This window comes from Camellia sinensis, chromosome 5 (genome assembly GCF_055761805.1).
Source record: "Camellia sinensis isolate YWXY chromosome 5, ASM5576180v1, whole genome shotgun sequence".
Classification (NCBI taxonomy): domain Eukaryota; kingdom Viridiplantae; phylum Streptophyta; class Magnoliopsida; order Ericales; family Theaceae; genus Camellia; species Camellia sinensis.
In genome coordinates this window covers 12,825,625-12,897,713 of record NC_138965.1, presented here as the reverse complement: position 1 = coordinate 12,897,713, position 72,089 = coordinate 12,825,625, and the positions used below count along the sequence as shown (strand labels likewise).

The 72,089-nt window shown below is 36.3% G+C and overlaps 2 protein-coding genes across 8 annotated transcripts; both read right to left on the bottom strand.

Moving 5' to 3' along the window:
• Positions 1-8,910: 8,910 nt before the first annotated feature.
• On the bottom strand, positions 8,911-17,014 carry LOC114279578 (auxin transporter-like protein 5). Its single transcript, XM_082868263.1, has 8 exons — positions 16,689-17,014; positions 16,392-16,577; positions 15,568-15,680; positions 15,232-15,415; positions 14,295-14,392; positions 12,084-12,291; positions 10,965-11,222; positions 8,911-9,438 (listed from the first exon to the last, which is right to left on the bottom strand). The coding sequence occupies exons 1-8, from the start codon at positions 16,842-16,844 to the stop codon at positions 9,175-9,177; spliced, it is 1,467 nt and encodes a 488-aa protein (XP_082724389.1). The 5' UTR covers positions 16,845-17,014; the 3' UTR covers positions 8,911-9,174.
• An 8,381-nt stretch (positions 17,015-25,395) lies between these two features.
• Positions 25,396-62,714, bottom strand: GONST1 (golgi nucleotide sugar transporter 1). 7 transcript variants are annotated; one of them, XR_014329119.1, is made up of 11 exons: positions 62,308-62,697; positions 61,101-61,342; positions 41,509-41,740; positions 41,230-41,369; positions 35,533-35,662; positions 34,240-34,338; positions 31,051-31,205; positions 28,431-30,663; positions 26,703-26,819; positions 26,134-26,282; positions 25,396-25,924 (listed from the first exon to the last, which is right to left on the bottom strand). XR_014329119.1 is itself a non-coding variant. In XM_028221842.2 (11 exons), the coding sequence occupies exons 4-11, from the start codon at positions 41,725-41,727 to the stop codon at positions 25,866-25,868; spliced, it is 1,017 nt and encodes a 338-aa protein (XP_028077643.2). In that variant the 5' UTR covers positions 41,728-41,740; positions 60,214-60,240; positions 61,101-61,342; positions 62,308-62,509; the 3' UTR covers positions 25,396-25,865. The 7 variants fall into 7 exon arrangements, 3 of the variants coding, with proteins under 3 accessions (XP_028077643.2, XP_028077642.2, XP_028077644.2); XR_014329118.1 differs by having other exon boundaries at positions 26,134-26,231; XM_028221842.2 differs by lacking the exon at positions 28,431-30,663 and adding an exon at positions 60,214-60,240 and having other exon boundaries at positions 26,134-26,231; positions 62,308-62,509.
• Positions 62,715-72,089: the final 9,375 nt, after the last annotated feature.

Here is a 72,089-nt window from a genome sequence, read left to right as displayed (position 1 = left end):
ACCAACTTCTATGTGTCTCTTCCAACGCCGTCTTCACCTCGAAATTGTCTTGACGATGAGCCACTCCAGAATCCACCAAAGCTTCAGGCTCATATTCTTCAGAATCCACCGAAGAACAACTTTCTCTTTTGTATAGAATTAAACAAACAATCCTTTGATGTAAACTTCTAAAACCATGAGTAGAATACTCAATCAAAACATCAAAGAAAACTAGAAAAATATCTCTAGAGATAAACATTAATATCTAAAAAGAAGATCTGGAGAAGTAATCCTAAAATCTGACAGAAACCCGTACTTATAGAAATCTGAATCGCGATGCTTGCTTGAGCGAAGACTCTCTCGCTCAAGCGAGGAACCAAAAACGCGTATTTTCCATAAGTGGCTTTGCTCCAGCCACGCATCCTTTGCTCGAGTGAAAAAACACCTATTTCAGGTCTTTATGCAGACGCAATCCTTCGCTCGAGCGAGCAAGGGCGAACATGCAACTTCGAATGTAATTTTGCATTTTGCTTCGGGGGCGCTGCCCCCTGGACCCCCGCGAGCTGACCGGGCAGCTCGATCCTCGTCATAATCAGCGAAGTGGCAATCTTGAAAGCATTAGCATCACAAATTTCTCTACAAGGCACAATTCGAGTTGGATTTGCATCTAAAAATTCATAGCCTCACTGAAATAAAAAGTGCGAAAATAAGTACAACTGAAAGGAGTTTTGTCAAACGGGATTGCCAAGAATAAAAACCTAACAATCTCCCCCTTTGGCAATGCCGTGACAAAACACACCTAACAAATAAAATCCTAACCACCCCAACCCATTACAGCCAACAAAAGCAAACTTCTTTCTCGAGGTCATGATCTGCAAAATAGCTATTAGTGTCACAATCTCCAAAACAACTATTAGTCCCATAAGAGTATAGGAAAAAAACAATAAACATATGACAAGATTATCTTGAAGCATGAGATAGAAAACATGAATAAATGCGACTTGGAGATTTTAAAAACATGCAGCATGAATGAATGAAACCTAAGACACATGCACCCGACTGACCCATGGCATGAAAACTTGAAATCCTAAGACACATGCACCAGACAACATCACTCCCCCTTTTTGTCACGAAGTGACAAAGGAAGCTCAAACAACAAAAGCAAGATCATAAACCACACAAGCAATGATATGACGATATAAATATCAGGAGCATGCAAGAAGGAAATAATAAACCAATGATAAACCAAACTCTTTTAATGATACACCAAACTCCCCCTTATGAAAAACAACCACAAACATGGAAAACAATGAGCAGGAAGAAAACGACAAAAATAATATGATGGAGCAAGCAGGGAATTTTAGAGTTGTACCTTAAAACACACAAGATTATCCAAGAAACACAATTACTTGAAAACACAATGTGCACAGCCTCTAGAAGATTCCTCATAAAAGAAAGTGATGCATTATGTGAAAAGCATAGATCCCATGAGAAAAGTGTGTGTGTGACTCTTGGAGTTCGACAAACTCAAGATTCAAATCCTAGTAGTGATCTGATAGCTGGACATCTGACAAAAGAATCTAAGCACAACAAAGGAAAGTCAAACCACTAGGAATCAAGGGGTATTTGGTGAGTAAAGGTGGAGGCTCCCCCTCAATCAATGAATCCTTTTTTTTTTTTTTAACATCTTTTTCTTATCTTTCTTTTGCACATTCTTTTTTTTCTTTCATTTGCTCATTTTTTCTTTCTTTTGCACACTCATTGGCGGCTGACACGCTCAAGAATATGAAAACCGAACCAGAAAAGTATGGATATAATAAGGATGGCCTGGTTGGTGACTCTGAGGTAGCCTTTTCTACATGATTGGACTACAAAGAATAGAGAGGAAAGCCATGGAGATGCAAAAAGATGGAAGGTGGTTTAAGAGACTTAACATCACCCATGATATGCTAGTACAGGTCAATTCCTCTAGAAATGCAAAAGATCAATGACAGAAGTCCATAGAAAAAAAATAATCACTAAGGCGGAAGACTCCAAAATTTGCTAATCCAAGAGTGTGTACCGAATAAGACATATTAATCAAAGAACACACACTCTAAAATGAGTAATGACTACAGAAAGTACACACATATTAACATGTAATGGATATTCTCAACAATTCCAATATGCACCAAGGACCACTCAAAAAATTTTAAGCTTGCAAAACCATACTAAGAAAATCTATTTGGTTTTTTTTTTTATTATTATTTTTTTTTCTTTTTCTAAACAAAGCAAGACAGAAAACGAACAAGCACACATTAAATGACTCAAAAAAAAAACACACAAAAACTCAAAAACTAAAAAGAATAAACAAATTAACACAAGTTAAGTTTTCTCACCCAAACCGCTTTAGTATGAAAAAAATTGTGAGAATTGCAGTTCTTGGGTGGTGTCTTGACGTTGCGATCCCTTTTCCCTTCAATGGGAACTCATCTAGACTTGGTGTCCAACTTCCTATTCCTAGGACTAAGACAAACGCAAACTCGCTCCATGTTTGGTCTCAAGCACATCAAAATAGCAAGGTCTATTATGACCCTTAAGCTCATTACGACCAATGAAATGTCTTCTACCCCATGAGATGTTGGAATTTCTTTCATCTCTATGAGACACTCTCTCATGCAACTCATAAAAATAAAGGCAAATATGACCATGCATACCACAATGATGACAAATAAAAAAAGAGTGTACCGGGTGTACCTTCTTTTCTTTTACTTTTCCAACTCTAGAAAGTTTGAGAAGTCCATCCTTATGTTGAATTTTTTGTTCTCCTTTTTTTTGAGTTCTTGTATCATGAGATGTAGATGCACTCTGTTTTTGCTCTTTGTTATCACCAAAGCCAATGCCACTATTGTCAGAACAAATTTGTTGAGACCCAATGATATTGTTCAAAGTCTTTGATCCTCTGTTCCAAAGACCAATGGTAGCCATAGCACACTTGAGCTCTTCATCTTTCTTGATCATTAGTTCTTCCAAAGCAACTTGAGACATCTCGAGAGTTTCAATCTTTTCTTCATATGTTGTATAGGTTTGCTGTAGCTCATTCCTCTCTGTCTCACAAGTCAAGAGTTTTGTACAAAGAGCTTGTCAATCATTAGAAATCTTAAGGGCATCATTCCTAGCCTCGGAAATATCTTTCTTTAATTTGACATTCTCACTTTCACATGCTTTGAATTTCATAGTGAGTTTGTCATTCAATTTGGATAAGTTAAGAGATTCCTTATACAACTTTTCATAAGCTTGCTCAAGCTCTTCATCATCACTTCCCGAGGATTCATCATCAGTGGCATTCTCAACCAGGCTCTTCGGATACTCGATTCGTCCTTCAGTTTCGAAAGCCGCCATGAAAGCAAGGAATTGTTTATGTCCCTCTTCGCCTTGATCTTCGTTGTCACTTTCATCTTCATCAGATCCTGATTCATCATCCCAAGTGATGGGGAGGGCTTTTTTCTTCTTCAAATGAGTGGGGCATTCTGAAAGTAAAGTGGCCAAATTCTTGGCATTCATAGCATTAGACTCTTTCAGAGTTCCCTTATGTCTTTACTTTCTCCTTCTTGGCTATAGAATTAATTTTGAGTTTATCTTTGCCTTTTGATTTATGAGTATGAGTGGATTCCAAAAGATTATGATTCTTTTTTTAAAAAGATTTTTTAAATTGTTTAACAAAAGTAGCCGTAATCTTAGAATTTATCTCACAATCCTCATTAGAATCCTCTCCAACTCTATGAGCACTACTAAAAGCAATATCTTTTTGTTTCTTTTTGAAATTCCTATGTGCCTCATAAGTTTGGAGATTTCCAACCAAGTGATCCAGCTTGAGGTTGTCAACATCTTGAGCCTCCTCAATAGCCGTAATTTTTGGTTGGAACCGATCGGGCAAGGATTTCAAAATTTTTCCCACAACTTTGGATTCTGGTATTTTTTCACCTAAATTGAAGTTGGAATTTACAATGTCACTCAATTTCGCATAAAATTCATCAAAGGTCTCACTATCTTTCATTGAAAGGTTTTCGAAATTAGACGTAAGCCTTTGAAGTTTTGAGCGTTTAATAAAATGAGTGCCCTCATGAATAGTTTGTAAGATATCCCAAACCTCTTTTGCGACTTCACAATTACAAATACGACTAAACTCTTCAGGTGCGACAGGGCAAAAAAGAGAATTGATAGCTTTACTATTCCAGCTATTATTTTGGTAATCAATTGTGTCCCACTTATCGATTGGTTTGGGAAAAGTTACTCCATCAACGGCAATCGTCAGTTCAGTCCACCCATACATGACAGATTGCCAAACTTTTCATCAATAGATTTTAAAAACGATCTCATCCAAGCTTTCCAAAACGAATAATTGGATCCGTCAAGTAGGGGTGGTCGAACCATAGAATTTCCCTCATGAATTGTATCCATTATCACAAATCAAACAAGATCTCGCTCAAAAGTTTTAACAAACAAACGAGCAACCCGCTCTGATACCAATTGAAAAATCTAGAAATCCCCTAGATGTTGATTTGTGATTATGTATCAATTTTAAGCAATATATAACAATCCCAATCAAACAATTAAGACAAATCGACACAACGATTTTACGTGGAAAAATAACAATTGGACACCTCCAATTGTGATAAAAAAAACTACGAGCAACAGCCACAAAACAATCCACTAAGAAGATACAAAGGAATTACACAGGTATACTCTCAATTACCTAGCGAATCCACGCCCGAATTGAACCAACCTCTATGTGTCTCTTTCAACCCCGTCTTCACCTCGAAATTGTCTTGACTATGAGCCACTCCAAAATCCACCAAAGCTTTAGGCTCGTATTCTTCAAAATCCACCGAAGAACAACTCTCTCTTTTGTATAGAATTAAACAAACAATCCTTTGATGTAAACTTCTAAAACCATGAGTTGAATACTCAATCAAAACATCAAAGAAAACAAGAAAAATATCTCTAGAGATAAACCTTAATATCCAAAAAGAAGATCTAGAGAAGTAATCCTAAAATCTGATAGAAACCCGTACTTATAGAAATCTGAATCGCGATGCTCGCTCGAGCGAAGACTCTCTCGCTCAAGCGAAGAACCAAAAACGCGTGTTTTTCATAAATGGCATCGCTCCAGCCACGCACCCTTCGCTCGAGTGAACAAACACCTCTTTCAGGTCTTTATGCAGACGCAATCCTTCGCTCGAGCGAGCAAAGGAGGACATGCAACTTCGAATGCAATTTTGCATTTTGTTTCGGGGCGCTGCCCCCTAGACCCCCGCAAGCTGATCGGGCAGCTCGATCCCCGTCATAATCAGCGAAGTGGCAATCTTGAAAATATTAACATCACAAACTTCTCTGCAAGGCACAATTCGAGTTGAATTCGCATCTAAAAACTCATAGCCTCACTGAAATAAAAAGTGCGAAAATAAGTACAACTGAAAGGAGTTTTGTCAAACGGGATTGCCAAAAATAAAAACCTGACAAATATAAAAATAGTCTTATTGCTTTATGATTTAACAAATATTGAATAAAATATAAACTTATAATACAAAATAAAAATTAAACTAATTACAGAAAAAATATTAATTACTCTTATTATAATTTTAAATGTAAAATTGCGAACTAAGTATTTTTGGAATTTATTTAATAAAGATTAATTTTATAAAATTTAACTTGTGAAATTTTTATAATTTCTCTATACAATTAGTATTTTTATTTAAGAATAAAAGTTTTGACATGAAATATTAAACGGACAGGAATAAAAAATGACACGGTGCAATAACATAAAAAAATTAATTGATTGGATTAGTATTAACCTTGTTTGGAAAGTTGGTTATTTTAGTTGACAATTTGAATTTTTGGCTATTTTAGCCTGACTAAAATAGTTGCATTTGGGAAGATAGTTGTTTTTTTTTTTTTTTATATATAGTTAATTTGATAATTGTAAGAAAAAAAGTGAAATAATTATGAATTGGATATAACATTTTATCTTATTAACTATTTTAGCCCAATCTTTTTCCCAAACAGAGCTATTGAAATAATTCTGATTTCTAAAATAAAACAACAACACCAACCTCTAATTAGGAGCCCCTAAATTTTGCTCAAATTTGATGCCCAAGACGACTGTCTTGGTTGCCTCACTTTAAGATCGACCCTACTAAAGAGACAATTTGGTGCAACTCATTTGAGCTGCATATAACTTCTTGTTTTTTTTAATTCAAAATGTCTTAGTGAGACTATTTGAATCAACTTAAGTTTATAGTTTATTAGACAAAAATAGTTGAAAAAAAATAATTATCTATAAATTAAGAAAATGACTGTTTGAATCAACTTATGTTTATAATTTATTGGGCAAAAATAATTGAAAAAAACTAATTATCTATAAATTAAGAAAATGGTATTTTCAATTTATACTTTTTTTATTATTAATTTTTAACTTAAAATAAAATGTACCAAACATGCTCCAAGTGCCCAATAGATTCTTGAATTCTGACCCACTATTGATAACATTATTGTATTCTTATTGTCTAGCAAATAAAAGAGTAACAAAATGCATGAGAGAAAATGGGCTCTTTAACTGAAAAGAAACAAACCTTTTTTCTGCATTATAAAGGATTTTGGTCTGTTTCAGAAGAAACTTTGAACTGTCTACTCTACAAAGACACAACAAAGCCTTATAGTATAGACTGTATCTGTATGTATAGATTCCATCATTCAATCTTCTTTAAAACACTTTAATTATTGAGGGTTTGTCTTCATTGGGCATTTATATCATGAATTCATACACCAATTTCTAATCGTATAAAATCCTCCGCTGAAGTGAACTGCCCAGAAAGCAAAAGATGCTCCCCAACTCAACTGTCCATTTATCATAGATTTGGGAGTAAAGAGGGAGGTTCGCTAGACACAGAAATTTTCACATAACCATTTGGGATAAGCGTTGGGGTTAAAATAATAATAAAAAAATGGTTGAAAATATTAAAAGTGGTGCTCTAATAGCACCATTAATTATGTGGCAGTGGGCCTTACTCACTGCCTATGCCTTGTTTTTTTTTTTTTAGCATTCCAATGCATTAGTGCTATTAGTAGTCTTTTTTTTAGTGGTATGAATCAATAATATAGGATAAAATAAGTAATTTTGGTCAAATATAATAAAATGTCATATCTAACATTTTTCTCTTACAAAAGTCAAGAAAGTCAAAAAAATCTATCTCAAATGAAATTTTTTAATCACAGATTAAAATAGTTAAAAAATTAAAAAATCAACCTATATCCCAAATAAACCCTAAGATATAGATGTGAGATAAAGAGTGAAACTCACATATTTTGCATACATTGTAGGCGAAATGGAGAGCATATATTATATAGGGTAAATTACACTGTGCCTGTTTGGTGCAGCTTAAAAGCTACTTATTTTAGTTTTCAGCCTAATTTAAGTTATTTTGATATATTTAGCTTAACAATGCAGCTTATAGCTTTTTTGTAAGTCAGAAATCAGCTTATTCTTTGAGTGGGGCAAGAGATGCTTAATTTATAAGTCAGAAATCAGCTTATTTTCATAGTTATAAGCTATAAGCTGTTAAGGCATAAGCTATAAGAACTTTCTCACAGCTCTACCAAACAGGGCCACTCACTTATCTAGAAATTTAAAAAAAATATAATCAATTCAATATTTTTAATATAATTACACTAATCTATTTGTAGTAAGGTTAAAATAATTGAAACTAATACAGATGATGATAGAAATTGAAATAAATAAAAATAAATATATATTTTAATAGAAAAGAGGTGATAATACTGTTTTTTTATTTATACGACTAACGAATTACTAATTAAAAATAACCTAATTGTTAAATTAAAATTTTAAGAGAAACCTATGTACTTATGTTTAAAATGTGGAATTAATTATACTTTTTTTTTTCAAACCTTTGGAGATGTGAGTATAATTTACCCCATAAGTACGGGAAGGAAATAAAGAATGTAATAGCTTTTAGCATCTTCATCGAAACTTTTAAAAAAATATATAATATGTCAATTTTTTTTTTTGAAGATTTAGGGGGGTAAATTGATATATAAATTTGACATCTCTAAAAAAAAAGTATACCACTCAAAATGTCAAATTTATTACTTCCTTCGTTATAAAATATTAGTTCATTTTGGAGAATCTTACTCTTTTTTTTTGGTAGTACAATTATTATATTTTAAAAATATTAACTTTTCAAAATTATTCTTTGACAGTGCAATTATTACATTTTGAAAATATTAATGTTAATAAATTTTAAAAAAATGACAAAATAAGAAATTCATATTATTTTAATTTTTAATTTTTTTTAAAAAAATTAATATTTTGAGATAATAAAAAATAAAATAAAAATCTAATATTTTGAGGCAAAGTAATATATTTTACTTTAACGTTTTCAAATCACATAGAGATTTTGTAAGAATCACTTTCTTAAGGATTTCACATTCGGTCAATTTTTACTTTTGAAAGTATCAAGTAAAATTTGATGTATGTGTTAAAGTCTGTTAAAGTGTCAATTTTACTTTTTTAAAGTGCTTATTACAATTTGAAGTATCACCACTTTTTTTTCTTAATCATAGCCACTTGCATCTTGAAGAATTGGCTTATTTGGCATTAGTGGCATATTTTTCAGGCATATGATAAGATTTTTGACGTCATGTCATTGCTCAAAGTTTCTTATCTTTCACATATTATTGTTAGATAAGCTGTGCATCGTGTGTAATTTAGGGCTATAAACAAGTTGAGATAGCTTGAATATCAAGTTAGTTATTTAAAATTAATTTATTTATCATTCAAATAAGGTTTAATCAAATTTATTATGATCAATTGAACTTAAATATCTTGGTAAACATTTCAAATTGAGTGTCTAAATTTGTATGGAAGAAGAGTAATAATAATAATAATTCAATACATGAAGGACTTAACTATTAGCCGTCAATGTAAAATACAACTTCTCATACATTTCACACTACATTTAAGAACCGAACGATGTTTTAACCGAAGCAACACTTTCAAAAATAACGAGATAATAAAATTGCACGAATATATATCTAATTATGCGACAGTACAATTTTTCTTTTCTTCTTAATTTGAAAGATCATAACTTTCAAGGTGATAATGTGGTTAAGTGTCAATGAAATTAAGTTGAAGGTGGCTTAAATGTGGTGGGGGTGGTGGAAGGCGGCCGGGGATGGAATAGGGGCAGTGGAGTTGAGATGCGGTGGAGGCAACTGCGGAGGAGGGCATTGGTAACACTTGGTGAAAAGCCCAAATGTGTCAATTTGGCGTACGAAGTTTGTCATGCTCGCCCACCCACCGAATCCAAACCCAACCACAAATACCCACACTACCACAAAGACATTGATCGTGTACGCGCCGGCCCACCTGCCCAAGAACCTCGGAGGCTGCTCCACTGCGTTCTGCATCACACGATTTTAATCAGACGGTTAGAATCACACAATCATGACTTTGTGTATGTACTGCGGCATATAGATTCTGATGATGGACTCGCATAATGCATGGAGGAAATCAATCGTACGAATTGATATTCTGCCCAATTGTATCAGCGAGAATCTCGTGCTTTTGAGCTGTATCATAATACTATATATATATACACTGATGTATTATTATATGTGTCTGTTCATTTTTGGTAGATAACAGTTTATATTTGTCTTGCATGCACTAATAATTTGCCAACTACCAAATTTATAGGGACAATTGTTTAAAATGCAGAAAAGATTTGTGCCCAAAAAAAAAAAAAATTAATGCCAAACAAACATATTTACACTTATAAAAATGAAATTATTATTTTTTTTATGGTCCACTGATTTGAGATTTTTTCAAATTTATGAGTAAGATTATAAATATATATTTTTTTTTATAATATTTCTTATCACTTATTGTGAGTTGGCAGTAAGATATGTTGTAAAAAAAATGTGACTGTAGCAGGACTCCAAATTATATACCACTCATTATAAAATGCAACAATTTAAATAGTGGGTTTAGAGTTGCTTATAATTTATGCATTTTTATTTGGGTCACTTTTCATAAATTTATTTTTATATACTTATGTTTCATTTAGTTCACATTATTTTTTTATATTTTAATATCAAAATACCCCTAATAATATTTATATTTACATTGTGAATATTCCGTGATGTGAATGTTGATACCATTAATGTAAGGACTCATAGTCCAAACAAACACATCCGATAGATTACAATCTTCCCTTATCCCAGGACTAATAGTCCGATAATTGGTCACATCATTAATGTAAATGTTCGCATCATCAATGTGAATGTTAACATGTCAATGTGAATATTCACATTGTAAAATATGAATGTTCACATCACTAAATTGCTAATCGTTCAAAAAATATTTGTAATGGTAGAAATATCCATAAAATACCTTAAATATGAGAATTAGGATTTGACAGATCAAATGTCCAAATAATAGGACTTATTAGAATATAAGAATATCTTATAAACTAATTAAGATACAAACACTTGAAAATGAATTTTCTAATAAATTTCTCCTTTTATTTTGATGTTAATGAACTTTATCAAAATTGACATGAGTTGCACTTTAACATTTTTTTTTTTCACCTTATTAGCAACTCTATATTCTTATCAAAATTTCATTTTAATCTTTATAATTTTACCAAAACTAATTTTGGTTTCCTTATTTTTAATTGTACGTTTTTTATATAAAATATCATGTGAGACGTATGTCAATTTCTGCCAATCTCATTGTCATCAATTAAATGAAATGGTGACATTGAAATTTGATTAAAAATTTAAGAATTGACAGTAAAAAAATAAGAGTGGAGGGGTAAAATTGAAATTTTGATAAAATAGAATGATTTCAAGCGTAATTAATCTTAAATTTTGCAAAATTACGAAGACTAGGATATGGTGTGTGCAGGTGCAGCATATTAGTATGTTACCTCACGGGCTGCTGCTGATTTGAAGATGATCATGTGGGCGAGAGCGGGGATGATGTAAACTGTGAAGCTAACGAGAAGTGATCCAACGGTGGAGTTGATGGGACCAAAGAACGGGAAGATGATAGCTAAGAACCATATGGGGATGACCACAGGCAATCTCACCGCCGCACGCTTGCACATGCTCTTGCACTCGTGCATCCCTATTGCCTTCTCCCACACAAAATATAGGGGTGTGCATGCAAACCCAAATGTAATAAACTGCACAATTAAATCATAATAAATACAAAATAAAATAATTGTTTATTAAAACTAACATCACTGGAAAGCTCTTTATTTAATTTTTTGGTATATGGATGTGTATGCATATTTAGAGTTAAAATAGTTTAACTTATATTTACCTTGTTACAAATTTATACAAGATTGGATCGTTGTATAAATAAAGACAACTTTAACATGATATAAAACTCGTTATATTTTTAAGTCAAACTTAAACAAATTATTTTTCAGTTCGATAAAATTATATCTATTGTAAAAAATCAAAATAATTGAGCTTAGCTAGTTATGTGCTTGATTAAAATTGATTTGAGCTCGAATTAAAAAAATAAAAATATTTTGCGCCTTGTTAAGGTAAACAAATCAGGGCGAACAACCTACTACTTAGCTCGTTTAATGTCCTTTGCATATGATAAAAATGTAAATTTGGACACAAACTTTTAGATACTATCTAATGCATCATGAATGCATTAGTTTAAGAAAAACTCTACTTATCCAGAAAAATTTATGAAAAAGTGGAGTTGAAATTTAATTGGTGTATCATTTGAAGTTCATGCATAGAGTGATTGTGGATTACACATTGAAAAAAAAAACATATATATTTGTATTAAGAATATCTGGTTAGGGTTAAACTCACCACACAAACTTTAAAATAACTAGTTTAACATCCAAATTTTAACAACAATGTTACGGATCACGAAAAAATTTAACAAAAATAATCTCTAAGTCAAAATGACCACGGTTTGGAGACAATTTTTATGAAACACTAATTGTGATATGTAGCATTTTTGAAATTTTAATACAAAAATGTAGATAAAAGAGAGAAGAAAGTAGAGGGGAGTTTGCCTGATGAATGAGCATCAAAATGACAGCCATGTTTTTGAAGGGTGAATTTGGGAGGAGAGCAAAAGCATTGGAGTGGTTGAGAAGCATGTCTCCAAATGCCCAATACACTGCTGCTGCTGATGGAAGTGTTAGTGTGAGCACATACAGGGTAGCCAGCAAGTATATGGCCTTGAACTTTTGTGGCTTCCACATTGCATGCATGATCTCCCTGCCCACCCCCACCAACATTTACTTAAATTAACATCTTTAACATTCATATATTTCTATAATAAGTAATAATAATTTTTATTATAAAATTATCTCTGAGTATTATGCAATATTGTTAATGTGATTCTCCATATAAATGAGAAATCACAATACACATCAAGAGTCAGTTTGGCACAATTTTTCTTAAGCTGAAAATAAGAATGTCTCATTCAATAAAAATTTTCACTACATTATTAGTTTGGAACACCATGCTAACAATGAGTTTGTTTGGTGTAACTTATTGTAACTTAACAATTGATAATCAGAAATTAAAAGTCAAAACCACCTATTCTCCATCTTTCGGATAATCAACTTTTTAAACTTATTTAAGTTATTTTTACATAATAAATTATAATAAATATAACACCAAATATTTTAATACAAACTTTCAAAAAAAATTAAATGTAAATAAATTGTACCAAATAGTTTCAATATCACGTCGGGCTCTGAGAGTAGTGAAATAATTAAAGTCCATAGTTTTTAGACAAACGGTCTGTGCCCAATGGGCTTAATTGCTGTCAAGTTCAATAGGCATGGGCTAAAGATTACCTGGCCTTGGGCTCTTTACTTCCTCTGAAAAGGCATGTAATGTGAAATTTCAAGAATAATATTATATTATAGGCACTAATTATTGTACATACTAATGTACCAATTAGTGATGTGATATAATTTTAGAATTTTTGAATATTTATAATTTATATAATAAATAGGATCATTAGTGATATTATAACATTAGTTAATACATTAATATATACATTAATTGATACATGTAATACCACCGAAATTCCAACGATCAAGGTGGACCCTTGCGCGCGCGCGCTCTCTCTCTCTCTCTCATGACAAAGGCAAAAAGTGATTAAAGAAAGAGTTCTGGCTTTCTACATTTAAAAAGAATAAACGGGTTCCCTAGAAAGGATGGCTTTTTGTCTCCCACGCCTGAGAGGGCAATTTTGGAATAAAATGCTTATAATCATGATACATGAAGGAATTTTAGAGAATACACAATAAATGCTATCTACTAAAGAAAATTTTAAAATATTCATAAAATAGGAAGTACTCACACCACATAAGGGTTGAGGCACACTAAAGAGAATGAATGTGGTCCACTTATTTTGTTTTTAGAAATTATTTCCATATCGTTTTTTCATGAAGCAATGATGTTTGACAATTAAAAAAATAATAATAATTTGATTGGATAATCGTACATATATAATTTTGCAATCAAAGTTTTAAAAAATAAATATGATGAAATTATATAATTATAATTATTAAATTAATTCAACTTTTTGGTAAATAAACAATTTAAATTATCAAATAAGATCTATGACATAAATCACAAGCTCAACTAGATAGAAATGTAATTTGGTATAACTTATTTGAGTTAGTTATAATTTTTTATTTATTTTTATCTTGAGTCTATGTCATGCTGTTTACTTAAATTTTTACTTACAATTTTCTTTTTTAACCTAGTGTCCAAACAAACTTTTACTTACAGCTTAATAAATAGAAATAACTTAAATAAATTTAAAAAAAAAAATTATCTAGAAGCTAAGAGAAAATACTTTAATTTTTATTTTCTAATTATCAACTTTTATCTAACAATAAATTACTTCACACAATCTAAAATGATTTCATTCACCAATAAGAGAGAAGCAAGATCTTTTTATAACAAGGATTGGTGATAACATTATATGAACAGGGAATAATAAAGCTTTTGAATAAAGTTGATAGCTAGATCTCATAATGGTCAGGCGACCAAGCCCAGGTCACGTACACACGAGCCAAGGTTAAGTCATTTTCAACAACGACCTCAATGTGTTTTTACTGTTTTACCCATGCTCAAATCAAGTTTTTGCACATCGAAAAGCGTGGGGACAATATGAGGGGGTTGAACGCTAATAAAAACGTAAAAGACACGCATGTAATGTAAATATATAATAGATTCTGAGGTTGTCTTTGTCTTACACAGTAACAGCATGTCCCCCGAATGTGTAGAGAATGTTTGTGGCCCCTGTGAAGTATAGTACCACCTTGCTTGGTCCTGAATGTTTCACTCCCTCCACCTATCACCAAATTATCCAAATACATACAAATTAAATTAAGTTTTTAATTTATTTAGAGACCTCAAAATATCATTTTTAGATTTATTTTTAATAATACTGGCAGCTACATGTCAATTATTGATTATTTTAAGAATTAATCAATTAATACTTAATTCCTTGTCATCTCAGTATAGATACATTTGAAAATAATATTTTAAGATTATTTAACATTACTTTGAACTTAAGCAACTTTGATTTTTATCAGTGTTTCACTTGTTAAAAACTCTTAATTATATATTTAAAACTAGTTAATTTTCAAAACTTGATTTTATAAATTTATAAAGTCCTGTGAAATTATGGATTAAATACACTTTATTCTATCAATTTTCTTTCTTAATTTTAAAATCGTATACTTAGACCTCTTAGGTATAAAAAGCCTTCAATTTCTGAAAGATATTTAGTAATAATTGAGAGATTAAAGTGTAATTAATCCGAAAATTATATTTAAAAAAATTCAAACTACGTACTCAAACTTAAACAACTCAACTTGAATCAAACTCATTTATCACCCTACATATATTAATCTACTACTATGAAAAATGATTTCCAAATTAAAATATATATATATATATATATATACAGAAAAACCCCACTAAAATAATGTGATAGTAACATTTTAAAAATAATTATAAATTTTGATTTGATTTTTTGTTTAAAACAAAGAGATACAGTTATGTCACATTATTCTTTATAAATTTTCTATAAGCAAAAGTGGGAGTAATTATTCAGGAGGCAATGCCACAACGTCTCAGCCATCCAGTTGAGATTGATTTTTCCTAAAAAGGGTTGAAAGGACATACCTGTCCATGGAGGAGAGAAGCAATGGTGAGGTACCAAGCAGTGTAAGTGGTCATTACCAAGCCAAGAAAGGACCATATTCTGTAGTTGTGAAATGAAGGAATGAAGACAGTAGTAGCACAGCAAGCTCCAAATATGTATGTCCAAGTCCTCTTGTCCAGATTATCATTTATGTAATATATGTTGCTGCATTTATATATATATAAAATGGTCAGTGAGTCAGTGGCTGCTTTGCTTCTTTAATTCTTTTGTTTATTAATTATTTGTAATAGAGTCATTAAAAATGAGAGTCAAGATAGAGAAAGAGCCAAAGACATTTGGTAAGTTATAGGTATTACCTTGCACAAGCTATGAGTTGAATCACAGATCCAAACAGAAGAAAAGTGCAGTTGAATGCCAAACCCACGTTCCTCCAGTGTTTTCCAAGTAGACCATCAAGAACTTCAAACCACTTTATTCATAAAGTAATGCAAAAAACCAAAAGCAACCCACATGAGTATTGGATTTATTATATGTTCTTTGCATGTTAAGTCATTGGATTCTCTATTTTAAATCTTTATATTCTTCTATTTGAAATTTTGAATACACTTATAGTCATACCATTGGTATTTCACAAACGACTTTTAAATTGGAGCCTAGAGAGAAAAACCCGTGAGGTAAGCTATTGGACTAAGTCATAACATACAATACTTTCATATGGGGGTGCACTTCACGTCTAACATGGTACTAGCGGTAGGGTCGTGCCTAGACTCTGGTGAGATATTGGCATTTTCATATTAATTGGGGATGTTCAAGATAAACTTATAAGATGGCATTTTCATATTGATTGGGGAGATTCAAAATGTACTTATAAGATATGACACAAGACATATCCATTGTGGAGACACCTTTTGAATTAGTGCCCAAAAGGATAAACCGTGAGGTTGGCTATTGAGTTGAGTCATAACAGACAATATACTTATTTGGGAGTTATATGTGTAACATGTAACACATCTTGTCATACGAATATGTTTTGAGATTCCAACCATATTATGTTCCAAACATATATTGGAACAAATAAATTTGGAAATAGAGAATCTATGATGGTGAAACAAAGTTTTTTTTAAAAAAAACAAGTACAAAATTTGGGAGAGTGTTAAGGGGTTGTGAAGATTGAAGTGACCTGAATGACATGGTTCCTGAAATCAACTTTCTCTCTTTCTTTTCTGGTTCTGTATTCAACATAGAGAATGCTAATGAGGTAGGCTGTCCAACTACCCAACAAGCCATAGAAGAGCTGAAAAAGTATCCCAGAAAGCATCCCAAGCTGAGAAAATGAGTATGGCAATGTCAGCAGAACTTGAGCCACCTGAAACATTCAATCAAACACCCACAAAACAAACCTTAAACCAATTGAAATGTTTGCTTTGATACAAACAGAGCAAGAACTACACATTATGAGAGAGAGAGAGAGAGAGACCTGATTTGAAGCACAACTAAACCAGGCATCATAGGCTGAGCCACCATGCCAGAAGAGGTTGGATATCCTGGTTTTGACATCCTTAGGATTCCCATCAGTCTCCATCTCCACATAATTTCCTACAATCACAGTCTCCACCACCTTATCACTTGCCATCTCTCTCTCTCTCTCTCTCTCTCTAAACTGGTTTTCTTCCTACTGTATGTTCTGCTGTTCTAATGAATGGGTGTATCTCCAACATGCACTTGCGAATGAAGATGAATTGAGCTCATTAGGCTTATAGTGGTATGTATCTATATATATACACAATTTCTTAGGAGACATATGTAAATGTAAGAGGGGTCCCCAAATAAATATCATATTTGAATTTTTTTTATTGCACATAAATTAAAATGGAAACCAACTTGTAAAAATATAAAACTCGTTTTAAAATAATTGTTTCTAATTTTGTGATTAATTTATGTGTTTTTTAATTTTTCTATTTAGAAATGTAGTAAACTAATTGTGAATTGATTTTTTTCATATATTTTTCCACACAAGGATGATTCGATAAGAGTTGGGTTTATTTTACATTTTAATTTGAAAGAACTTGAAGGCTCTGTGAGGCCAATTATGAGATCCGTTTTAATGATTCGAACTTTTCATTTTATAACACTCTCAATATATATCATTCATTAAAAAATTAAGTTAGTTTGATAATCATAATTTTTTTTATATTATTATTATTATTATTATTATTATTATTATTATTATTATTATTATTGTATTTGTCTCTAAAAAATGAGTAGTTTATTTTTAAAATATATACTTATTGTCTATTTTTTTAAAATAAATACAATAAAATAAAAATGTTATAATTATCTAATTGACTTAATTTTTTTTATAAATAATATATACTAAAATCTTTACAAAATAAATAGTTTGAATTACTCAAAACGGGATCATGATAGTTCTATGGACTCACAAGTTTTCTTAAATTGAAATGTAAATTTAAGATAAATTCAACCCAATCGATAGAAAGATAAAACTCACGTTATATAATAGAATTGTCTTTTTCTAATTAATTTATGTCTTTTAGAATTTTTCATAAACAAAATCTTGAAGATTGGGAAAGCTGTGTTTGAAAGGATTTAAAATCCACTTTTGGAACTTCAATTCCACTTTACAACTTTGACGAAAACCACTGGCCTTTGTGCCTTTGAAAATTATTATTTTTTTTGTCAATTCTTTAAATTAATTCTTTTGTTTTTTAGCTAATTATTTAATCAAAAGAATAATTACTCTTAATAATTTTTTAAACAAATAATTATGGGAGCGTGAGTGGCTAATTGGCTTGGCCGCACGAGTGGGTTTCCCCACTTCCAAGGTCTCTCAATTATAATCTTTCCTGATTTCCCTAATCTACCCTTAATTATTGAATTTATTTACTCATATGCCATTGCAACTTGACAGTAGTGCCTTGGCCTATTGTGAACTTCAAATTTGCTTATTGCATTTGAGGACAATACCTAGTATTAAATAGCAAGAAGAGGGAACCCTGGACCACTTCTCATTGGTGGGTTGGAGGCTTGTGATTTTTATAACTTGTGCCAGCATTGCATTAGATTGTCCAAATGATGGACCTAATTAAGACGTCTTATAGCTAGACCAAATTAAATTAATACTACCATTAATTCTAAGAATAATGCTTGGGACCCCCTTTTGGGGGTCACCCCCTCACCCCCTTTTGCCATGTGTCGGGTGGTGATTGGAGGAGCAGGAAAAAAAAGAAAAAGAAAATGTAATCAATGGGAGAGAGAGGGGGTCAAAGGGGGTGGGGGGAAAAGGGGGGATGAATCATTGTTGTAATTCTAAACCATTTTATCTTTTAAACTAGTGTTATGTTTAGATCATAAATTTGTAAAAGAAAAAATGAAAATAAAAATGAAAAGTGAAATAAATTTAAAGTTTGATTTCGAACACTTTTAAAGGTTAGCCAAGTTAATGGTAGTAATCACCTTTGCAAATTGCAAAGTTTGTTACCTAAAAATCCAATATGGCCTTCACAAAGATCAGAAGGTTATCAATGTTAACCGTTACTTGTAAAAAGTGCATAAAAAAATAAAATGTGAGAATATAATTCATACCATGCTATACCTTAATTTGAACCATACATTTTATTTTTAGTAAATTTTTCTATGTTTATAACTTTGTGTTCCCAAACTATGTAATTTATTGTCATTGGACCAAATGAAAAACAAAGTTAAATCAAAGCAAAAAGAGTATGGTTCCCCCGCCCCCGCTCCCCGCTCCCCACCCCCCCCCCCCAAAAGGAAAAAAAATTTGGTTGCTGGAAGAACAAGGAACTTTGTGGGAGGAGAAAAGGGATAAAATAGGAATAATGCATACTGATAATGTGTATAGATAAATTGTTGATTATCACTTCATCTAAAAGTTTAAGCTGCTAGAAAGAGAGGTAATTTCAATATTTATATTATATTCTCAATATCCTTTTTACGTGTAGACCAGACTCTTTTCTATAAACGGATCATCTAAATATTTTTAATTATTTGAGCAAATGGTGAGATCAAACATAAGATGTATTATTTACTCTAAAATCATATTAGATTGGTATATATATATATATATACATACAAAGAGAGAGGGGGTGAGGAGGAGGAGAAGGAGGAGGGTGGTGGTGGAGGAGGAATTATAACAAAGTAGACCGAATGATTGCAGCCAAACGGGCGTGGTCGCTTTTACAATGACAAGAAAGTTACTTTTTATTATCACTCACATCACATGGGTGCATTTAGGCTAACAAAGACCCCTTGTGGACTCCAAATTTCATTTCTCACTCAAACCCCAATACCCAAATGTCTTCATTATTCTTGATATATGGACAATCTAATGTAAGTATAATGGAGACAAATAAACATTTGAGAAGCATAATAACGCCCCTTCCTTCAAGAGTTTTTAGATTATATCACCATGTGATGTGTTCTTGGTATCAATTATATTTCTTTTCTTTCCTTTTTAATAAATTATTAGAAGGTATGGAGATTCGTATATGGGTGTGTTTCAAATTTGTTGTTATAAATTTGCAATTACAAAGGGTTTGTAGGTGTATTTGAATTCGATAATTTAAATATTAAAAAAAGTTGTAATGTTGATACGAAGTCAAATGTTTGCATTAATATATAAATATAATAATAGAAAGAATAGATATTGGAAAATATTTACTCTCACACCCCTTATATTCTAGAAGGAAAAAAAAAAATTAAGGAGTGAAAAAAAATTGAAAAAATATATAAGAGAGTAAGACGATTGCCTCTATATCATGCAAAAGCACAACTCGTTAAAGCCTATCGGTTGATATTTTTGGCCAGACAAAATTCGGGCAGGCTAAAGAGTGACTTGTGCTAATTTAGGAAAATAGAACAAGAGTTTAGTATTTTATTGGTGATTACTCGTATCACTTTTCATTTTCCTACTTTCTTTTTTATACAATCGGGTGACATCATTTGAGTGTCATTTCATATTAATTATTTGTTGGAAAAAATGATTTTTGGGACTTTAATTTAATATTAAAGTGTGGTGACTTAAATTAAAGATTAAAGTGGGTCCCAACCATCTATTGTGTTGGGTCCAAGTGGGTCTAGATACTTTGCATTGAGATCTTTACACCACAGATAGAATGGCCAAAAACCATTGAGATTTGAATGAGAAATTACCTCATGAAGTTAGCTTCATGGAAAAAGGTAATGAAGTTTGTAACTCCTGCATTTATTACAGAGTTTAATAGAGCATTAATGGGGTTTGTAACTCCTGCATTAATGGGGTTTGTAACTCCCGCCTTTATTGCAGAGGTTAATGGTGCATTATGAACAGTCATAAAGGCTGGAGGCTCTTCCTCTCTCCCTTATACATGTATAAATTGAGACCTTCCTGTCAAGTCTCAAACACAGAAATTTTTACTTCCATTTTCATAAGTCAATTTGCCTGAAAGTTCCTACAGTGAGAGAGTGCTGCCACTGTTTTGTTCGCTAAGCTAGACAGAGAGTGCTTCTGCCGTAACTGGTTTTGACCGTCGTATCCTAGGAGACAGACGTCGGGATTCCTCAAGCACTCGACCAGTGAGGCGGCGAAATCTATTTTAAGGAAACTGCTTCCATGCAGGCTTCGGTTTCGTCTCTTTATCCTTTTATTGTTTTGTGTATTTCTGTTGAAATTTAGTTGTAATTATTAGCATGTATTCTTAGTATATATATAATTTGATTTCTTCATCAATCTATTTATTTAATTTCAAAATATGAACAACATTATTTTCTGAAAAATGGTTTGACTGTTATTTTGACACTTGCAAACCTTTGCCTTCTGTTATTTTGACTCACGGTTTTTTAACTGAGGTCTCTCATTTTATAGACCTTTATAGCCCACTATCACAATAGCAAAATAATGATACATATGAATAATATTTAAAATAAATTTGGTATGCACATTAAATTTGTATCACTTTTTAAGCTAGCTTTTCTGACTTTGAAGCATTGTTGTATATTCCAGAATTCATTCGTTTAAATTTTGCTTCATCATTTAGATTCTCTTCGCCTATACAAGTACAGCCAAAGGCTACTACCACTTTCCTTTCAAAAGACGAGAGAAAGACCACCATAACGCAAAGACCACCATAACGCAAAGTATGAATTATAGGAAACTAATGTACTGATTGGTTCAAAGTAATAGGAAACTAATGCAAGCACTTAGGTGCTTTGTCAAGGGTGGGAAGATTTTCTTCCATAAGTGCTAATCTAACAACTAACAACTAACATTTGCCAATCAAAACAAATGCTATCGAGGGAGACTAGTAATGGTCATAAGTTGTAGATTTACAAAAAAAATTGGGGCAGTAAAGCGTGAAACCTTTACATCCTCTTTATAGTCCTTGATTGAAATTGGGGGGTGAGGGGTGGATTCCTCGACATCCTCCCCCGAGTTGGCTTGGAGGATCGGGTTCAAAGGGCCCGGCCTTGGGGGTTCTCGGGTCATGAAAAAAAAAAAGTCTACCAAGAAATAATTGCCAAAAATAATATTGCCAGTATGTATATTCACATAATTAAATCATAAAAAATATTTAAAATATATATTTCAATATAAAAATATACATGTCAACTAGAAGTAAACTTGATTGTGGTAATATGCATATTAAAAAAAAAAAATATTCTCTGATTTATTTATGTGGTATGTCGATTTAAGAGAAAATAGTTTCTATGACTATGAATACAATTATTAGTGGAGCATGAGGTAAGTATTAGGTTACCAACATCCAAACCTTTAAATAAAATAAAATAAATAAATTAGTGTTATATTTACACAGCATTCTCTATTCCTACTACTCTAGATAACGACCCATCTTTCTTTAATTTGAATATATCAACAGAAGAGCATACTGATCATCTTTAATCTCATGATGATAAACCATGATGAGTTTTGTATCTAACAAAACTAGAATAACCAACAAGTTGCTATCATTGACATTATTATCATTAAAAAACAAAAAACACCACTTTTCTAGGTCAATGAGAATGCAAAGCAACATATATTGAATGTGTTAATCATTTATTTTCTAACTACTTAATAACAGTGTGTTAGCAGTATAATTCACACATAAATAGTCTCTCGATAAATGAAAAACCCTAAACCCTAAACCCTAAACCCTAAACCCTTAGACAAGTCATTGTTTACTCACTTAACTATCTAACAAAGTAAGGTCAGTATTTTTTCACTCTTAAAATTTTCCATTACGTTACTAATTAGTAACATACAAATAATAACAATTTTTGGACTTGATGTTGAAAAGCTTTGTTATGGTGCAGAGCAACATATTGATGGGTTTTTATTTGTTGGGCACCACCACACAGCATCCACATCCACATCCACATCCACATGCTTTGTTTTTGTTTTGTGATGCATGCTTTCAAGTATTAAGTCGTCATAGAACAGATGGGACCAGAAACATTCCCCTGTGGACTATGTCTCCTTGACTGCATGCTTTCAACTTGATGAATTTGTTTTGTTTTAAAATGATAGGCTCTTAATGCAGTCACATTCTGTACAAAATTTTTTGTATGTTTTGTTTTGTTTTTATGTATTATACTAAATCCTTTTACAAAAGTTGAATAGAGCTTTCAGCCTCCGTTTGGGAAGTGGGTTGGCTTTTTGGCTTTTTGGCTTTTTTGGCTATTTTAGCCTGGGCTAAAAAGCTTGGTTTGGGAAGGGCTTTTTGGCTTTTTGGCTTTTTTGACTTTTTTTGTGAGAGAAGAATGTAATGATGTTTTGTTTGTTATGGCTAAAATAGCCTATTTTGTTTTTTGTGGCTAAAATAGCCAAAATAGCCTGAAAAAGCCCTTGCCAAACGGAGGCTCAGTCATTGTATTAAGTTTTAAACACTTAAAATGAGAAATTTGATTTTTTTTTTTTTTTTTAAATTGATATACCTCAAAATAGATTTAATGATGTAGTCCTTGAGATGGGTTCAGTATATTGAATTTGTTTGGTATAACTTTTTACAAGTTAAAAGTTAATTATAAAAAATAAAAAATAAAAAAACATAAAATAAAAATGCACAAAGTACTCAGAAAATCATATAATTGAACCAAGTCGAGTTGATTTGATTTTTTCAATTCATTAATTTAGTTCTGAGTCTTAAAATTATCAATCCAAAAGAATTGATAATTTTAGTTCTGAGTCTTAATTTAGTTCTGAGTCTTTCATTTCTTACCTTCATCCACTATACTACTCCCACACATCCACCAGCTCCAAGGTAACTGTTGCGCATCTTATTAGGTTTAATTCAAGATCCAATTTGATAATTTAAATCGTTTATATTTTAAAAGATATTGAGTAAAGCATACCTACAAAAATCATGTCAATCAGATATCATTAGTTCTTTCATCAAATCTCATTTGCATTGAGTTTTATATTTCAACTTACATTTATCATTTATTTTTTTAAATACAAATGTGATTTGATGAAAGGGTCATCGATATTCGATCGACGTGATTTTTTACATGTATATTATACTCGATATTTTTTAAAATATTAACAGTTCAGATTATCGAATTGGACCCTGAAATGGGCCCAAAGGCAGCCCCATTTTGCCGATTTCTCCATTGGAATGTTAAAATGTTCAAGGTTTGTTTATTCTAACTATTTATTGTTAATCAATTCACTTATTCTTAATAATATCGTAAAACAACAGTTCCAACTGAAACGCATAATTGGTTGGATCTTAAGTCTAAAAATCTAGAATCAGTCATGATTGTTATGAGTCCAGTAAGAACCGAACCAAACTAAAATGTGCACAACCCTACCTAAAAGTACCCCATCCCTTGCTTTCTTAAGCTTATTTAAGTTATTTTCATCTCATAATTTGTAAACAGAAATTGATTAAAAATTAAAATTTTATAAACAATCCAATAAATTGCACCAAACTGAGCCAGTGTATTGTGTATAAATTTGGCCAAATTCACTCTATGGTAAAAGTTAGAAAATTATTTAGTTTGTTTGGTTATAGTTTTCAGAAAATTTTACTTTTTTATTTTTCGTATTTTAATGTTTTTAATGAATTTTTTTAAATATTTTAAGCAATTTGTTTTAATTTTTAGACACACATAACATAAATGCACGTAAAAAGTATAATATTTGTGAAAAAAATCTTTAAAAAATACACAAAATACCAAAAAATATTTTTAAAAAATACGAAAATTCAGTACATTTTTCATATTTTTGTATATTTATTAATTTTTTGAAATATTTTTTCAAAAATATTTTACTATTTAGAAACATCTAAGTAAGGTACATCTAAAAAAATAAAAAAATTATTTAAATTTAAAAAATATTCAGTAAAACTAAAAAAATAAAAAATTCAATTTTTAGAAAACTGAAACCAAACACACTGATTAAAATTATTAATGACTCAATCGTATGAAAATTATTACCTGTTTGTTTCCCGTTTTTCGAAACTACTTTTTTTAAAAATTTTAGAGTTACTGTTTGATTGTCCAGAATCTCTATTTCAAATTATTTTCCAATTTTATTCTTCACGTAAACTCAATAAATGTGAGGTATCACTACAACCTATTACTCTACTCCTACTAAACTCTGCTTTACTTTCTTTTTTTTTCCGGACCTACCTTGTACCTACATGCGTAATACAGACATGAGACTAGTGCCATAATAGAAACATGAGACTAATGTTGATGTGAAATTTTTTTGTTTTTTTGGTTAGATGTACTCTTGAGGCAACCCTCTCTCTGCAATTGTAGAGGGAAATTTGAAATTACAATAATGTATTTTTTGGAAAACTAAACACATCCATTTTTAAAGCATAGTTTTCAAATCATTTTTTTGAAAAATAACTTAAAAAGTAAAACCAAACATGGTGATTAATTTTCCCAAATTTTATGGGTATGCAACCTGAAAGTGACCACGTGTCTGAGAGCTCTCACGAGGAGCCATACATGTCTAATGGAATAATTCTTTTACAAAATTGTTACAAATAAAGTTAAAATTCCTTCTCTCTTTTGAGTATCTGAACAGAACATATTACTAACCAATGTCTCGACCATTTGGACGCATACAAGGCTCCAACTTCATCTATAAAAGCAATCCTAATATGTATGGTCTCCACAATCAATGGCTCAGAATGAAACTAGCAGCTCAACCGCCATAAACCCAAAAAACAAAAATGGATGAAATTTCTCTACCCTGAAAAGAAATACATTGTCTCATTCCACCATTACAGTAGTTGGTACATTTTGCTTTCTTCTGAGCTTTACTTGACTTGACCTGAATATATTAAAGTTCACTCAGGTGTCTAACAAATTACAAAGGGGAAGGAAACAGGTCCCCGTGCTTCGAATAAAGATCAGAAACAGCAAGCATTAGTGGCAGTATCTTCATCAAAAACAAGCATGAAAGAAGTACACCCATCTCTGAGGTAACAAGGAACTACAACAGTCACTTCCCAATGGAAGAAGATTTTCTCTACCCCTGCTGCTTTGTCAAAGATAAATGCTCTCAATGTTTCTTTGTTTTTGGTGATGCGAAATATTTAACATCAGATCCAGAAAAACCACAAGGTATATTTGTAGTCAAGGCACAACCAGTGTGTGCAGATACAAAGCGATTAATAGCATGTTAAGATTGAGATCTTTCCCGCATTTTTGCTCTTGCAAAAAACACTCCTGCCACCAGACCTACAAAATGCAGTCAGAGCTCGCTCATGGCCATTGGGATTTCAAAAAGTAAGTACATTCTTGGGAAAAAATAAATAAAGAAGCCATATCTATTGCCAAAGCAAGGGGAGGGTATTGGCTAAACAAGTGTTGCTATTAAGTTCTTTGAGAAAAAACCTCCCATACTTTGGTAATAGCTGCTGCCAAAAACAAAATGGAGAAAGCCTTACCAAAGAGTATGCTTGTAGCATTCTCTAGATTTGTAGGGACATTGAACAGAAGGATACCAGCAACAGAGAGGGGAATTTTATTCAGTGACCCAACAAGGCTGCAGGCGAGGAAGGATTGCCAAGAAACATAAGTATTTCAATCATTAGATCTGTGCGAAAATAAAAAACAGTATCCAATAAAATAATGTACTAGCAATTATTGTTGCATATCCAACATAAACTGAGCCCAGGCTCTAGGGCACCAAAATGAGATACACTAGAGCCTCAGATAAAAACTTAAGATTAGTCACCAGCAAGGTTTAAATTGCAGTTTGGCATCTGACATCACAAAAAAACCTAAGGTCCATAAACATGCTGGATCAGTCTGCCTCAACCATACCCAACTTTAACCATCAACCGACCTCAAATTTATACTTCGTCAACCAGAACCAGTGCAATCAAACAACAATTTGAGGGACAATGATAAAAAAACTGATTTATAATTAAGATCGCACCAAGTTGCATGGCTTGAACATAAACACACAAGCTGCTCGCAATGTTTATATATTTCTGCATGTCTTTAGCCTTACCTGTATGTAGTGGCCCCTGTTTGATGAAGAAACCACATTGAAGTGAAGCTGATTGCTAGGCCCAAAAATCCACTTAGCGTCATCACCAACCAGAAGGTGGGAATCCTTAAAAGTGGTCTGCCATTTATTGGGGGAAAAAAAAGGGGGGGTCAATAAAACAAATAGAAAATTGAAACATGACTAAACACAATAAATGGAGACTTTAAGCAGAAACTCCAACTAATAAAACAAATAAATACTTCAGGAAATTTTTTATAGTGAGATATTCCAACAAGAGTCCAGGCAAACTGAGTACAGTCAGATAAGTTGGCAGTAGAAGATGCGGAAAAAGCAGTGTGCAGTGTCTGAACAAGTTCAACTAGTTCACTAGTCTATGTAGTGAGGAATTCAGAAGGAGAAGCCACATGCCCAGACGGGGTGGAAGTCAACTGTCACACAATTTGGTTTACCATACTTTTACTAACACCATGGCTTAGTATGAATAGTGGCACCACAATGATCACACTTCCTATAACCACATCCACTCAAACTACCACCACAAGAACCACCTCCACAAGAACCATCATGAGATCCACTACCACGAGAACAACCTCTACAAGAACCACCATAAGAACCACAGTTACAATAGCCACCATGAAAACTACCACGATAATTACCCCAGCCTCCACAACAAGAAACTAAGGCAGAAGAGGGAATAGACACGGTACTCAAGCAGAGTGAAATGCTTCCCTTGAAAGAAGCACAAGTGAAACAATACCAGGAAGCCTTCTGGGATCTGGTCCTATTTTGTACCAACTGCAAATCTAAATCTAATCCAAAGAGCAATGATGCAATCATATAAACCCCTCAAATTTTTGAAAGTGCTGCAATACTCAAACAATAGTTATCCAGATTGCTTAGTAGTAAAATTCTGATTATACAAATTATACGCCCAAGACTCACAAAGCTCAACTATAGTAGCAATATGGGGTTCCGATCTGTGTAAAGTCACAAATGAATCATCATTCCATCAATCACCATGTGTAAAATTCCCTTGTGGACGAGGAAGCTTCATAATTAATTTTGATCTCTTTTTCCCCACGTAAAAATACTTCAGCATGTGCCCAAGCCAAATACTTCAGGCTATTCAATTTCTTTGTGGTAATCAATCTAGGCAAATCATCATCCTTAAGCAACAAAGGTTTTTCCTCAGCCATATCATATCAAGCCAAAGCAAGAAGCAACTAAAGAAAAGAAAAAAAAAATAGCAAATTCAAAAAAATCCAGCCAAAATACAATATGGATCAAAAACCAAGGTGCAAAATAATCAAAATAAAGGCTAGGTCAGAGTTTGTTACAAAGCCAAACCACTTCCAATGAACTGCGCCCCCCCCCCCCCCCGCGCGACTACCAGAGAGCCAAAATGCACTTCTAAATGACCTAACAACAACGAACCTCAACCTAGGTTTCAGACCACTATTTCGGCACCAATAATCGGTGTCCCAACAGTCACAATCAAGCAACAATGTGTCAAAACACAGATGAACCAAGGCACCAAAATATTACCAAACCAGATGAACGAAGGGACCAAGAATCAGATCAAACTAGATGAAATACACCAAAATAATGCCAAACTAGTAGAGAATCGAAGAAATAAGAGGCCCTTGCAAGCTCAAATAATAGGGCCGAACATTGTATCTTCAAAAAAATAGGTTCAAAACCAATCCCTAAAATAGCTCAAGATCGTACCTCCATTAGGTCAATCAGCACCCATAGAAGTTGTTCCAACCATCGCAAAGCTCATCGAAAAAAAGGGGAAAAAAGATGCAAAAATCATTCAAAAATAGTAAAGCACATCAAATGGCTTCAAAAAAAACAAACAAACAAACAAAAATCACCACAATCACTAGGAGATCAAGATGAATCAAACCATATAGTTTCCCATAATATTTTTGGAATTCTTAAAGGTAGATGATAGCACTAGAAAAGGCCTCATTGATGAAATTATAAATGTATTAAAAAATCTTGAACTTGATATTAACGATGTATATAACATTATGATAATGGGTCTAGTATGAAAGGAAAACAATGACGGACCCGGAAAAGACTTCTACATATAAATTCTAAAGCATTTTACACACCATGTGGTTGTCATAAAATCTTAATCTAGTACTGTTACATGGTCTTTTTTTATTAAAGCTGTAACTTTTTTTTTGGAGTAGCACAACATATGTATTCATTATTTTTGTCTTCTACAAAGCGATGAAAAAATTTATAAGATAATATACCAAGTTTAACTATTAAGGCATTGTCACAAAGTGTTGTAATTAAAGTATTTGTTGACAAGTCAGTTAGTAAGAATTTGCAATCAAAAGCTATACATATTGAAGTTTTTATAGACCAATTAAAAGGTCTTATTTCTTTTTCACAAAATTATAGAGAACATGGATTTACATATGTTATGATTTCATCTAAAGATATTGCAGCTCAAATAAATAGAACCCGTATTTCATGAAAAACATATAATTCTTAGAAAGCAAGCAATCAAAATCTGTTGAAGAACCTTTTAGGTTTGATTATTTGTTATATATAGTACATCAAACTATTTCATCAATTCAGAATAGGTTTGAACATTTTCAAAAGTACAGAAATATTTTTGACTTTCTATTTAACTTTAACAAATTAAAATCACTTGATGATGATGCTTTGAAAAAATATTGTCTTAGCCTTGCATGTGTTTTGAAAAATAATATTTCTTCTAATATTGATGGTTTAGATTTGTTGGCAAAATTAAAAGTTATAACAGAAATTTTACAAGCAGAAGAAAACAATACAGTTGATGTATTAAATTATATAAAAAGATTAGATTCTTTTCCAAATGCATGCATTACTTATAGATTCTTATTAACAATAGCTTCGGCATAAATAAGTTTTTCAAAATAAAAAATGATAAAAACGTACACAAGAATGACTGTCACAAAAAAAGATTAAAATATAACTTAATTAGTAATTTTGCATCTCAAAAAGAAAAACAAATTAATAAATATTTTATAATATAAAAATATAACTAGGTTGGGTATACACTCATAGTGAAACAATAAAAGATGACAATAGCACCCTCAATATAACATAAGAACAATAACACGAACCCTCTAATTAATCTGTGAATAATAAAACTTTCTTATGTTTGGCTGTGTTTTTTTTTTTTTTTTTTTGGAAGACAACTTGATATTAAAACTTTGCAAGTTTCATTTAGTTTTCTCCTTGTTTAAACAGTGAATAATAAAGAGATAATAAAAGCATGACAAATGTTCACAAGCAACGACTCTCATCATGTTTGGAAGTAAATAGTTATTATAAATGGAAGGCAAGCAATTCTTATATTTGCAACATGCAAGTAAAAACTTTGTTTACTAATTGTGTATGTGCTGTGAAAAGTTTTCTTAAATTATTATATTTGTAATACATTTGAAAAACATGTGCTAGAGAATTGAATGCCTAAATGGCTGAATCAAAATCCATGACTTGCCCTATGGTTGTACTTGTGACCACATCAATCATAAAATGTTCAAGAACAGGAACAATAAATAATATAGAGCAGCCTCAGGATGCAGAGCAAATGGAGGATGTTCCAATGAGAAAAAAATCACATTCTAGCAAGGCAGTGAAAATGTTGCTTGTGACAACAATGATGGGATTCATGGGAATGATGATGATGTTGCTGAAGAGAACATTGGTGGTGATGACAATTATGATGATTGATTTGTGCCTATATACATTATTTTGCATTATATATCTATTCTTTTGGGTATATTGAGTATCTACAACATAATTACCACTAAATTCTGTAGACTGGACTTGGCATCCCTGCATTGATCTTTCAAACCATGTTAAATTGTGTTGGAGTTCTGTGTTTCAGCAACCAATACAGCAAAATTTAAAACTTAAGTAGCACATCCTTGTGTTGTGACAACAATGAGACCTATCGAGAGTTGCACATTCATAACAATTTCTAAGTATCATTTGACAAACCAGATTAAAGTAAATACCAATAAAAAGAAAAGAAGAATAAAAGTATTCTTCTAATTCAGTATTCAAAGGAAAACAAGGATAGTCTGCATTTTATACATTAAGCATGGTATTAGAATTTGTTTCCCTATTAATTCTAGCATTTATATGTTAATGGTTAGGTTCATTTAAGTAATTTAAATTTAAATTCACATAAAATAGTAACATCATAACCCAGCATGTCATATCATAAAAATAATTTGTTAATAAATCAACAAAAGATAAATTATAGGAGACTTGATGCCTCACGTTACTTTTCCACGTCATAAAATTAGAACGGAAAAAGAAGAAGAAAACTCACGTTGTAGAAAGATAATCCACCTCATTGAAGACAGCAATAAGTAGAAGTCCCAAGGGCAATGAAAGTGTGTTATTAAGCAAGACCATTGAAAACTCGTTCAAGTTTCCAGATTTTGTAACTTGCTTTGCTGTATCCATGATCCTACGCAGCATTAACTGCAACACAAAGATTTGATAATGAATATATATATATATATATATATCCTTAGCTAAAACTTAATTATATTTTAAAATTAAAAAAATATATGGACAAGGCAAAGGCATATGATAAAGCAGCAAACCATTACACGGGATTTTTTTTTTCTATCTATTTTCATAGACTGAAATCAAGTAATAATGGTTGGCATGTTTGCTAAATTTTGTGAATTCCTGTGCATCACACGGGTCATTGCTAGTATATATAAATATATATACGAATGTGAATTTATGGGATACAGAGAGAGGAGTTACTTGGCTTGGGTTGTGATTGTAGTATCTCAACAGTGTAAGAGGGCATAAGGGTAATGTTTAATGTTAGTGATAGTGTAAAATGCTGTCTTCCAGTAGTGTAGGATTTCTTTATTCCTGTACATGGCATGTGCTGTTTCATACATCTTTTTTTTTTTGCAAGCTTTCACACCTCAGATTCATTAAACTGTTGTGGACTAAAGGTGTAGAAATGAAGGCAAGGGTTGTGATTTTAGTATCTCAACAGTGTGACAGGGTATAAGGGTAATGTTGAGTGATAGTTTTTTTTTTTTTGGATAAATAATCAAACTTTATTAGAAAAGCATCAAGATGATGCAAAGAATACAAAGAAAACAGCTCACATTAGGACCAAAACAAGACTAACTAATCAAGTCCTCCACAAAATCTACAAAAGCCAAAACATTAGGATTAACCAAACCCGTAACCCAACTATGCAAAACCATCAACAACCTACTCTCTAACCAAGAAACCGAATGACACACATCCTGAAAAACATGCCTGTTGAGTGATAGTATTAAATGCCGAAGAAGAAGGGTGTAGAAATGAAGGGGAGGGTTGTGATTTTAGTATCTCAGCAGTGTGAGAGGGCATAAGGGTAATGTTGAGTGATAGTGTTACATGCTAAAGAAGAAGAAAAAAAAGAAATGAAGGGGAGGGTTGTGATTATAGTATATCAACAGTGTGAGATGGCATAAGGGTAATGTTGAGTGATAGTGTTATGCTAAAGACGAAGAAAAAGGTTTTTTTGTACGGGTCACCATCCATGGTGGCCGACCATGGCTGGGTTCGTTCAACCAAGAGTGGCAACTGGAAGAATATGAAGGACGATGGGGACTTATCTAGTATGATCAAGTCCATGGGTTTACAGAGCACCCTCAAGACTTTCATGCAAACAGGTGATTTTTTACTTTGAAAAAAACCCTTTCACAAGGAAATTATTCATATTGTTATGTAGTTTCCATGTTCATTAAGGTTAAGGTGCGCAGACAGGAGATATATGATATATCTATAACATATAATTCCTATTAACGGAGAATCAAATTTAACGAGATGAATTATGGCTTAACAAAGTAATTTGAGCATCAAAGGTAAATTATGACCCCAAAAATAAATAAAAGATATTAATTAAAAACCTAGTAAAAAACAAGAGTAAATGAAACACACTAAAAAATAAACAAATAAACAACTCTCAGAGAAGCAAAAATAAATAACATTTTCATTCATGGCTATATATACTAATGAAATCATCCAAAATAACCCCAATTTTATTGAACTTTGGCGGACATGTCATGCTGCCCCAGAGCAGTCTTGTCTTGTGCTCCTAGAAGAATAAATTCTGGGTAATTTTGTTATTCTAATCTCTGGAAAAGAGTAGGAAAGAAGAGAAGACAAAGAAACAATCGAAGAGGAAGAACACTTAGATATCGGATCTAAACAAGACTAAGAACTCTGAAACGGAAGGAACAGAAAATCTATGAAAAAGATTAGAGTAGTTGTGCTTTCTCAATAGCACTTTCCTCCCTTCTATTCTTCACTCCAATCTAGAGAAGTTTCACGTCCTTACCAAGTACCTGTTATGTGCAATATTGGCGAAGCCTGTGAGCTACATAACTCTTTCTGGCGTGTTTTTCTCTTAACTCAAAAGCCACTGTTTCCTTGATGTCTAGATCTGGAACTACCCCAGATTCAGGTATTTTCCCTTGGATTTGTATAAGAAAAGGATCACTCAGCGCCTTATGTCGATGATGTCTATAAATTTATCATGCATTCAAAATAATGTATGTCATTTTTCTTCAAAGAATGGTATGAATAAGTAAATACTAGATTAATTCCGCTAGAAGGGATAATCTGTCATTTCCTATACACAGGAATACAAGGGGTAGTTTCGTTATTTTGGCATCTGAAAGTATAGACGCAGTAATAAAAAAATTCATTTTTGGGGTTGTCTAATAAATTTTAGCTATTGTGGAACCAACTGCAGAAGTAATTGCAATCCATTAGTTTTCTCTAGAATTTGACTGCATAATATAGGGAATTTGTTAGTAAAATAAATTCCACTACAAGGACAGTTCTGTTATTTATCATTTTCTGGCACTATCTGGTACTTTTGTTATTTCAACATCTTTAAAAGTACAGCTGTAGTGTTAAAATAACTAATGTTTGTGTTAGTAAATTTAAGTTACTTTCGAACAAAGTGTGGAAGTAATTGCAATCTGCCAAAAAATTTCAGACTTTGACTGCATGGTTTTGGGAATAGGTAACATTTTTATTTTCATTATTTTATATCTTGAAAATAGACAACATAATTGCAATCTTCTCAATGTATGGATCAAATATCTGGAAAGGTAAACTTTTTGCAGGAATCTCTTCCTTTGTAGCCATTTAGTTAGATGCTTACTTGCCAAAAGCTCTTACTATTTGCCAGCTGATTTATTCCCAGCAAACCATCTCTAAAATCCGGACATGTCCCAAATTATACACTACTTATTGCAAGTCCATTTAACAATCCAAATTCCCTGATGAAATGACAACGTCTATTACTCAACCACAAGGGATTGACTGAAAAAACAAAGTAACAAATACATAAAGCAAGTAGCAAATGAAGAAGAAAAAATCCAAATCAAAATCAAAGTTATAATATCATGTACAGTATCATATAAAAAAAGGTTGATGATAAATGAATCAACAAATGGAAACCACTTTAAGCAACCAAGACACTCACGGAATATGATGCTGTCAAGAAACAATTGGCAAGCTGCCATGCATAGCCAACAGCATGAAAAGATATATCTGTAATTCCTCCACAGATTGCTGATACAATCTGCACAACAGAAATGCAATATCCCTTCAACCTTCATGAATGGACCTTTCTCATGAATTTAAAAAAGATGTTAATCATATGCTGTTGTAGATAGATTAGCATTTACAGCTTTAGAAGTACAACACGGCTAAGCTTTTAAAAAAACTACTACACACCTATGTTGGTGGCCTTTGAGCAATTTTAGACTTTCAACCTATGGATCGTTTTGTAGGTCAAGTTGTTTAATTGAATTTAAATAGATTTTAGAAGTCAAAAGTTTAGTAGTTCTATTTTTAGAAAGAGGGTTGCTATATGTTGCCTTTTTATTTCACCAAACTTTTCACCTCTTATGTGGCTTCCCATATAGCATGATAAGTTTCAAATATAATGAGTTATATATATATATATATATACATGGCTTTTAAGGCATGAATACACATAGTAAGTGAAATAAAGAGGTGATTTAAATCCGTTGATAAATAGCATTTCTCTTTTAGAAATCCTATTCTTAGTTGGTGAAGTTACCCATGTATAAATAAAATATGTAATGCCTCTAATTTAAAATATGTTTCTTTTGAGATTGTGTGATGCAATCAAACCCTCAAGAGTGATGCCTAAAAGACCTCTAGGAGTGATTTCCAAGACTACCCTTTCCTTATCATTCTTCCTTTGTTGAATTCTCTCCACTTTAAATCCTATTCTCAAAGCCTAAACTTTTTTTCCATCCTAATTCTCTAACCCTAGATCAATTAAAACAATCTGAAAGTACCAAAAAAACAATGTTCATGGATTCAGTTCACATCCCCAGAAGAGCCCTAAAATTCACTTTCTTTCCCTATTTAATTAAGCCCTAACTAACCCTACTTCCTTGTATACATATTAAAAAATCCTAAACTTTCTACTGGAAATCAGGTTTCAAACCCTTGCATAAACCAACAAATTCCTTTAAACCCTTCAAAGTGCTGTCCTGCATCAAAAATATTTCATTATTTCTCAAAATTGGCATAGGAAACGGCATACAAACTTCATGAGGAAGAAAATAAAATAAAAAGGATAACAACAATTAAACTGTTAGATAAAGGAAAATGGCATGCCATAAATGCAAGCGACAAACCAACAAGGAGAGTAAAATATTGATTGTGGCTGTTTAAAGTCCCAAATAGTTTTAAAAAAATAATCCTTGTCCCAACAGTAATTCTCCATCAATCAACATACCATTAAGAATAACGCAACCCAGACTCTGTTGTCGTGGTGCTTGTTGAATAGATACATTTCACCAACTGCAGTTATCACATTTGTAACGTTCTTCAAGACTGTGACCATGGCGACATTAATATACTTCAGACTGCAAACAATATGATTATAATTAACTAACTCTGAAAATGAGACTATTCCCATTCCGACTAATAAAGAAGAAATAAGTTAGGTAAATAAGCACAACACTTGAATATGTCATACATTAAAGTAGTTCTGCAGCCAACTACTAGAGATGAATCAAACAAGACAACACGGTCCACATAGCATAAACAAATAGATGAATGAATGACAGTGTTAAGTAAGACAGCCCAAATTTTTTCCATCAGCAAGACAGCCCAAATTGATTCAAGCCACATTGAAAATTGGTATGTTAGATCTCCTATGAATGACCCACACAATGCACAGTCCTAGTCCTCGATTTGTCTTCCACACATACATAGAAATAGACCTACGAAAGATCTTGACAAGTGTAAGAAATAATGTATAGAGAAAGAGAGAGAATAAATTGTATGTATTATTATTGATTGATATATTGATTTCTATTACAATGATTCATGATTCCTATATATAGAAGAGGGTGAGTGTGTAGTAGGTAAGGAGTAGGTGAAGTGGAGGTGGTAGTGGTGTAGTGGGTTAGGTTTAGTGGAGTAGGTGAGGTGGTAGTGGTGTAGTGGGTTAGGTTTAGTGGAGTAGGTTTAAGTGGGTGAAGTAGGTGGAGAGTAGTAGGTGGAGAGTAGGTGGATTTTAACAGCCCCCCGCAAACTCAAGGGGGATAGGAACTAACCAACTTGAGTTTGGAGAGAGTAACAAAACAAGAAAATACATAAAAATAAAAGAGGATAGGAGACACTGTATGGTCGTGTCAGACCATTGGTGAAGACACTGGATGGTGGTGTCATAACGTTGTAGAGGACACTGTATGGGGGTGTCATAACGTTGTAGAGGACACTGTATGGTGGTGTCCTAACGGTGTAGAAGACAGTTTATGGGGTCATGTCGGACCGTTGTAGAAGACAGTTTATGGGGTCATGTCGGACCGTTGTAGAAGACAGTTTATGGGGTCATGTCGGACCGTTGTAGCAGACAATGTTGTGACAGTTTACGGAGTCTTGCTGGACCCTTGTAGAAACTAACCGGAATCAATGTCGGGACAGTTTACAGAGTCTTGTCGGACCCATGAAGGAGCTAACCGGAATCAATGTCGGGACAGTTTACAGAGTCTTGTCGGACCCATAAAAAATACACTGTATGATGGTGTATATAGGCTGCCCAAATATATATATATATATGGATATATATAGTGAGCCCTCAAAAGTCGCGCCCTCAAAAGGCGCGCCCACTTCATCAAAAGGCGTGCCTGACAGAAAGCGTCGAGCCATCAAAAGGTGAGCCGGAGACGCGGCGAGGCACGTGAGCGACAGAGTGGCATGTCGGCCTCGGCTATTTAACCAAGGTTGAGGCGGAGGCTGTGCAAACCAGTCTGAAACCGCCGAAAATCCTTTGAAAAAAACTCTTCCGTTTCTGAGAAAGAGATTCTGGAACACTCTGTTGCCATTCTGTAACCAACCTTTCTCTGAAACACTCAGCAACCCATAACATGGCCTCGTCTTCCCGTTCAGCTACCCAGAATATGGCCTCTTCGTCTCGTGGTCTGCTCACTCTCTTTCCCGACCTCAACGAGTCAACAAGAGAGATAACTGGTGCGGTGGCACTGGAACCTCAACCAAGCGCCCCGGAGTTTGCTCCGTTGAACTTTCCTATGCGGTCTGTGGAGCAAAGAATGGCAGTGCAGTCGGATGTGGAGGCCAATCAGTATACATTGAAGTCATGTGTGGAAACCATGACTGCAGTTACAAATTTGTCGAACCGGCTGCAGAGTAGAACAAATGAGGTGCAGCAGCTAAACGCCCAACTGGCTCTGCTCCAACGCATGTATAAGGATGCGCGAGCAGAGATAAGTGTGCTAAAGGTAGAAAACAAGGAGCTGAAGCGAAAGGCCAGTTTTATGTTCCGATTTGGAGGGCCGCCATATGCTGCAGTGGAGGAGCAGGGAGTAGTGATCATGCCCAGTGGAGTGGGAAACACGGAGGCAACACCGGCAAGGGCCGCCCAAGACGGTGGCAAGAAGAAAAGACCGGCAGAATAGGCGAGAAGAAAAATCCCACTGTTCCGATTTGTGTTGGTTGTGTTTTGTTTTGTTTTGTGTTTTTTTTATATTTATATTTATATTTTTTTTTTATTTTTTTTTTTATTTTTTTTTTTATGGTGTAAAATGATGATCGGGGTTGATCCCCGGCATGAAGAAATGACAAGTTTGTAAAATGTTGTGTTTTTTTTTTTTTTTTTTTTTTTTTTTTTTTTTTTTTTTTTTGAAAAAATAAAAATAAAATGAAAGAAAACAAGGGAGAAAGAAAATAGATAAAAAATATTTATAGATGGATTATATGAAAAACATCAGTGCGATTGTTTCAAAATAAAGTGGGGTATTTAAAAAAGAGGAAAAGTGACTTGGAAAAAATAAATAAAAATAAGTGATTTTTGAAATCAAATGGAGGAGAGAGAGGGACAAACCCATGTGATAAAGTGGAGAGAGAGTCGGTGAGTGGGGTGCAAAAGGTGAAGGAGAAATGATGGATTGAAAATGGTTTGGGTCAAAAGTGGACACTGTTAGTGGGGAACATGAGTGCATTGATTATTTGATATAATAATAATAATAATAAAAATAAAAAGTTAGAACAGTTGGAGAGAATGAGTGGAGTATGGTAAGGGTTTCATCCAAAGCCAAAATTCCTGCAGCGAATCACTTCGCAAATCCTAGCATGAGCTTTTTCTCTTTCCAGGCTTATTCATGAATTTCCTGGTGATTTCAAGAGCCTCTGGTGGCATTGTGGCAGAGAACACCCCAACCTGGATTTTGGGTGGCAGCAACTGAGAACACCCCAACCTGGATTTTGGGTGGCAGCAACTGGAAAATATCATAGATCTGATTTTTAAAAATCTCGTGACAGCATTTCATCAGCTTCATCCAAGACAAACATTTTGATGTAAACAGGGCGAAGTGATTGTCTCCGCAACATGTCAAACACACGACCAGGAGTACCAACAACAACATGAACCCCACTGGAGAGAATGCGCTGATCTTCGCGCACACTAGTCCCTCCAACACAAGCATGAACCTTCACACTTTGCTGGGCAAGTTCAAGAGTGGGTGGAAGAACCAAAGCTTGGCACTCAACCAAGCTATAATCTAGCTGTTGCAGAATTCCAGAGCAGAATGTTGCAGTGTTTCCAGTTCCAGACTGTCTCGTCATATGAGGTGAAGAATTCTTCTCCATCAGCCTCACACATGACTACAGTTGCACAAATCTTTGTTGATTTTATCAGCGGAATAGGTTGAGGTCCGGCGGGCGGCTAAGGTGAGGTTGCCGCCCGCCGGGGAAGCGAAAATACTAGGTTTTAAACCAGCTCTGATACCATGTAAGAAATAATGTATAGAGAAAGAGAGAGAATAAATTGTATGTATTATTATTGATTGATATATTGATTTCTATTACAATGATTCATGATTCCTATATATAGAAGAGGGTGAGTGTGTAGTAGGTAAGGAGTAGGTGAAGTGGAGGTGGTAGTGGTGTAGTGGGTTAGGTTTAGTGGAGTAGGTGAGGTGGTAGTGGTGTAGTGGGTTAGGTTTAGTGGAGTAGGTTTAAGTGGGTGAAGTAGGTGGAGAGTAGTAGGTGGAGAGTAGGTGGATTTTAACAACAAGACTAACAAAGGAGAGCTTATATCCTGAATGATCATAATCAGACAGTTATTAACTCAATGTGTAAGCAAAAAATGTTAGTTACCCCTTAATCATTTTTGTGTTGGCAATTTCACTCTAAGATTGAGTCTGTTATAAGTTCTTTCTAGGCTTATTTGAGTCTTGAGCATGTTTTGTAGTGAAGCATTATCAAAACAACTTCAGCTTCAAGCCTTGATCATACAAACATACTTATCTTCTGTGAAAAGGCAAAACGCATGCATTGCATTATCATCGTTTAGAGAGTTCTTATCTTTATTAGTCGGAAGGGTTGGGTTTATTTTATTTTCTTGAACATAGTTAGCTTAGTTTTGGACTATAGACTAGATTTGCTATTGGCTTGACTTATAGTACCCATAGACTTGGTAAGTGGGCCTTGTGCATTACATGCAATAAGTGGGTAGACAAACGCAAACCTATGTGGCATCGACCAATGCAGGAAGAAGTCTGCAACCACAGTAAAGAAGAAGACAAGCAGCAGCAGTAGCAGCAATGAAAAGATGATGAAGAAATAGAGGAGAAGAAAATGCTGAGAAAATAGACAGAAAGACGTTTGTGGCGGTCAGATTTTCTCTTTCAATCAGTCATCCCTGAAATGAGAAAGGATTTATGGTTAAGAAACTTCAATTAAACCCTAGTTCCTTGAAGTGTGTACTCTTGAAGAAATGAAGACCATTTAGCATGCCTTCTATTCAAGTTACTCTGTGAATGTAAATATTTTTAAGGCCTCATAATCGGAGTTCAACACAAATTCCCTATGGATAAGGTAGTTCCTCCGATGTTTCGAAGCTTGAACAATGGCATAAAACTTCAACTCATATGTTGAATACCTAGATTGTGCGTTGTTTACCTTTTCACTAAAATATGCAACAACCGATCTCAAAGACAGCACCTATCCGTACATAGGAGGTATCACAATCAACCACAAAAACCTAGTCAACATCTGGAAGTACTAAGACTAGAACACTAGTCATTTTGGTCTGCCCAAGTTGAAAGCTTGTCTCAGCTTCTAAGATCAACTGGAAAGAACTCTTCGTAAGCCAACCAGCTATTAGAGTTATCAAGATACTAAAATTCCTAATGAACCATCTATAAAAGGGCGCCAACCCATGAAAGCTTTGGACTTCAATAATTATTGTCTTACAAATAGGCCAGTTTGGATGGCTTCAACTTTTATCGGGTCAATCTTAACAAATCCCCAATGAAAAGAACAGAGAAGGGGAAGGAAACATGGTTGTAGCCTCTACCAAACCCACAGGATTCTCACACCTGAACCTCTTCATCTCAACTAATGTAACCTAGAAAAATCACACAAAAATAAATAAATAAATAAATAAACTGCAGTGTACTTTTTTATTGAAACATGTATATTTTGGATATATTAGACAATAACTTGGTGATAAAGAAAGAAGTGAGGGGAGAGACCTTTAAGCCAACTAGGGGCCTTGAACCCACAAGGATAATAGAGGGCGAAAGAAATGGAGGATAGCCTAGAGTCCGTTAAGGGGACATAAATCCACTAGTAGAAGAACAGAGAAGGAATGAAACATGGTCGCAACCCCTAACAAACTCGCAGGGTTCTCACATTAACCTCTTCATCTCCATTTAAACTATTCCTAGCTTGGAGCAGGTAAGAAACTCCTCCATGTAGTCATTCCTGTATTTATTGTTTTGCCTCAAGTTAGGACATTTCTTGAAAACAAGCTACTTATCATTCGGTGTCCGCACCAGCACAAGCAGACATAGAACTATTAAAGAAGAATCTATTTAGATACAAAGATTAGTTCAGCAATAATCAATGAACACTTGCGATATTAAATTAGCAGAGGAAGCAATAATTAATGAACACTTCCCACCTAAACATGCTTGTGATTAGCATCCCAACAAATATAGCGTTCACAGGAAACCAGACCTTAATCAATCTCCATGTGAGTGGTTCAGTTGTTATTACATCAAAAAAACTCAACAAGGACACAACAACCACTGAGACAAGATTCTGCACCCACAGAATGGAACAAGAAACTTGTTAAAATTTGAAAATATATTTTTGAAGTCAATACAATTTAATTGCTGAAATAACAGAAATGCAAAATCTATTAGGAACCAAGCAACAAAGATTAAATGTGAAAAATAACCTGATAGAACATCAAGGATATCCCGGCATTAAAATCATAACTGGAAAGGACATACTTGTTAACCAGTATCATGCTACAAGATGAAATGCAATATGCAAGGCCAGATACCAAGGCCCGGTTGTGTATTTTAACTGTCTTGTTACTTCTTATTGTCTTCTCTTTGCCTTTTTCCAATTTAACATCTTCCACATCAATCTCATCATCGTTATGAGTCTTCATTGCAAAAGATGACCTATGTTCAAACAAAATCAAAATCATTGATGATAATTGAAGTTCAAAACTACATTATAGCATCTTGTAAGAATTTATGTATTATTGATTGATGTCTTGATTGATAGATTACAAGATTCATTAATTACAATTCCTATACAATCTATATATAGAAGAAAATGTGGTAGTAGGTGTAGTGGAGGTGATAGTGGGTTAGGTGAAGTGGAGTGTGTAGTGGAGTAGAGGTAGGTGAAGTGGAGTGTGTAGTGGAGTAGGTGAAGGTAATGTGGTAGTAGGTGTAGTGGAGGTGATAGTGGGTTAGGTGAAGTGGAGTGTGTAGTGGAGTAGAGGTAGGTGAAGTGGAGTGTGTAGTGGAGTAGGTGAAGGTAAAGATGGGAAATTCTAACAGCCCCCCGCAAACTCAAGGAGGAGAGAAACTAACCAACTTGAGTTTGGAGAGAGTAACAAAACAAGAAAATACATAAAAATAAAAAAGGATAGGAGACACTGTATGGTCGTGTCAGACCGTTGGTGAAGACACTGTATGGGGTGTCATAACGTTGTAGAGGACACTGTATGGTGGTGTCAGACCGATGTAGAAGACAGTTTATGGGGTCATGTCGGACCGTTGTAGAAGACAATGTTGTGACAGTTTACGGAGTCTTGCTGGACCCTTGTAGAAACTAACCGGAATCAATGTCGGGACAGTTTACAGAGTCTTGTCGGACCCATAAAGGAGCTAACCGGAATCAATGTCGGGACAGTTTACAGAGTCTTGTCGGACCCATAAAGGAGCTAACCGGAATCAATGTCGGGACAGTTTACAGAGTCTTGTCGGACACTTGTAAAAACTAACCGGAATCAATGTCGGGACAGTTTACAGAGTCTTGTCGGACTCTTAAAAAGTTGCACCCTCAAAAGGTGTGCCCAATTTTGTCAAAAGGCGTGCCATCAAAAGGCGTGCCCAATTCATCAAAAGGCGTGCCACCAAAAGGCGTGCCATCAAAAGGCGTGCCCACTTTGTCAAAAGATGTGCCATGAAAAGGCGTGCCAGTTTGTCGGGCGGCAAGAGGCGCGCGATACGCGTGGCTGCCTCGGCTATTTAACCAAGACGAAGGCTGAGGCTGAGGCATACCATTCTGAAACCTCTGAAACCAATCCTTCGCTGAAAAAACTCTGCCTCTGCGGAGAGAGAAACTGTGGAACACTTTGTTGCCATTCTGTCACCAACCCTTCCGAACATTACCAGTCTGAAATTGCTATTTCGCTGAAACACTTAGCAACCCAAAAACATGGCCTCTTCTTCCCGTCCAGCTACCCAGAACCTGCTCACGCTCTTTCCAGAACTGAACGAGCCCACAAGAGAAATAACTGGTGCGGTGGCCAGTGAACCTCAACCAAACACCTCTGGTTTTGCTCCATTGAACTTTCCGATGCGGTCGGTGGAGCAAAAAATGGCGGTGCAAACTGATATTGAGGCTAATCAGTATACTCTGAAGTCATGCGTGGAAACCATGACGGCGGTCACAAATTTGTCGAACCGGCTGCAGAGTAGGACAAATGAGGTGCAGCATTTAAATTCCCAGCTGGCTCTGCTCCAACGCATGTATAAGGATGCGCGAGCAGAGATAAGTGTGCTGAAAGCAGAAAATAAGGAGCTGAAGCGGAAGGCCACTGTGATGTTCCGATTTGGAGGTCCGCCGTATGCTGCAGTGGAGGAGTATGGAGGAGTGAACGTGCTCGGCGGCGTAGGAAACACGGAGGCAGCACCGTCAAGGGCCGCCCAGGACGGAGGAAAGAAGAAGAGATCTGCAGCAGAGTAGAGAAGAAAAATCCCACTGTGGGTGTTGGGTGTGTTATGGTGGTTTTTTTTTTTTTTTTTTTTTTTTTTTTTTCTCGTGTAAAATTATGATCGGGGTTGATCCTGACATGAATAAAATAAGTGTGTTTGGCAAACTCGAATGGTAGGTGTGGTAAGGCAGAAAAATCAACTGGAATGAATTTTTTTTTTTTATTTTTTATTTTTTTTTTTTTGTGAAAATAATAATAATAATAATAATAATAATATTAATATGGAAATCATGGAGTGGGCGGTGGTACAAAAATATTGTGTAGAAAAAGAGGGAGATGGTGGAAAAGAGAGGCCACTCATGTTATTAAAATAAATTAAGGAATTAAAAAAAGTGATATTGGTTTTGTTTTCAAAAAGATGGATTAAAATAAATATAAAAAAAGAAAAAGAAAGTGGAGACCATGATGAAAGGTGGGAACAAGTGTGCTGGTGCTGTGTTGTAATGGTCAGAAAGAGAGATAAGAAAATAAAATAAAATAAATTTCAAGGTGCTGTGTTGTAATGGCATTGAAATATCCACCATCATAAAGAGTATCAGTGGTGCTGCATATGTTTATGAGCATTATTTGAGGCCTTTCTTTCTTAACCCACAGCAGACTGTTAACGTCTAGTATGTCCCAAGGAAGAAAGACATCTTCAGTAAGCCAGATGACATTCTAACTGCTGCTGAGAAGTACATAGAAGAACATGGCCCGGAAGCATTTGAGAAGCTTGTTAGCAAGGATAGGGAAACCAAGTTCAGGAGTAGCAATTACACGTATTTTGATGAGGACCACAGCTATTGAGCCTTGTTTGGCTGAGGGAAACACCTTTTTTCCGCTGCTGTTAGGAGTATCTTTCCGGTGGAGAAGCTGCTATGGACTATTTGGGGAGAGTGATGTCGAAAGCCGGAGCCTTGGATCTCGCCACCGGCGTCGGCGGAAAGATCGAGAAAGACGATGTTCTCTCCGCTGTCCAGAAGTATGAGCAGTATCACGGCTACTATGATGCCGAGAGAGAATGAGATGTTATGAAGATATGATGAGGAGGTAGGTATGTAGTAGACAATTCTAGCGGACTAGGTTGAGGTCCGGCGGGCGGCCAAGGCGAGGTTGCCGCCCGCCGGTGAAGCGAAAAAATATTAAATTCTTAACCTTGCTCTGATACCATGTAAGAATTTATGTATTATTGATTGATGTCTTGATTGATAGATTACAAGATTCATTAATTACAATTCCTATACAATCTATATATAGAAGAAAATGTGGTAGTAGGTGTAGTGGAGGTGATAGTGGGTTAGGTGAAGTGGAGTGTGTAGTATATAGAAGAGGGTGAGTGTGTAGTAGGTAAGGAGTAGGTGAAGTGGAGGTGGTAGTGGTGTAGTGGGTTAGGTTTAGTGGAGTAGGTGATGTGGTAGTAGGTGTAGTGGAGGTGATAGTGGGTTAGGTGAAGTGGAGTGTGTAGTGGAGTAGAGGTAGGTGAAGTGGAGTGTGTAGTGGAGTAGGTGAAGGTAAAGATGGGAAATTCTAACACATCTATTATCAATGAATTAGAGGAAGGAAAAAAATCACTAATTCGTGAGCCTCATATGATAAAATACATCATGAGAGAATTTTACTGCTTCCCGTGGATTAGCTACACACAAAAGTGGAAAGCAAATTCAGAAGATTGGCATGTATTCACTTTTGATTAAGGAAAACAACTTTTTATAACATTTTTTTTTAAGTAAAAACCAATTTATGGCTTCATCCAAGTCAGACAATAACAGAATTAAACAAAAGCAATAATGCCTTCCAAACTTCCAAACCTTTTTATTTGATTCATAGTGATGTTTGGGGCCCTTCTAAAATCACTACTCTTTCTGGTAAAAGATGGTTTGTTACATTTATTGATGACCATACCCGCTTATGTTGGATTTATTTGATGAATAAAAAATCTGACGTGAAAAATTTATTCACAAATTTTTACAATATGATTGAAAACCAATTTCAAACCAAAATTGGTATTTTACATTCTGATAATGGAACAGAATATTTCAATGAGCAGTTGGGTGAGTTTTTAGAAAAAAAAGGGAATTTTTCATCAATCTACATGTCGGGATACCCCTCAACAAAATGGCATTGCAGAACGAAAAAATAAACATCTACTTGAAGTTGCACGTGCTATAATGTTTTACATGCATGTTCCTAAATATTTATGGGGTGAAGCAATTTTAACAGCCTCTTATTTGATAAACAGAATGCCTACAAAGGTGTTAACATACAAAACACCTTTCGATTGTCTCAAAGCTTTTTTTCCTGACACGAGGTTGTTTTCTGATTTACCCGCCAAAGTTTTTGGATGTACTGCCTATGTTCATGTTCCTAGTCAATTTCGTTCAAAACTTGACCCCCGTGCTATAAAATGTGTTTTTTTGGGTTATTCCTCAAACAAAAAGGGGTATAAGTGTTTCGATCCTCAAACCAAGAAATTTCATGTGAGTATGGATGTGTCATTTGTGGAAACAAAATCCTATTTCCCCAACACTTCTCTTCAGGGGGAGACAAGTGGAGTAGAAGACCGTTTTTGGGATATTTCTATCTCGCTCCCCAATGTCATTTATCCTACACAAAAACCACATCTGTCTGATAATGATCACTTAGGAGAACCAAGTTCTATGGTGCCTAGTCAAGAAGATTCTTGTTTAGGGGGAGAAGTACTACAAAATGATCTAAATCCTGAGCTTCAGGTTTATACTAGGAAGCGATTTCATCTGAAGAATAATGACCTGAATGTCCATCCTAATGACCCGAATGTCCACCCGAGTTCTGGCATCGAAATTTTAGGTAATCCTATTCCTTCTATTTCCGACCTTGATGTTCCTATAGCAATTAGGAAAGGTGTCCGAAATTGCATTAAACATCCTATTGCAAATTACCTCTCCTATCAAAGACTGTCTAAAAACCATAGAGCTTTCACATCTAGGATTTCACACCTGTTTGTTCCAAGAAATATACAGGAAGCATTGGATGATCCGAATTGGAAATTAGCAGTCATGGAGGAGATGAATGCTTTAAGGAGAAGTGGTACTTGGGAGATAGTTGATCTACCCAAAGACAAGAAAACAGTTGGGTGTAAATGGGTGTTTACGATAAAATGTAACGCAGATGGAAGCGTTGAGAGATACAAGGCGAGACTGGTGGCTAAAGGCTTCACTCAAACTTATGGGATCGACTATCAGGAGACGTTTGCTCCTGTTGCTAAAATAAATTCCATCAGAGTACTGTTATCTCTTGCAGTAAATTCAGATTGGCCTCTACATCAACTTGACATTAAAAATGCATTTCTCAATGGTGATCTTGAAGAGGAGGTGTTCATGAGCCTACCGCCGGGATTTGAGCAGAGACTTGGAAGCGACAGAGTATGCAGATTGACCAAGTCATTATACGGACTCAAACAATCACCAAGAGCGTGGTTTGAACGCTTTGGGAAGGCAGTTATCAGTTGTGGCTTCTCGCAGAGTCAAGCAGATCACACAATATTTTATAAACATTCAAAAAACAGTAAAATTGCAATTTTGATTGTTTATGTTGATGACATCATTTTAACTGGTAATGATGAAGCAGAGTTAGCAGCCCTCAAAGAGAAACTCGCAAAAGAATTTCACATTAAGGATCTGGGAGCTCTCAAGTATTTCCTCGGAATGGAATTTGCAAGATCCAAGGAAGGTATATTCGTTAATCAGAGAAAATATGTTCTTGATCTCCTTGGAGAAACAGGTATGCTTGGTTGTAAGATGGTGGAGACTCTGATCGAGCCTAACTTGAAGTTACAAGCTGCTAAGGCTGAAGAAGTCAAAGAGAGGGAACAATATCAGCGACTTGTCGGGAAATTGATTTACTTGTCTCATACGCGGCCTGATATTGCCTTTGCAGTCAGCATGGTAAGTCAGTTCATGCACTCACCAGGGGCAGAGCACTTTGAGGCCGTTTATAAGATCTTAAGATATTTGAAAGGAACTCCAGGGAGAGGCTTACTGTTCAAGAAACATGGACATCTTCAAGTTGAAGTATACACAGATGCAGACTGGGCAGGAAGTGTTACAGACAGGAGATCAACATCCGGATACTGCTCCTTTGTAGGTGGGAACCTAGTTACATGGCGGAGTAAAAAACAGAATGTGGTAGCTAGAAGTAGTGCAGAAGCAGAGTTCAGAGCTGTTGCCCATGGAATCTGTGAAGTAATGTGGATTAAAAGAATTCTTGAAGAATTAAAACTTTCTCACCCGACACCTATGAAGGTCTATTGTGACAACAAAGCAGCTATATCTATAGCTCATAATCCAGTTCTACATGATCGCACAAAACATATAGAAGTGGATAAACATTTCATCAAGGAGAAAATCAATGCTGGCATAATCTGTATGACCTACCTTCCAACAGGTGAACAATTAGCTGATGTGCTAACGAAGGGACTACACAAGAAGCAATTTGATAAGCTGACTAGCAAGCTGGCTATGGAAGATATCTTCAAACCAGCTTGAGGGGGAGTGCTGGAAATTTGTGTTAATGCATAGAATATGATAGTGGTGTTGGTAGTAGATAGTGGCATGTATAGAATATGATAGTGGTGTTGGTGGTAGATAGTGGCATGTATAGAATATGATAGTGGTGTTGGTGGTAGATAGTGGCATGTATATAATATGATAGTGGTAGATAGTGGTAATATATAATATGTAAGTGGCATATAATGGGTTATAATGATGTTTGTAATATCTCCTATATAAGGAGTGTCATTTGGTCTTGTAAAATAAGAAGTTTTGAATATAACAGAAATATATTCCTTCTTCCTCATATTTTCGGAGTTCTTCTTCCTCATATTTTCTAAGTCTTACTAGAAAATGGCATAGTTAAAGTGATAGCAAGAGATCTTAATAAAAGTAAAGAAAACAGTGAGCGTCTCTGGCTCATCTTTGATGCAGTCTACATTAGCCTTTTTTTATTGATGGTTCATGGTGTTCTTTTGTACTCAATTTTTTCATCAATAAAAGTTTTTTTGCTGATAATTGAAGTAAAAACTTTAGTAGATACAGCAGGCACTCTTTCGCCTCCCTTGCCAATCTATCTTTTTGGTGTCATTATATCTGACAACATCCACATGATTGACCAGCTGGGGTTGTGTGAGGAATGAGGGCATATCGGGAGCTATCCTCAGAACTGAGGATTGAACAGAAGATTATTATTATACAGCTTGATGAAAAATCTAGAGGGAGCATAGTGGAGATTATAGAGAGGAATAGAGTGCAAAGTTTCTCGTTGAAGATCGATTTGGGAGGAGTGAGCTGGGCTGTCCAAGCGCTTCAGCAGTTGGGGTCGTGCTACAGAGGAGGATCTTTTTTTAGTAAGTATCATAGCAGCTCTGCTGTTTACTGTTTACAGAAGTATACGAATGATAGGGGTGTCTTTGTTGAGATGTCGAAGTGGGAGGGAGGTGTTAAAAAAGGCAACATCATTCTTCCGGCGGGGTATAATGGTTGTGGGTGGCTAGATATTGCTACAATGCTTCGTAAAGTCATTTGCAATGATGCCACGGCAAATTTCAAAGGCATGGAAGTCGGGGCTAACTTCACAGAAGAAATACAGAGCAAGGACACAAAGGAGAGGTATATGGATAGGAAAACAGGGGCGAACAGAGGTAGGAGGTTTGTTGATTTGTTCACTGTGAATCGGCTAAGTAGTTTAAAGAGTGATTTGGAGAGGGCTGTCATATGCACAAGATGTGACTTTTCAAGTAGCTGGGATCAAATTGAAAAGAATTTGAGTAAGTATTTAAAGATGACTATTGCTCTACGGCCTTTCCAACTCAATCGTACTTTGTTCTAGGCTAGTAATAGTGAGGAGGCGAGCCTTCTAGGAGCAAAGGGTCTGAGATTCTTTGATAAAGGCGTAACAGTTAGATTGGAGATGTGGTCCGAGGAAATGCATGTTAAACCAGAGGTCATCGTCTCTTATGGAGGGTGGATTGCAGTGTGTGATCTGCCTTTTACCCTTTGGAATGATCAGGTTATCCAAAACATAGGAGAGAGATGTAGTGGTTTGTTGGAAGTTGATCGAAGAACCATAGCTCTAGATAATCTTTTTGAGGCTAGGTTGACAGCCAAAGGCTTCGACTCTGGTTTTCTGCCGGCGTTCATGGAGGTGAAGGTGGAAGGACGATCGTCAATGGTGCGTTTGAAATCTTTGTCAACACAATGCGTCACCAAGTGGAAGCGTGGCCAAAGGTTTTCCTACCAGCATCTTCAGGTGATCCTATTGCCGCTGACATGGAAGCCGATGGGGCAAGGAGGACGCGTGGAAGCTTGGAAAGGGGAAGTCGGAGGGGCGAAGGAGTTGAAGGGTCTGGGGACAACTTCCGTGCTGTAGTGGAGGTGGGGGGAAGACCAAGAGATAGGGGGATTAAAATGTTATTGACTGGGCCACAGAAGGGGCATGATGGGCCGAGTAAAATTTTGAGCTCAATTGATTTATTAAATGTGGGCCAGGAGATTAATTATCAGAAGCCCATTTCTGTTTTTCCAAGGGATGGGCCATTTTCTAAACAATATAAGGAATATAATGCTGGGCCTCAAAGAAGTGATGAGCTCAATCCAAATGAATTGGGCCCAATGGGTTATATGAATGGGGCTCATATCTTGGAGGAGGGAATCCGAGCTGAATTTCAACCACTGGGAGCTGAAGTTTGACCCGATTTGTTCGATGACGAAGGACGACAACTTGGAGAGAGAGAGGTCCAGCGACGGCTATCGTTTGGGACGAAAGGAGGTGTCCAGGGTGAAGGTGATGGGTATTTATTTACAGAGGGACAGTCATAATCGACTAACGCAGGATGAGATTCAACTTGGTTTAGCTGATAGGGTGGACGACTTTGTTGAAGGAGAGCAGAGATTAGCAGCGAAAGTGGATGAATGGGTCGATGAAAGGATCGAAGAAGAGAATGATGCTGAATTGTTGAGTCGACATGTGGATGAAGGATGTTTCGAACCTACTGAAGTGTTGCAAGCCCTGAATATTTATGGGTCTGGGTCTGATGAGAGTTCCGAGTATGATTTTGGTTCAGGCCGTGAAGAAGAAGATCAAGAAGAGTCTTGACATTGAGCTTATTAATCTTTTTACTGAGAAGGACACTGTTGAGGAGGACGAAACTGAGAAGGGTATTGTCAAGGAGGACGAAACTGTGGAGGTCTCTGAAACAATGGATCATGTTAATGACTCTGTTAATCATGGCTCTACAGAACTGTCATCACAGAGGGGTCACATTGTTGTTCCTGATTCTTTTTCTCCTGGGGATGGGATAGGGGTTTCTCGGTGTCTTGGTCTCAAGTGTTCTATCAGGGGAAGGGTTGATAAAGGAGTCACTCCAGATATCTCAGGAGCCATGAGGGATGTTCCTACCATTAACCCTGTGTCCTATAATGCAAATATAACTGTAGGCCAAGTAAATGATGTTCAAAAGGGAGCTTCTGTAATTCGTTTGCACAGCAGAGGCTGTGTTTTTAGTAGTTTGAGGGATAGTGAGGCAGAGACAAAGCGCTAGTTGTTGGAGTTAAGCAAGTATACGTCATGTCCAATTGAGGAAAATGAAGTAGCCCATTTCAAGCATTTGCTTCAAGTTATGGGGTTGTCCCTAGCAAGTTTAAATGGGAAGGGTGATTTTAGTGGAGTGGATAATAGTGTCACTAGGGGGGAGAGTACTAGACGAGGAGGGGTTTCGGTTAGAAAGGGGACCAGGGAGTCAAGGAATTTGGTGAGCACAATTAATTACGACAGAAGGCATATGGAGGTTAGGGGTGACAATGATTATTAATGAAGATTGTTAGTTGGAATGTGAGGGGTTTGGGATCCCAGAAGAAGAGGGGGATCATTAGGGGTTTTTTGTGGAAGCATCAACCTGACATAGTCATTTTTCAAGAAACTAAAGTAGAGATTTGTGATAGGACTTTTATTAAAAGTATTTAAGGAGCTAGGCATAAAAGGTGGGCTTTTGTATCATCAGTGGGAAGGTTATGAGGTATTTTAAGTATCTGGGATGAGAGGGTTGTGTCAGAGTGTGAATCAATAATTGGTGAGTTTTCACTATCAATTAGGTTTAGGAATCTAGATCTCAATGAGTGGTGGTTGTCGAGGCTATATGGTCCAAATTGCCCTTCTAGGAGAAAGGATTGGTGAGATGAGTTATATGATTTATTTGGGTTATGTTCTCCTAATTAGTGTTTAGGAGAGGATTTTAATGTGGTTAGGAAGGTTTCAGAAAAGCTTAATGGGAACAGAATCAATAGAAGTATGAGAGATTTTTATAGTTATATTAGAGGGTGCGAGTTGGTTGACCCTCCTCTATTTAATGCTAGATTCACATGGTCTAATTTAAGGAAAAGGCGGGCATGTTGTCGACTGGACAGATTTTTACTTTCTTTGGGGTGGGAGGGGGTTTTCCCCAATGTCAGGCAGGAGGCATTACCAAGACTGGTATCTGATCACTGTCTAGTGATGTTTGAGAGTTGTCCTTTTAGGTGGGTCCGACTCCATTTAGATTTGAGAATATGTAGTCCGAACATCATTCATTTAAAGAGGCTTTTGAGGAGTGGTGGAATACTGCTACATGTCAGGGGTGGGAGGGTTATAGATTCATGAGAAAGTTGAAGGTGATTAAAGAGAATGTGAAACAGTGGAATAGGGACGTTTTCGGGAACTTGGAATCAACTAAATGTCAGGTTTTGCAAAGGATTGAGGAGATAGATACTTTGGAGATGCAAGGGAGTGAGATTGAGGCATTGAGGGGGGAGAGGAGGGAGTTAGGTTTGAAATTGGAAGACTTGACTCTTAGGGAGCAGATTTTTTGGGCACAAAAAGCAAAGGTGAAATGACTAAAGTAAGGGGATGTTAGTTCAAAATTTTTTCATAGAATTGCGGATGGGAAAAGGAAGAAGAAGTTCATTAAGCGATTGAAAATAAGGCCAGGTGTAGTGGTGGATAGAGAGGAGCAAATAGTTCAGGGGATTTTTTATTTTTATTCTAATTTGTTTTCGGCGGAGGATATTGTTAGGCCTAGGATAGACGGACTTGAGTGGCAGCCTATTGATCAGGAAACTAAGACGTGGTTACAGCGACCTTTTGAGGAAAACAAGATTAGGGAAGCAGTTTTTTAGTGTGAAAGGTACGAGGCTCCAGGTCCAGACGGGTTTTCCATGGCTGTTTTTCAAGATTGCTAGGAGGTGGTGAGGGGGGGATTTGGTAAGAGTTTTCATGGAGTTTTACGAGACGGGTAATTAATTTATATACAAATGCCACTTTTATCTGTTTGATTCCTAAGAGGGATGGAGCCATTAGAATGGAAGAATTTAGACCATTAGTTTGATTACATCACTCTTCAAGATTTTGGATAAGGTATTGTCAAAAAGATTAAGATGTTCTTCAGGGGATACAATTTCTCAGACATAGGGGGCTTTTGTGCAAGGTAGAAAGATTCTAGATGTGGTTCTGGTGGCAAACGAGGTGGTAGGAAGTCGGGGAAGGTAGGTATTGTGTTTAAGGTAGATTTTGAGAAAGCGTATGATCATGTAGATTGGCGTTTTTTGGATTTCGTGATAAATAAGAAAGGGTACGGTGCGAGATGGAGATCTCGGATTAGGGGTTGTTTGGCGTCTAGTAATATGTCGGTGACAGTTAACGGTACGCCAGGGAAGTGTTTTAAGGCCTCGCGAGGGTTAAGACAGAGAGACCCTTTATCTCATTTTCTATTCATTTTGGTAGTGGATGTGTTAGGTAGGATGGTTGACAGAGCTAAAGCGGTAGGCCTGTTTAAAGGCTTACAGGTTAGTAGAGATAGAATTAGTATGTCGCATCTGCAATTTGCGGATGACACTATTTTCTTCTCTACAGGGGCGAGTGCCAAATGGCAAACCTTTTTTCTAGTGGTAAGGCTCTTTGGGGCGATTTCAGGGCTTAAAGTTAACTTAGAAAAGAGTAGGGTAGCGGGTATTAATGCCGATTCAAGACTGATTCAAAGTGTGGCCGATTTGCTTGGTTGCGGAATTGAGACATTTCCTATGAAGTATTTAGGCCTCCCACTGGGAGGTAACCCAAGAGGTGACATGTTTTGGAATCCAGTGGTGGAAAGGATAGGTAAGAGGTTAGAAGGGTGGAGTAGGGCCTTATTGTCCCGTGGGGATAGGTGCACTTTGATTAAGACAGTGCTAAATTGGATTCCTATTTGTTTCATGTCTTTGTTCAAGATTCCGGTTAAGGTAGCAAAATTCATAGAAAAGCTAATGAGGGATTTTCTGTGGGAAGGGAAGGATGAAGGAAGGAAGGATCATTTGGTGAAATGGGAAACGGTGTCATTACCAAAGGAGAAGGGGGGCTTGGCAGTTGGTAATATACTGGCTAGAAATATGGCTTTGTTGGGCAAGTGGTTATGGAGATTCCCAATTGAGCGTGGTTCATTATGGCATGCAGTTATCAAAAGTAAATATGGATTGCATGTTAATGGTAGGGACTCTCAAGTGGTTTCTAGGGGTAATGGGCGTGCTCTGTGGAAGTCTATTTCTCATATTTATCCAATTTGGTCTCAATTCATTTCTGTGAGGGTGGGTAAGGGGGGCACGGTAAGATTTTGAGAGGATGTTTGGGTGGGTTCTTTGACCTTTGCTAAGTCCTATCCACTTCTATATAGAGTTTTTCAATCTCATAATTGTTCTGTTGCGTCCGTGGTTGTTTCTTCATAGGCTCCTTGTTCGTGGAATTTTAATTTTTTATGTAACCTTCATGCTAGGGAAGTTCCCAAATTGATATCTTTATTGTCTAGGCTTAAAAATGTTTCTTTGTCTCCAACTTTGGAGGATCGATGGTTTTGGAATATTCATTCGTCAGGATCTTTTACTTGTAAATCCTTTCTGGACAAAATCATTGATATTCCGCATGTACCTCAATTTTTGTTTCACAAAAGATTTGGAAGACATATGTACTCCTCTTAAGGTGAAAGTGTTCATGTGAATCTTGGTTCATGGGAGCACTTTGACAAATGATTCATTGCAAAAGAGGAGACCTTCATGGTATCTTAATCCTCAATGGTGCATAATGTGTTGCAAAAGTGGAGAATCTTTCGATCATCTTTTTTTGCATTGTTCGGTGACAGGGCTTTTGTGGAATAGGGTGTTTGGTTTGGACAATGTACAGTGGGTGGCTCCTAAAGGAGTTGCTCAAATGCTATTATTTGATTTTCAAGTTTTTGGAAGGTCAAAGAGGGCTAAAGTTCTTTGGAGTTGTGTAGTCCTTGCAATCTCCTGGGTCATTTGATTGGAGAGGAATGGGCGTATCTTCGAAGGAGGAACTAGGGATATAGATTATTTATGGGATAGAGTGAGATACTTGGCGTCTTTTTGGGCTTCGGCGAGTCCTGTGTTCCATGGGATCCCTCTTTTTTTGATTGCTTCAGATTGGGTGTCGGTTTGTTTTGTATAGTTTATAGTTGGTGGTCTTTTGTTTTGGTTGTCTTTTTGGATTTTTTTTTTTTTTTCTTTTTCCTTGTTGAGGATGCCTTATCCTCTCTTCTTTTTGGCCATGAGCCTTAATAAAATTAAATTTTTCTGTTGCTGATAAAAAAAAAAAGTAAAGAAAACAGTACCCTTTGCAAGTTCCAAAAGCAAGCCACTCTATACTTTTTTTTACCTCATATCTATCACTTAAGTGAACAGTCATCTCCATGAGGATCTTTGTCACCTTTCAAAAATTCCATATCCACTTATCTAAATGTACTCAAGTCATTTCTAGCCACTACGGTATCTATTCAATCTTAATCTCTTTTCTAACTCTACCTTTTTGTTTCAAAAATAAAAGCAAACTAGGGGTGGGCAACGATTTATCCGACCTGCACAATCCGTCCAAACCGACTCTACCCGCACAAATCCGACCCTACCCGCATGCATAAATAGGGCGGGTGCGGGTCTATTTTTTCATACAAAATCGGGTTTGGGTCAAACCCGACCCTACCCCTGCAAATCCGCAACCCGCCCACATGACCCACAGCTTATGTTTAAAAGAAAAAAAAATCTGGGTATGTCTCTCTCAAATTCATTTTTTTATCCTCCTTTCTCTCTCTACCTATCTGTCTCTCCTTTTTCTCTCATTTGCTATGTCTCTCTCTTTCTCTCTCTCGCCTACCTCTCTTTTCATCCCCTTCCCGTCGCCATCGCTCTCCTCTCCTCTACTGCCGCTGTCGTCTCTCCATCCCCTCCTCTTCTCCCTGTCGCAGTGTCGCCGTCGCCCCAAACCAGATCTAGAGATGGCAGATTTGGAAAATCTACAGCAAAAAAAAAAAAAAAAAAAAGAAGACCGAAGGTACCTCGCCCAGATCTTTCCTCTCCTCCATTTATTTATGGTTTGCAGACTTGTTTTGTGGTGGGTTTGTAACTTTTTGCTTATTTTATTTAATACAAGAATATGCTTTTGGTTGTGTTGTTGTGTTGTGGGTTTGCAAAGGGGTTTGTAACATTTTGCTTTGATTATTTAACAAAAGAAAATGTTTTTGTTGTCGAATAATAATAATAATAATCTGTTTAAAAAAAAACTGCGGAAAAAATAATCTGAAAATAATCTGTTTAATAATAATAATCTGAATAATAATAATAATCTGTTTAATAATCTGAATAATAATAATGTTTAATAATAATCTGAATAATAATCTGTTTAATAATTTGCATAATAATAATAATCTGTTTAATAATAATCTGAATAATAATAATAATAATCTGTTTAACAAAAAAAACTACCGAAAAAAATCTCTCAAAAGAAAAAATCTCTCGTTTGCAATTTTGCACTCTATTGAAGCAAAAAATAAAATAAAAAATAATTCCCAAACCGCCCGCACAACCGCATGACCCACCCGTTCAATCCGCAACCCGCACTGCGGGCGGATGTGGTTCCATTTTTTCCCAATCCGAACCCCATCAGGCGGGTCCAGCCTGTCATCCGAACCGCACGAAACCGATCCGTGGACACCCCTAAAGCAAACAAAAAAATAAAATCAACCTGATATTCAAAAAACTTTCATAGATTTATTTCCTTGGCAGGAATGGAACCCCAACCATCCATATTAGTATAGTCCCTGTTTAGTTCTACTAGTGACCTGCCAGACCACATCACAATAAAGAAAGCTGCAGAATTCATTGAAAAAAAACACACACACACACCTCCTTAGAATCAACGATATTGTATATGTTTCAAATGGGTTTCCAATGACCATATTTTCAGGATTAATGCCTCCTTAGAATCAAAAGGTTCAGGTTGTAAATGCCAAATCCCAATGAATGAGGAATCCCTATTATCATGAAAAAAAATTGTAGCAGAGGCAACATAAAAGTATGGAGTGGAACAAACAACAGAGTGACATGGAAACAAATTAAAGAACTGGGAAAAAATAACCAGAACGGCTTAGCAAACGAAGTTGATAGAAAGAGAACAAACAAAGTAGCCTGCTAAGATGCCGCATTAATAGACTTGGACATGCACATTCAATGTGGGTATGCCTAGAGGTTGAATTCATTAATTCCTCCATTCTTAGGGTTGAAGAAACTGATATTATTGCTTATACACCCCAGGGTTTCATGACGTATTTACCTACCATATACCATACAACATGATAATAATAGGTATTTGACTCATTTAGGACGTTTCTCTCTCTCTCTCTCTCTCTCTCTCTCACACACACACACTCACACATTTATTACCATACAACATGGTAATAGGTATTTCACTCGTTATACTTTCCTCTCGTCTTACGTAACCACATAACAAGAAATTGTCAGCTAATCATCAGAACATATTTCACGCCTATATGTCCATATCAGTCGTGTTCAAAAAAGGTGCTTTCGCTGATTACACAGAGGAGAATCAGCATGGTTTGAGCAAGCCAAGAAGCTAACGGGGCCAACTGGGAATAGAGGTTTAAGAAGATCATGAGAACAAGTCTCAAGGTACGTCTTCCAGAAGTTTGCAGTGATTGGAATCAACAGAATTGGGACTACAATGCTTTTATACTAGCCAAGGGAGTTCGCCTTTTCTAAATGACAAATTCAGCAATTCCTACAAACAAGCCAATAGTGGTGCAAAGGTCCTAAGGAACATGGATATCTTTTGAAACCAAGTAAACCCACAAAGCTTTCTCGATGAGATTTCAATATCAATCACTTCCAAAGCTTATTGCTTAATAGAACTTGAAATTAAGAAAAACATGATACTGGAGACTAATAGAGACTTAAACAATTATAGGTTACAAAGTGGGAGCAATAGTGATTACATCTAATAGCTAATTCAGACTTTGAGAGATTAACCCGAAGACCAGACACGGCCTCAAAACACAGCAACACACACCGAAGGTGTCCAATCGGACCAGCATTCGCATCACAAAAAAACAAGAGCATCATATGCATAAAAAAGATGGGAGATGGCCAAAGAAGATGGTCCAGAACCCCCCTCGAAACCCTGCAACAGACCGCCATGAACTACCCTTGACAACAAACGCCCCAAAGCCTCCATAACCAGAATAAACAGTAATGGGAAAAGAGGATCACCCTGCCGAAGACCTCTATATGTGGGGAAAAAACCTGCTGCAGAGCCATTGACGAACACAGACATCCGCACAGTAGAAATACAAAAATGTATCCACCGCCGCCATCTAGCCCAAAAACCCATCCTCTCCAGACTGAGTGTGGTAGTGCTGTTGAGTCAGTGGACCATTTGCTCGTTCACTGCCCAGTTACTTACAGGCTCTGGATGCTTATTGTGGGGATTTTTAGTTTGGTTTGGTTTGGTTTGGGTGGGGTGCAACCCGATTCGGTGTTGGCTGTCTTGCAATGTTAAGCTGGGGGGAGGGTTGGGAGGAGACGTCGGAAAGCGTGGCTGATTGCCTCTCACTGTTTAATGTGGCTTATTTGGTTAGAGCGTAACAGGCGTGTATTCCAAGGGGTGTCTCAGTCGATTTCTCGACTAGAGAGACGGGTTTTGTTGGTGTTATATAGTTGGGTTATGGGATCGGTTGATCCAAATGTTTTAGCTTATGTTGATTTCATAGAGGATTTGATAGCTTAGCATTGTTTCATTGAGGGTTTCAAAATTGTATTCTTTGCATCCTCTTGATACTGTTCTAATAAATTTACTTATTTATCAAAAAATAAATAAAAGAAAGTGAAGCTGCATATGCAAAGTCGGAAACTAAGAGATGAACTCCATATTATATGATTGAGCCATCAAATCCCCTAGCCTTTCACATCAGAAGGCTGAAATATGAGTATTGTCTCACTTTGCTCAAAGCTTTTCTTTCCCTTCATCGTACTGTTCCACAAATACTCCAACCAACTTATTTATAAAGATACCTTCAACTCACGAGAAGAATACTCAAATTAAATAAAACTCAAATGCCAAAAGCAACAAAATGAAATTCAACTAATGAATCCGCTTCCCTTGGAGGGTGCAGATAGGGAGGGGTAAACCATATTTAGCCAAAAATCTCAAACAACATCCTTGGATGAGAATTATAAACAATATATTTATCTTAGAAGTTAGAAAATAATAATCAAGTAACAACTAAGAGGATGAGAGTGGTGGGAAAACTAGGGTTTGCAGTTTACAGATCAAATGGCTCATCATTGGCTTTATCAAGATTTGCATCCTCTGTGTGCGTGCATGTGTGTGTGCATGAGAGAAAGAACTGCTCAAAATAAAGTAACCCAAAATACTTGAGAAGAGAATATGAGCACCCACCAAAAAAACAAGAAGAAGGAGAAGAAGAAATTTTTTTAAAAAATGCATACTTTAGAAGATGCAGATCTTAAATGGGATGTGGTCCTCTATTTTTACACTAGATGGAACAAGAGATTTTCTTCTAGAGTCAACATCAAACCTCTTGTTCGCTAAATAACTCCCACAAAGCCCTTTTATCAGATATCAAAGATACAGATAAGCAAAATCCTTTTCAAGTCACTTATTATGGAACTTTCATCTCCGGAACAATTTTGAAGACTTTAACATTTACTTCACTTCAAAGTAACTTAGACTCGGCCTCCAGCAACTGACAAAAAAGTACTTAGGCCAAGTTTGGGAAGTTGTCAGAAAGTCAAAAAGCCAAAAAGTTACTCAAAAAGTTAAAAAGTTATCACTATTCACCAAAAGTCAAAAATTACGGCTGCACAACTCCCAATCCTAATTTTTCCCTACACACTAATTTATACAATTTTTTAATACACATTTTTTCATAAAAAGTCAAAAAGTTAACCCAAACAACCATATTTTTTTCCTCAACTTTTTAGTCCAAAAAGACAAAAAGTATACTTATTTAGGACACCCCAAACAACCCCTTATTCTAAATGATCGTAATTTGGGAATTACATATCTTGTCAAAAAATTTAAACCAAAAGCATGTCATCACAACTTTTCAACCCAACAAATAGTTAGACATCGTTTGGGAACATGTTTTTTTAGTAACTTTTTGGCTTTTTGGCTAAAATATGAGGAAAAAAAAACTTAGTTGTTTGGGATAAACTTTTTGGCTTTTTATGAAAAGACGTGAAATAAAATAAGGTAAATAATGAGAAGTGGGTAAAATGACCGAAATGGCCTTATAGCCGTGCATAGTACCTGTCCAAGCGTCAGACTTAATGGCTTCTGCAAGAGTGATATGTCACATTAGTGAAAAAGTATTATTTTAAATTTCCTTTGCATAATACACTTGGAGTACACAGCATATAAAAATATATTTTTGTGATGTAATATTATTTAAATAATATTAATACAATATATTTAAAAAAGAAGGTATCATGACACAACAGTCAAATTGTATTTCTTTTGGAGAACTATAATACAACACATATTTAAAGTTGTGGGTAAATTACACTAACACCTCCTGATGTTTATGTTTATTACAGTTTTTCCCTCACCTTTTGGAAATTACATTTCCCCCTGAGATTTGAAGTTTTATTACAGATTTCCCCCCTTAGCAATTTAATTATTTTAAATACCAACTTTACCCTCTTCAAATCAGAGCTTCTACTATGTTCTGGCGTTGAACGAAGGACCCTCTTCATCTTGATGTAGCTGAATAGCTCTAGATAGTACATCCTTTGTGATAATAGCTCTGAAAATATTCCCATCAGCGTTTGACATAGAGCGGGGGTGAAAACGAAATAAAGAAAATCAAGGAGGGGCAAAACGGTCTTTTTACACGGCATCTGCCACACATCACGTGAAGATACTGTACATAGGTTTGTAGGGTGAAATTTATAGGCTTATTGGTTTTTTTAGTAACTTTTTGGTTTTTTGACTAAAATGTTCGGTTGCCAACCGAGGGCTTAATCTTGTTTCCAAACCCCCTCCCCACTCCCCCAAAAAATAAATTAAATGCAGTGCAGGAAAATAAGTATAAAAAAAAAAAAACTCAAACTGCTATATTAAATTAAAAGAATAAAATAGCCCCAAAAGTCAAACTTTAACATCTGTATCAAATGAAAAGTATTTGAGGGACTTACATTGAACCAGAGGGTCCAAGAAGTGGTTTGACAGTTGGTGTAGAGTCAAGGGCAACCATTGATGTAAATCGTGATGGTGAATGAAGTACTTCTTGAACGACTGACTTTCAATATTTGGTTGGTGGCACAGACTTCAGGCCATCGAATTGGAGCAGTAACTACTGGATTACCCTATTGGCCACCATGGCCAGACTGGTGAGGAGACTGTCAACGCACTGCAGAGGACCCCAGCTCTCCTATTGCTATTGAGGAGAGAGAAATTGTGAGTATAGAGAAGAATCATGCGACAGTGCAAGAAAAGAACGGGATGCGGTAGACTTAGGCCTCGTTTGGGATGCTACCTTTTTAGCCAATTAAACAAAAAGTTACTAAATTAGCCAATTAGTCATACCAAAAAGTCAACAATTACGGCTTCTCTCTACTTTTTGCACAGCTTTTCGTAATTAGTCAAAAATCCCAAACATACAAGTTTTTTTTACCTACCTTTTTAGCCAATTAGCCAAAAAAGTTACTAAATTAGCCTGTTCCCAAACGAGGCCTTAATAGGACTCAATAGAAATTTCAAAAAAAGTAGGACTTATTTCATATTTTCCTCTTTTTTTCCCTTAACCTAGCTTCTTAAATACTAGATAGATATATACATGAGACATGAGTACAAAACTATTCATATATCTCAACACGCAAGCAAGCAAGCAAACCCACACACACACAGAATCCCAATCTTTCAATTAAGTTAGATTAAATTGAGAAATTGGGTGATCACAAACGGTACTCTGTTAGATACAGATCCTGATGAAATTGTTTTGAAATGGCAAGAGTTGAACATTGTTTGGGAGAAGTATACCAGCTTGGCCTTCATGAAAAAATGCCCATATCATCAAAAATCATTCTTTCATGGGTTTATGAACATAAGTCATAACCCTCTGTACAGAGAAAAATGTTGATAACTTTGCCTGATTACAATTCCAGAAATCTTTCAAATTTTGCATACAAACCAAATTATGTATCACAAACTCACAGTTACAACAACAGCTAAAAGAATATAAGTAGAAGTTTGATGATTTCTCTACAATTAGGAACCCTAACAAACTTCTATTAAAGTATAGAGCATAATCCAAACAAGAAACATGGAATCAGAGAAGGAAACAAATTCAAAACCCTAATCAAAACAACATATTTTGATTTAGAGAGAGAAGATCGTCTGTACACTGAACGCCGGCGCTGCTGCCTTCGCTGTGAGCGGTGGAGGAGGAGGAGGAGGGTTTGATGATGGTGCTCCGCCGCCTCCGCCTCCGTCGCCGCTGAACGCCGGTCTTTGTCGTCACCGCTGCCTTCGCTGCGATCGGAGGAGGGTTTCTAGAGTTTGGCCGTGACTCGTGAGTCAAGTAGGGAAACCATCTCCATGGTCAACACGAAACATGGTTAAAACTCAACTTTTAACCCCTTTTTTTTAATATTATTTTAGTTCATATTATTTTTTAATTTTTTTTATATATTTTGAAAAAAATATTAAAAAAATTAACTTTTAATCAACCAAGATAAGCCTTATAAGTCATAACAAGCCAGACCATGTTGCCTAAGGTGTTTTGGAATCACCGCCACAAATAATTTAACGCGTATGCAATTTAACACATACAGGTCAAATAAAACAAAATGTTAGAAATTTCAAATAAAATTACCAATTACTTGTGTAAAACCACTGCTAAGTAAGGAATTTAAAATTTTCATTAATCAAATCAGTTTAGTCTAATTGATAGGTTTGATCTGCTTTTTTTAATTCGTGATTCGATTCTGATTTGAAAAATCAAAAAACTAGTCTCTTTGGATCAGTTTTGGATTTAATTCTACGGATTGGAAACGAACCGGACCGTATATAACTTAAGATATATACCTACTATACATCCTGATACATACAATCATATCCTCTTATATATAAAACCAAATCAAAATATATATTGTTTCAGTTTTCTCTTCTTTTTTTTTTTCTATGCTGCTATACCTGTTTTTTAATTATTTAACATAATTTTAGTTTTGTAATTTTTATTGCACGACAATGTTTATTTGATAGAGATTTTATACTTATTGCGAGTCAAACAATATATTTATTTATTAGATATTATGTTTGTTTAAGTTAATGGTAGAACAATATGTTCATGTTTCAAAAAATCATGAATAGATTAATATTGAATAATATTTGCTTCGTACTAGTTTATTTGATATATGTTATGTAATTTTTTTGTGAACATATTATGTGAAACTGTAATTCTAAATCGAATCAAACCATATTTAAATTGTTTGGTTCAGATTGATTCTATAATTTAAATAAATTAATTTAGTTACAATTTTTATGAAATGTAAACAACAAATCGGTCCTAATTTTATCTCAAACCGAACCAATTCGAACAATACTCACCATATGTAGAATCTATATGGATATCATGTGGTGTGAATCCCATTCCAATATTATTGTATATAATATTTGATAATTTATTCAGAATATCTCGCATTGTTGAAAATCAAATTCATAGTTGCAACTGAGTGTGAATTTGTTAAAACAACAAAACACACTCTCCTATTAGCTGAATTCAACGGAGTGGTCTTAAAATAAATAAATAAATAAATAAAAATTTATTGTGTAAAATCAAACTAATAAGAGTGTATTTTGTTTACACTACAAATAAATGACACTGTTGTAATTTTCTTCTCTTTCAACCCACCAGCTAATCTATTATTAAACTGTAAATTGTAATGTTAAAAGTTTTAGGGTGAATTATTAATAAATTTTAAAATATGATTTTATGAACTATTTTTTTTTTTCCTTATAAATTCAAAGGATCCATTAAAAAAAAATTACACAAAAAATATAATCACTTATATGTTTAGATTTAATTTTGTAGGGATTAAAATGGATTTTTCAAAATGTAAAATTATATATTTAAATAATCCGCACTATAGAGGTTTTGAATTTTCCTTCTTTCTGAAACAAATCCCACATTACGAACAAAAATGTAACACTCCAATAACATAACAATCTAATGTAACACACTAAAAAATTTCTTAGTGTATTTTTTTTAAATGTAACAGCGTACCACTCAAAAAAAAATTCTTAGTGCACTTTTTTCAAACGTAGCACTCTAATGTAACACACAAAAAAATTCCTTAGTATATTTTTTTCTCAAACGTAGCACTCCAATCAATATAATCTCAAATGCAATACTCCAATGTAACATACTCTAATGTAACACACTAAAAAACTCTTAGTATATTTTTTTCAAATATAACACTCACAGTTTGAAATTATACATTTACTCGAAAGTTACTAAGAAATTTTTGTACTCCTTTTAGGATGGTTTTAAGAATTCCATATCCTTTTGGAATGATTTGAAGAATACCACATCTTTTTCTTGGAGTGTTACATTAGAGTGTTACGTTTGAAAAAATTATACTAAGAATATTTTTTTTGTGCTACATTCGAGTATTACACTAAAGAGTTTTTTTGAAGTGTTATATTGGAATATTACGTTTAGGAAAAATATACTAAGAATTTTTTTTTAAGTGTTGCATTTGAATGTTATATTGGTGTCACGCCCTAAAAATAAAACTAAACATCTAACCAAGATCATATATAAATAACAGCACGAATCAGAGTGTAATGTTCTTCCATTTCATAGAGTTAAAGGTACAAAAGAATCCACCATAAGTAAATGCCCTATAGGTTTACATCTTTCCAAGTCATTACTTAGTTAAAATAAAAGAGAGTCTAACTCTATACAATTGAGGCCCTTGGCTATCTAAAATAATATGACAAAATAAAGGAACCCTTGCTTCTCAAAAGTCCCTCAAAGCTATTATCTTGGCGGAGGTATGTCACCAGCACCTGAAAATGGTTTTCCCAAATAGGGTGAGCCAGAGCCCAGTAGGAATAATCTAACACAGTATATAAGATTTAACAAAGATATAAGTATGATGTGCATATACAATGCCTGTGACAAAGCATTCGCATTTTAATAATCATAAAGTACAAAGTTCATATCTTATTCCATTATTCTTCAATTCATTTCAATCTATGAGCCAATTTCATTATCTTTAAACAACTCAATTGAGACTACAACTCAGAGGTTATCTAATCAACACAAACACTTTGATCTGTCATTTTACGAAAATTTCGTTCGCGGGATCGGCACCCAAATATACACAAGATTTCGGGATTTTCACTATGGACACTCCCGCCAACTTAATTTTCAATGAAATCCATCATCTATCTTCTCTCAAACAATGGAGTACATCCCCTTTCTCCTCCCAAACATCATACATATACAATGTATTTAAACATAGTCATATTTAATGACAACCAACGTTAGATTAGTTTCGATTTACCTAATCCTCATACATTTTATACAACAATCATAACTATCATCCACCAATAGTCCAATACAGATATTTCTAAACAGATATACAATCTTCTCAATAGATAAATTATTCAAATTTCTATAGGTGAGAGACAACATGTGCTCAATTCCGCCATTTACATCAACAATCATCCAATTACACATTACCATTACCAATTTTGATTATTTGTACAAAATAACAATTTGACCCATTTAGGGCAAAACTCAATTTTTTCTCATATATCAACCCAAGTGTCAAAATTAACTATTTTAACACAATGTAACCTCATATTCAAACCCCATAGTCATTCATTTCATTTTCAATTAAAAACCCCTCTTTTCACATCAAACACAAACCCTAGGTTTGCTCAAAATACTCTAAAGTCTCACAATTGTTACACAACAACAGATAACCAAGCTAAAAACCATATGAAAGTGTAGAAAAATCTCTACCTCAAAGAGAGAAGACGAGCCAAGCAAGAGTAAAGCTTTAAAGATGCCCAAATCCAACTCTAATCGGATCAAAATAGAGATCTAGAGATAATCTACCTTTTTATCAAAGGGATTAGGGTGAAGAAATCACTAGAACTAGGTAAAAATACAAAGAGAAAGAGTATTTTAGACAGAGAGAGGGCCTTAACTTTAGGTTTCAGAGAGAAAAACATCTGAAAAAGTGATGTAAAAAATCATTTTCGCGATCTGATATATGCACAGTCTGCTTGAGCACAAGAGTTGACGCTCAAGCGTCAAACACAATAAGTTGTTCCGCTTGAGCGCAAGAAAGGCTGCTCGAGCACCAAGACACAATGAACAAAACGCTCACCGCTCGAGCGCGAGAAGTGACGCTCGAGCGTAGAAAACACATATCCAATAGTTTTTCAGACAACAGACGAACACTCAAGCGCAAGAAAAGCCGCTTGAGCACCCACCTGCTCGAGCATAGAAATCACTTTCCTAGTAGTTTTGCAGACCTACAAAAGTATTGAGAGTTTGCAAAGCCCGCTCGAGCACAAGAATGAACGCTCAAGCGAAGGAGCAAAATTTACAAAGCCCGCTCAAGCGCAAAAATGGTCGCTCGAGCGGAGGAGCAAAAATATGAGCAACAAATGTTTAGAAAAACAAGCAACAAACCTGTTCTAAATACACAAGTACAATCTAAATGACCAATCCAAGGAACAACAAGGGGAAAAATAGATGAACAACAATATTGAATCATGAAACTCGAGTCCGGAAGATAATAAAATGTCGGGTCAAAACCGGAGTCACTATAATTGGAGTGTTATAGTCTCAAATTATACATTTAGTCAAAACTTACTAAGGAGTTTTTGTACTATTTTTGAAATGTTTGAAGAATCTCACATTCTTTTACAATGTTTAAAAATTTCATATTTCAAGTTAATGAGTTAATCGAGACCCCCACTCTTCCCGCATCTCCACCACCCCACACACACGTGGGAGTTGGTGATTTGAGAAGGAAAAAAATAATAATAATAATAATAATAATTAATTGGCCAATCAACACCCACTGGGGGTGCTGGGGGTCTCCCCCAGTGGGGGTCCTTGTCTTTTTCCTTCAAGTTATTTTTATATTCATTTTGAAATGTTTTTCAAATAAAAAGATTCACATATAAAAATTAATTCCAAATTTGATTCACATAGATTGTGTACCTTACCTTTCTAACACAAAAGAAAAAAAAAGAAAGAAAGAAGCATAATATAAATAAGGGTATAACCGTAAATCTAAGTTTCAAATAATATATTAAATATACTTTTTCAAAATCAATGGAACTAATTGGCCTATAAAAAAATTCTTAAGATCAAATGGATCACCATTTGAGAGGGTGATTTATGCTCCGGCGTTGGGCCGAGGTATAAACCGAACAGGTTGGGGGCCCAGCAGAGCAGTGGGCCGAGATGATCGACTGTTCACCCGGAGATGGGCTACCAGAACTTGGGCCGGGTAGAGTTTGGACTATGTGCTGCCCCGAGCCGTGCAGAAGGTGCTCGGCCAGGAAGTGACCGGTCAGACCAGGATGCTCGGTCCAAGGATTGACGAGATCAGACAGACCGAGAGGCCGGCGCTCGGAAAGGCGCGGTCAGCCGAGGTAATTGACTGACCGGCGAGAAGACCGACCAAAGGAGGATCCCGGGCTAAGCTTTGCCGAGATGCCGCCTAGCCCGGTCCTTCATTCGGTTATCCGGTCGGGCGCTTAAGGTATGAAGCATGGTATGACCGAGGTAGGGCAGCTCGGCTGCCGAGCTCCAGCTATGCTGGCAGGCAGTTGAGAGCAGGTGATGAACGGCATGGTTTAAGCTGACAGATGGGATAGCAGAGCCACGTGTCAGGAGATGACAGGGAGTGGATATGGGGCACAGAAGGTATATAAGCCTGTCTGCGCCCCCCATACGCGACAGACGAACATCTCTGTAAGAAAATCCTTACACTAAAACACTCTCTCCCTTCTCTCTATTCCCTCTAAGGTGTGTGCTAATTTGACCGTCGGAGGGTGTTTCCGGCCACACACCGCCGGGTAGCTCACCGTTATTTGCTCGCAGGTGATCGGATATCGACGGATCTCGGAAGAAAGGAATACGGGCACGCCGGAATATTTGCTCCCCGTACAATTGGCGCCGTCTGTGGGAATCTTGACAGACAAAACCTTGTCTTCCAGGTTCATCTGATCGCCGTCCATGGCGAACAACGACGAGTTCCCGTTGTCCGCCATCGATGGAGCCACCCCGGAGTATACCCGAAGGAGAGAGGGACCACCTGCCGTCCATCCAATGGCTGAGTTGGGGACGCCCACTGGAGGACAGTCAGGAGACGCGCGGGATAAGCGCGGAAGGAGTCATGGGCATTCACGGAGTCCAGACGGTCACCGGCGGAGAGACTCACACGCCAGGCGACTGGAAAGCAAGTTAAGGGACCAAGACGCCGTCATCAGGCGGATGGCGGCGGAGATGGAGGATCTTAAACGGCATGTCAAAGGGAAAGGTGTAGCTGGAGTGGGAGACCACAGTGAGCGCACCCTATCCCGCCGTTCAGGCGGACAGAGCCAACGACATACTCAGTCCATATCTATCACCAGAAGTTACCAGGTTGGTGATTCTGACGTGCGTGCAGAAAAGTCCAGCGCGCAAGACAGCACCTACAAACCCTCACGTCCGGCGACGACGTCGAGGTATTCTTATTCAGCTCAGTCAGAGGACTTACGGGCAGTATTAAGGGAGCGGGCTCGCCGGCGCGAAGCTCAGAGAATACCTGCTTTCCAGCGGCTCTCCTACGGGGTTCATGCCAGCGAGGAGGTCGGAATGCCTCCACCCCGCCAGGCAGTGCCGTTATTCGAAGATACAGACTTGGCAAGGTTGAATGCCACTCCTTTCTCCCTGGAAATAGAAACAACGCCGCTTCCAGCGGGCTTCCATCAGCCTAAGTTCACACTTTACGACGGGAAGACCGATCCGTACATGCATGTGAGCCACTTCCGACAGGTTATGGCCGGACATCGGCGCAATGACGGACTTATGTGCCTAATCTTCCCGTCAAGTTTAGGCGAGCTGGGCTTAAAGTGGTTCGAGAGGTTGCCGGAAGGGAGTATACAAAGGTGGCGTCAGTTGGCCGAGGCGTTTGTTACGCGCTTCAAAACCAACACAAAAACACCAAAGGAAGTTGATCACTTGCTGAGTGTCAAGATGGAACCGTGCGACACACTGAAGGCGTACAATTCAAGGTATTGGGAAACCTTCAACGAGATCTTAGACTGCCCGGTCAACCTTGCTATCACGCAGTACAAGCGCGGTCTCCCGGTCGGACATAGACTGCGGGACTCGCTTACCATGCACCAACCGACTACCATGGGCCAGCTCATGCAGCGCATCAACGAGCACATCCGAGTAGAGGATGATGCGTCGGCTTCCACCGTGAAGGCCACTCCGGTCGGAACAGACAAGAAGACAGCAGGCAAGGTGCATGCAGTTGGGCAAGAGTCCAGCCGCTCAAATGACCGGGCAGAGGAATCAGACCGAGGTTCAAATCGAAAAAACCGGGGTAGAGGACGTCGGAATGACCGGGATGACTACCCCCGTGATGACGTTGAGGACGCAAACAGGAGAATGAAGGCAAGGACTGGCATAACCACGGTCTTTAAGATTCCAATCTATCGCATACTTAGCGAAATCCGAGACGAGGAGTATGTCCGGTTTCCTGCTAAGTTGGGCGATGGACAAAAGGGGTACAACCCGCGGTATCGTTGTACGTTTCACCGGGAGAGGGGCCACCGGACTGAGGATTGTTTGCCTTTGCGACAACATTTGGAAGAATTGGTTGCGGCCGGGCATCTGGACCTTTACATTGATGGCGGAGTGAAACCAAATCAGGCTCCGGTTGATCCCAGGGGACAGGACGACCGAGATGCACCACCACAAGGAGTCATTAATGTCATCCACGGCATCGTGGAACCGGAGCGTGTCTGCGAACTCCGGGGCATGATCAAGAAGGCAGAGCACATGAGGGAAGTTTTGTCAGTACAGCCTGCCATCAAAAGGGGGAAGACAGAGGAGAAAGACGTGATCAGTTTCACCTCAAGGGATTTAGAGCGTATCCAGACGCCGCACAACGATGCTCTTGTCGTAACACTACGCGTCAAAGAATTTGATGTTAGACGGATCTTGATCGATCAGGGAAGCTCGGTCGAGATCATGTATTATGATGCGTTCAAACAGCTCAAACTTCGTGAGACAGACTTGGCACCGGCCACTTCGCCACTGGTTGGATTTAACTCGCAGCCGGAGTGGCCATTGGGAAAGATTATCCTGCCGGTCAAAGCGGGATCCGTGGTCCAGCAAGTGGAGTTTTGGGTGCTACAAGTGCCTTCAACATACAACCTTATCCTTGGAAGAGGATGGCTTCACGCCATGCAAGCCGTAGCATCGACCTACCACCAGGTGATGAGATTCCCCTCGGCTATGGGGGCAATCGAGGAGATTTGGGGTGATCAGGTCATGTCCAAGCAGTGCTTCGTGGCGGTCAACGGGAGCCGGGCTGCCAAAGGATTCGTTCAAATGATCGAGGGACCGGAGGACCAGAGTGTCTTGGATGATGTTGGCACCAAAGTAGAAGACAAGGCAGTTGAAGAATTAGTTGAGGTGCGGATTGATGCCGAGCAGCCGGACAGGTTCTTCTTGCTCGGTTCAAGTCTCTCGGCCATGGAGAGAACCGAGATGATCGAGTTTTTAATGGCGAACATCGAAGTCTTTGCATGGTCGCCCTATGACATGCCTGGTCTTGACCCAAGCTTTATCTGCCATCACCTCAATGTCTTCCCTGGAGCAAAGCCAGTCATCCAGCGAACAAGGCGATCGGCGCTGCATCACGCCGAGGTAGTAGCAGAGGAGGTAAAGAACTTGCTTGAGGCACGAGCAATACAGGAAGTGCACTACCCTCAGTGGATTTCCAACACGGTAGTGGTGCCCAAGAAAAATGGAAAGTGGCGAGTTTGTGTCGACTATAAGACAGTCAACCGAGCTTGTCCAAAAGACAGCTTCCCTTTGCCGCGCATTGACCAGCTAGTGGATTTGATGGCTGGACACAGTCGGCTCAGTTTCTTGGATGCATACCGCGGCTATCACCAGATTGCCATGCATGGGCCTGACCAAGAAATCACCTCTTTTACGACTCCAAGGGGACTCTTCTGCTATCGAGTTATGCCCTTTGGTTTGAAAAACGCCGGGGCAACCTTTCAGAGGATGGTGACCAAAATGTTCGCTCCCTTGCTCGGCCGGACAATGGAGGCTTACATCGATGATATGGTGGTAAAGAGCCGACATGAGGCACACCATCTGTCCGACTTAGCCGAGATGTTCGCCATTCTTAAGAAGCACAAGCTGCGCTTGAACGCCTCGAAGTGTACCTTTGGCGTGGGATCCGGGAAATTTTTGGGATTCTTAGTCACGAACCGAGGCATCGAAGCAGACCCTACTCAGATCAAAGCCGTGCAAGAATTGAAACAACCTAGCTCGACTAAGGACGTACAGCATCTGGCCGGTATGGCCGCCGCGCTTAATCGATTTATAAGCCGGTCATCAGATCGCTGCCGCCCTTTCTTTCAAGCATTGAAGTCAAAATTCTCATGGGATGACGAGTGTGACCGAGCTTTGGCTGAGCTCAAGGATTATTTGTCTTCCCCGCCGCTGTTGGTTACACCAGAGCCCGGTGAGGAACTCTACCTTTACCTTGCCGTCTCCCAGCACGCAGTAAGTGCGGTGTTGGTCCGGGCTGAAGGAATTAAGCACCTCCCAATTTTTTACGTAAGTAAGACCCTTCTGCCGGCTGAGACGCGGTACTTGCCGCTGGAAAAACTAGCGTTGGCACTGATGATGGCTTCGAGGAAATTGGCACATTATTTTCACGCCCATACCATCGTCGTACTGACCGAGTTCCCTCTCAAGGCCTTGTTTGAGCGCGCAGACTTTTCCAGCCGAATATTAAAATGGGCGGTCGAGTTGGGACAGTTTGATGTGAAGTTCCAGCCGCGCACCGCAATCAAAGCCCAAACCTTGGCCGATTTTGTTACCGAGTTCTCACCTGGCACTCATCCGGTAT

What these genes read in the sequence shown, in the direction of transcription:
- GONST1 (XM_028221841.2), bottom strand. Translation starts at nt 61,159, where the DNA reads ATGGTTGCCCTTGACTCTACACCAACTGTCAAACCACTTCTTGGACCC. An exon ending in CTTGGACCCTCTGGTTCAAT is followed by an intron (nt 41,741 to 61,100) that starts GTAAGTCCCTCA and finishes GTTTGAACATAG; the next exon opens with GTCATCTTTTGCAATGAAGA. An exon ending in TCTTGACAGCATCATATTCC is followed by an intron (nt 31,206 to 34,239) that starts GTGAGTGTCTTG and finishes TTTGTGTTGCAG; the next exon opens with TTAATGCTGCGTAGGATCAT.
- LOC114279578 (XM_082868263.1), bottom strand. Translation starts at nt 16,844, where the DNA reads ATGGCAAGTGATAAGGTGGTGGAGACTGTGATTGTAGGAAATTATGTG. An exon ending in CAACTCATAGCTTGTGCAAG is followed by an intron (nt 15,416 to 15,567) that starts GTAATACCTATA and finishes ATATAAATGCAG; the next exon opens with CAACATATATTACATAAATG. An exon ending in CTTCTCTCCTCCATGGACAG is followed by an intron (nt 14,393 to 15,231) that starts GTATGTCCTTTC and finishes ATTTGGTGATAG; the next exon opens with GTGGAGGGAGTGAAACATTC.